The 72,089-nt window shown below is 40.6% G+C and overlaps 2 protein-coding genes and 1 long non-coding RNA gene across 3 annotated transcripts in view; 1 reads left to right on the top strand and 2 right to left on the bottom strand.

Annotated features, from left to right (window-relative positions):
- LOC139457663 (uncharacterized) overlaps positions 1-253 on the top strand; it is a 1,634-nt gene extending 1,381 nt beyond the window's left edge. The window contains exon 3 of the long non-coding RNA XR_011652617.1: positions 78-253. This is a non-coding gene — a long non-coding RNA (uncharacterized lncRNA). The remainder of the gene's footprint in view (positions 1-77) is intronic.
- Positions 254-22,132: 21,879 nt separating this feature from the next.
- Positions 22,133-24,193, bottom strand: LOC139457192 (E3 ubiquitin-protein ligase TRIM56-like). The gene has a single exon (XM_071238610.1). The coding sequence runs from the start codon at positions 24,191-24,193 to the stop codon at positions 22,133-22,135; it is 2,061 nt and encodes a 686-aa protein (XP_071094711.1).
- Positions 24,194-38,544: 14,351 nt separating this feature from the next.
- On the bottom strand, positions 38,545-67,480 carry LOC139457190 (uncharacterized). The gene is made up of 23 exons (XM_071238609.1): positions 67,426-67,480; positions 62,063-62,216; positions 58,310-58,485; positions 57,197-57,335; positions 54,800-54,969; positions 53,857-54,007; positions 53,321-53,490; positions 53,002-53,149; positions 52,373-52,542; positions 50,837-51,079; positions 49,835-50,095; positions 49,460-49,702; positions 48,793-49,053; positions 48,418-48,660; positions 47,094-47,354; positions 45,205-45,453; positions 44,871-45,008; positions 44,655-44,691; positions 43,096-43,175; positions 42,291-42,335; positions 39,957-40,025; positions 38,963-39,130; positions 38,545-38,594 (listed from the first exon to the last, which is right to left on the bottom strand). The coding sequence occupies exons 1-23, from the start codon at positions 67,478-67,480 to the stop codon at positions 38,545-38,547; spliced, it is 3,681 nt and encodes a 1,226-aa protein (XP_071094710.1).
- Positions 67,481-72,089: the final 4,609 nt, after the last annotated feature.

Raw genomic sequence — 72,089 nt, 5'->3', positions numbered from 1 at the left:
GTACCAACTTACATGATCATGGCAAAATAAATATGTTTCAGTCAATCGTTCTCCATAATGGTTTGTGCCTGTTTCAGATGTCATGTTGTGTCCTGGTGGCAAGGATCCAGTGAAAGATGACCAAGGAACAGACCTCTTTTGTGGGCTCGGTTCCTCAGGAACCTGTCCAGTACAAAGTTTCTGTAACATCGACCCAGCTGACAGGTTCGCTGTCTGTTGCCCGAACTAGAAAATAAACAGGCTCATGCTCACAGATGTGATCAAAGTCTCTGTTCTTCCATGGTAAATGGGTGCATTCAGGGTTTGGCATTTAGTTGGCATCATTTTATGTACATGTCAACTCCAGTACTAAGAAACAATAGCCAATGTCTTTAACCTAATGCCTTTTGTTTCATATGTTAAGGGTTCAACAAACAAAGCGCTAAGCCTTCCCTGATGAGGAGAATATGCCTATTTACGTATATATGCACGCCTGATATCGGTAATTACATAAAACCCCGACAGTCCCATTTTATGGTCTATTTTGCAAGATATGCTCAACCGTTTGACCTTATATCTTTAATATAAGAGTAATATCAGAGGGAATGCGTTGGGTTTAACGCCGCTTGGGATAGTGTTACATATCATGACATGTCAGTTTAATGTGGGAGGAAGGCAGGCGTTAGGAGTTTATCACTTTGGTTCGTGTCCTGACAAACCTCGAAATATAACAGGGGCAAATCGGGACACACAATGATAGGTTTATGGCGTGCCCTAGAGACGCAACTCTTCACAACGAATTGCTTGTGATACCTACACATCAGAAATCTCTGCTAAAAGCAGAGTCTATTGTTCGCTTCCGATTGTATCATCAGTACAAAAGCGGGCGTAACCTGCCCCACAGGTGGCACACATGCAAAGGCAAGTCAATTGTTCACATGTGGTGCAATCCCAAAGTCAAAATAGGGAAAACCATCAGACACAAACTTTGTCATCGATACGTCAAATTGTCTCCACGTTTGTTTCAACCATACAACGTTTTACAAAGCTTTGCTGAGGCCGCGAATGTTGTCACCCTTATTAAACAAATTTTGAATAAGAATCGTATGAGGCAACCATGCGCTTGGTATGCGCTTTCTACCCGTGACAACATCGGAACTGGCGTGCCGCTCTGAAAGACACTCAACAGGTTCGGTTTGAAATCAGAATGCATAATGATTTTAAAGTTTTGATACCAACAAAATTTGTTAACAGCGTGTTCACAATATTTTGGATTACTATTCACACAAAATCGATTCGGCGTTATTATATTATTTATAGGCTACAACTGCAATGACCTCCATGATAAAAAAGTAAAAATAAAAAAGTTAAATATTAGATTTATTTTGAACAGCACTTGAATAATATGATGTTAACATTGCGAAGGACTACATAAAACAAATAAAGTAAGACGAGTTCTATGGATGGACAACTTCTTTATTACAATTGTAATAAAGAAGTTGTCCATCCATAGAACTCATCTTACTTCATCACTCCAACTTCTAAATGCCACTGAAAGAAGGTAAAACAAATAAGTTAATGTTGTACCTATCATGAGAGATAGCAGATGGGACATTAGTTTGTCAGGCTGACCGTGATAGTGACAATCTCTGTGTTCTGTGGTAGACATGTGGTAGACATGTTTGTTGCTGTGGAGCGGGTTACGTTAACCTTTTAAAGAACACCTGTTATCAATTACTCATGATTCACATAAACATGCTTGTGATATAGTCGGACTCCTATAGGGGACACAGACTTTAGCAGAGAAACGTTATGATTATGGAAAGGGTTCTGTCTTTTTGTCTTTGTTTGTAGGACTCGATACATATAGGACTCGATGTATACAGGACTCAATACATATAGGACTGGATATATACAGGGCAAGATACATATAGGACTCGATACATACAGGGCTCGATACATATATGACTCGATACATCTAGGGCTCGATAGATACAGAATTCGATGCATATAGGGCTCGATACATATAGGACTCGATGTATACAGGACTCAATGCATATAGGACTGGATATATACAGGGCAAGATACATATAGGACTCGATACATACAGGGCTCGATACATCTAGGGCTCGATACATACAGAATTTGATGCATATAGGGCTCGATACATATAAAACTCGATATATACAGGACTCAATATATATTGACCAGGATACACATAAGACTCGATGTAAGTAGGGCTCGATACATACAGGACTCGACACATATAGGACTCGAAATATATTGATATAAATAGCGATGGAGGACTAAGACTCTCCTGTTTCTGTCATTTGGTTTATTTTTCGTATCAATGTTTTTATTTTTACGCGGATGTAGTACCCTTGTAATATCAACAAGGCTAAAGGTTGCATTTATAGCAATACCAGAATGCTAAAATGACAAGCGTTTTATTGGTGTTATATGGCAGTGTATTTTATTGTTAAACAATGTTTGGAGCTGTGTTGTTTCTGTTAAGGTAGACGCTCATCGCACTGTATTGGGGCAGTGATTAGTCGTCAGGAAGGTTGTGCTATTTAATCTAATAAACCGCAGGAAGTTACTATATTTAGATATCTAATGTAGTGTGTAAACTTCCGGTTACTGCGGACAGTGATGGAATGTTGTGGAAACAGCTTTAATGTTCTGTATATAAGGAGACACGAGCGTGTTAACGTGACTTTCACTCACCCGCATTTTCATCGAGCTTGCATGTGTGGATCACTTATCATCCTCGAGTCCCTGCCAAGCGCATCCCTTAACCACTGTCGCCACTGGGTGAATGTACAATATTGACACCGACTTTTGCTATCACCACTGTATTTGATAAATTTGTAATATTGTGTGAAGCAAACAATCACTAAGGTGTTTATTGTATAGGAATGTGTCAGCCAACCTTCAGCGAAACAATTCTCTGTGCTCAAAAAGTCTGAACTTGTCGTATTGGCCAAACATTACAAACTTGACATTAAAGCAGGTATGCTTAAGTCTGATGTGAAGAAAATTTTGGTTACTTACCTGCTTGAGGAATAAATTTTGGATGATGAGGCTTTGGCTTTCATTTAAGAATAAACTGATGTTTTGGCTAGACAGAAAACTTGGCTATAGAAATTCGACTTAAAGAAATTGAGGCAGGAAAATATAAGGAAAAATGAGAATGGAAGCTGAGAATAAAGGGAGGGAATTTCGGATTAAGCAATTAGAGGTTGGAGCTGATAAAGAAATTAAACCGAAGCAAATTGATCTACAGAATGACCCCTCTCACCCTACCTCAACAGATGGTGAACTGTTCGATCTTTCCAAACCTATAAGACTCATTCTGCCATCTCTGAACATGAGAAGTTGAGAAGTCTTTCTTACATTTTGAAGAGGTGGCTAGCAGGTTGAAATGGCCTCAACATCAGTGGACCATGTTGTTGCAAAGTGAAGGAAGTTTATTCTGTCTTACCTATTGATAGGAGCTCTGATTATCAGGTTGTTAAGGCTGAAGTTTTGAAGGCTTTTCAATTGGTTCATGAAGCTTACAGGCAAACCTCCCCCACCGTGATATTGCTGGAATATTGCTAAAAGCGGCGTAAAAACAATACACACTCACTCACTACAGGCAAAAGTTTAGGCCTGCTAAGAAAAGGGATGGTTCTACTTTTATTTAGTTTGCAAGGGAGAAGTAAATTCTATTTGATAGGCTTGTGTACAGGAGGTCAATAGCGATTCTTAGTTTGAGGATGTTGGTTTTGCTGGAGGTTTTTAAGCAGTGTGTGTCAACGGACATTCGGACATATCTTGATGAGCAGAAAATGGATCAGTAACACAAGGCTGCTACTTTGGCTGATGATTAATCACTAACTCCCAGGGTTAGTTTTAATCAGTCGGGGTTAACAGGCAGGAGTTCGTAGGAATAAAATCAGGAAAGGATAGTTCATACTTACTCTCCTAGATCTGGTTCTAACAAATCTGGTTCTGAGTTTGTTTTCAAAAAGTCAAGTTCTACTCCAGCGGGTTCATAAACTACTTCTGGAGCTTCGTCGGGGGCTACTTGTAGATATTGCCGCAAGCCAGGGCTTGTCATTTCTGAGTGTAGAAAGCTTGCTTTAAAAACAGTCATTCTTCCCCAAATGCTTTTGTCAAGTCATAGACTTTTGTGGTTTGGTTAGTGAGGAGTTAGCTGTTGTAGGCAAGTCATCAAAGAGGAGTACTTACCTTTTATTAGTAAAGGTTTTGTGTTTTGAGGATACTGGTGCTCTTCAAACTCTGATTTTGGGTGGTATTTTGCACCTTTCTGAGGAGTCATCAGCTAACTCTTGTGTTACCAGTTTTACCAGTGCACCTCTCCATTTCGAGACAGATTTGGTGTCTGGGTTGGTGAAGGTTGGGTTGTAGACACTTCATTTTAAAGGTGTAGACTTTCTCATCGGGGATGACTTTGGCAGGGGATTACTCTGGCAGGGGAAAGTTGTTTGGCTTTGATCCTATTGTTTGTCTTGAGCCTAGCACTTCAGAAAGTACTGAACATTTTGAACAAGAAATTCCACGTGTTTTCCTTCATGTGTCGTTACTCGTACCATGGCTAAGCAAAGTTGGCTGGCACCTTTATGGATCATTCTCTTGACCTGTCTTAATTTTCGTAGGGAGAGTACTAAACATTCTGACAGTTTGGCTGTTGAAGAACCCATTCTCGGTAGCGAATAGTTAGTTAGGTTACAGGTTCAGACTCAGAACTCAAAGTTCTTGCCAACAGGGAACTCTCTTTAGAAGAAGCTGGCATGGTTACTTTTTGCTATTATTTCAAGGATAGCGTTTTGATGAGGAAATGGAGGCAGCCAGATATACCTGCTGATAATGCATGGAACGTTTTCCATCAAATTGTTCTTCCAAATTCATATCGAAAGTATGTTTTGAGTTTGGCCCATGAAACTCCTTTGGCAGATCATTTGGGTGTTAAGAAAACTTGTGACCAAATTGTTGTCCCATATCTTGTCTTAATTTAATGTAGTTGAATTTTGCAAAACATGTCATGTGTGTCGAATCGTTGGCAAACCTAATCAGAAAGTCCCAGCCACACCTTTGAAACTCACTCCAGCTTTTGAAGAAATTTGAAAAGGGTCATCATTAATTGGGTTCGTTTTTTAGCCTAAAACTATGTCAGGGATATGAGTACATGCTTACTATCATGTGTGCTTCCATGGGGTTTCCAGAGGCTATTCCTTTACGGAGAAGTACAGCTTAGGTTATTGTCAAGGTTATTGTTCCCTAAGACTATACAGTGAGATCAGGGCTCTAAATTAATGTCAGTTCTTTTCAGCCATGCAGCAGTTCGGCATAACTCAGATTAATTCTAGTGCATATCACCCTGTTCTCAAGGAACTAGGGGGTTGTTTCATCAGACTCCTAAGAATATGGTTAGGAGTTCCTATTTTAAGACTGAGAAGGATTAGGATGAAGGCATTCATTTGTTGTTGTTTGCTGTGAGGGGGTAAGTTCAGGAGGTTTTAGTCATTTAAACATTGTCTTTGGCCATACTGTTGACATTAAAAGCACTTAAAGGAACTTTGGCTTAATGATAGGTCTGAAATGAATTCATTGAAGTATGTCTCATCATTTGGGGCTAGGCTTTCAAAAGCACGTGTTGTTGCTAGGGATAACTTGAAGGAATGCCAGGACAAAAGGAAAGTACAGTATGAGAAAAAGTCTCAAGAGAGAAATTTCAGTCCTGGTGATTTTAGTGTTTTTGCAAATCCCTGGTCAGCCATTACGTGCTAGGTACCACAGTCCCTATGTTATTGACAGACAAATCAGTGATACTATGTCGTAAAAAGACACAGCTTTGTCGTGACAATATGATTAGAAGTATCATGAAAGAAATGACAATGTACCTACTTAGTTTGTTGCCACTGTTTCAGCTGTGGATATGGTATCAGATTGTGATGCTGATTAGTATTGTGACTTTGTCAAGTTTGATGGTATGGCTGATTATGCTATCCCTAAGCTAAACAATTCTGAAGTATAAGCTAACTTGGATGCTAAGTTGAGTCATTTGTCATCTGAGTAGAAGATTAATTTGCTCACTTGTTCATGGATGTACCTGGCAGCTGTACAGATGTAGTGTCACTTGATGTAGATGTAGATGATGCGGTGCCTGTGAAACAACACCCGTAACGGATGAATCCAATCAAGCTTGAATCTCTAAAAAAACGGAGATTCAATACACGCTGGACAAAGACATCATTGAGTCAAGTCATAGAGTGTTCACCTTCCGTTCTCGTGCTGAAGCCAGGTGATAGCTACAGATGTTTTGCTAACATGAAGCGTGCGAATCCTGTCTCTAAAACAGACTCTTATCAAATACAAAATCAATGACTGCATGCACAGAATCGATAAATTCAAGTACATCAGCAAGTTTGACCTACTGAAGGGGTATTGGCAGATTCCACTAAATGAACGTGCCAAGCGGTAGACTATAGATCGACTTTTACAATATAGTGTGATGCCATTTGGGCCCAAGAACGCTCCAGCCACCATTCAGCGTCTCATCCATGACATTACAGTCTTGAGTGTGTGTCGAAACCAACGTTGATGATGTCATCAATCATTCCATGAAATGGGACGAACACCTGAGGGTCAGTGCCTTCTTTGAGGGACTCACTGAAGTCTAGTTGGGTGTAAATTTAGTGAAAAGTGAATTTGCACAGGCTCATGTATAATTTTAATGTCATGTCATAGGCCAAGGTCAGGTAGAGCCCATACAAGCACAGGCAGAAGCTATGTAAAAATCCTAGTTCCACAACGCAAAATGGAAAGATTTCTGGGTGTGACTGGTTCTTACCGTAAATGTTGTCAAAATCTCTTACATGTGAGGGCCCCTGTCACTTAGGTGGTCAAAAGGTGAAAATTGTTCGGGGCAGTAATTGTCAGGCTGCTTTTGGGAAAATTAAAGCCATTCTCATGAATTCTGTTCTGTTCTCCAAGCATCAAATCTTTCAAATTTGCAGTAGATGTTAATGACATTGGAGTGCTTGAGCGCCTTTGAACCACCTTGCATGTGAGGATCACTCATCATCCCTGTAATATCAATGCATGGGACACCTAAAATGCAAAGTGTACCCATGTGGGGAATCGATCTCGGCCCCCGGCGTGACAAGCGAATGCTTAAACCACAAGGCGAACCACTTCCCCTCTCCATCTGGTGTTAGCTGTGCTTCTACTATATATATATTTGTGTGTGTGTATATATATATATGTATGTATGTATGTATGTATGTATGTATGTATGTATGTATGTATGTATGTATGTATGTATGTATGTATGTATGTATGTATGTATGTATGTATGTATGTATGTATATATATATATATATTGTAAATATACACACGAATATATTTTGTATATCTGCTAAGAGTGGTTTGCCTTCCCGAGGCAAGGGCGTTGAAAGTCCAGTTCGAATTCCTGAGTTACATTTTAGCTGGACTAGTGAGTTTGTGCAAAGCCCAATCAAAATCGCGTAAAAAACTAGACATCGGGTGAACAACACGGACTTCAAACATTTCAGGTTTTTAATAAAGGTGTTCAAGTATATGTTGTTGTATATTTGCAAAGGTAAGCCCCTGTGTGTAATTTGTATAATTTTCTGATGTCACAAGTGAGAGTGAAATCATATTGAAGTTCAGAGGGCAAACGTGAAAGAGTGTTTTCTGACGAGATATAGAAACTAATGTCCATTTTTCTCCAATTTCCAACGATGTTGTATGCTGCTACTGCAGCTGTTATTGCTACTACCCTGACTGAAGATACCATTATGAAACATAATCGATTTCAGGAGATCATTTTTCGAGTCTCATTACCAATATAAAAATGCAAAAATCCTCATTTTTAACATCCGCGTGTGTGCAATACTGATTTTAAGGAACAATACATAAACAATTGTTGTATTCAAACTAGTATCGACGCAATTCCATGGGGTTGAGCTGGAACACAACTCACTGTATGTCTCAACTTGACACCCTGCTCATCCTAGTGCCTGTGATGTCAAGCTGATATTCCACTCGTTTTGACAATGTTGTCCTTTCCTTCTCCAAGAGCTAATTCATAAATTATCCACCTAGGCTTTAGATATATCTAACGCATCACAATAACAAATCAAATCAAAACAATCAAGTTAATTTCGTAATTCAGGCCACATGGCCCATAGTACAGTTACAAGATAAAAATAATTTTAGGTCACATGTACAGAGTGTTAAATATAAAGCTATCAAGCGTAGTACATTAATATCACTTGATTTAAATACATTTGTAAACATAATATTACTGTTTATGATATTTCTATTTCTCAAGTGAATATATTTCTTACATACAAAAAAGACATGGTTTTCATCCTCTTTTAAATGAATACATATAGATGTTGTATGTGGTATATTTAACAATGGCCTTTTACGAATAATGTTGACTCGAAAGTTGTGAAGAGATATTCGAAATTTACACATTGCTCTAACTAATCGTTTGTCTCTCAGTATTGTTATGTATAATTCGGGTTGCAGAAGAGATTATATATATTAGCATAATGCACTAAAAAGTAGACGACTCTAAACTATGGTTCATGATTGGAAATATATATCTCTTACGCCTCTTCTAAGCATCTTGGAATAACACACATACGTAAAACCGCTATTAAATGACATTAAATATTTTGCCTCACATACGATGCCCAATAGACTTTTCCATTCTCATCTAATACTTTCAGCATAACATAACTTTGGAAGGGGTATCGACTTGCATTCATTCGCAAAAGCTTAATCCAGTACTTAATTACCCTTATTTGCTTATTTATAAACATACAACTCACTACGCCACACTAACAAATCAAAACATTCCTATGTTGACCGACGGTATGAATATTGTATATATTACATATATCTAACTCACTGCACCACACTAACAAATCAAAACATTCCCATGTAGACTGAAGGATGAATATTGTATACATTACATCTATTCTAACTCACTTCGCCACACTAACAAATCAAAACATTCCAAAGTAGACTGAAGGTATGAATATTATATACCATGCTCACGTCTAAATCAATTGGTATGATGGATTAACCACGGAGGGATGAGTTCAATATATTCTGCAAGAAGGCCAAGTGTTTGCCACTTGACAGAAAGCAAGCTTGAATAATAGCATATACACCGGTGCGCTTTCATCTATCTATACATAAATCAAAATACTTTGTAAATATTGGAGAGGTGAAATCAGAAAAAACTATCCTGTCATATCAGTATGGTATTTGTATCCATGGTACATGTGAAGACTTAGTGAATACACATAGGCACCATCTCTCATGGGTTAACTTTATCTTATCTGTCTGTGTGCATGTGTGTTTCTGTCTGTCTGTATGTCCGTCTGTATATTTAGCATCTATCTCTCTCTCAAGTAGCCAGAATAAACCACATCTCAGATGGCCTGTCTTCACTATTAATAGCCAAATCACTTGTATATTACAAGATATACCATCAGATATTTTTATATCTATACAAAAAAGTAGCCATACCACTTTCATGACATAAACCTTGCCTGAGATGGCCCATCCTGTCCCAATATGACACAGTGGCTCTGTATAACATAAAACCATATCTATTGCTAATTTTAGTGGTTATATCACTTGTATAACACTACTATACACTTACATTCATGTAACTGTTGTACTGCTGCTACTACAACTACTACTAATTACTGCTACCACCACCACTACCACTGCTACTACTACTACTACTACCTCTACTTCCAGTACCACCACTACCACTGCTACTGCCTCTACTACTTCCCCTGCCACTACAACACCGCTACTACCACTACAAACTATCATTATTTGGACGACGGTGTATCCGTTTAAAGCACTCGGTCGTCAAGAAGTATTCGTCGATGCAGTGATAAGGAAGTGAGGCGTCTTTTCTGTATAAGTAGTATTCCAAGACGTTGTAAGCTGGTCCATGTTCATATAGTTGTAGTATTAAAGATTTCGTTGATGTAGTGTGCTAAATAGGTGTCGTGCCTGCTAGAGGTATAGATGACCTATGTTGTAGCTTATCTTCTACAATTGACGTGTTTAGTTGTCGTATGAAGACCCCCGTGATGTATCGTGCGATGTACGTGTTCTGTCCAATAGTAATATAGCTTATATATGAAGTGTCTTGTTTATTAAACAAGTGACCTGTCTAAAGGTAAGGTAGCTGACCTATATTGGACATTGTGTTACAAAAGGGGCATGTTCATTTGTGGCATTGAAGAATTCTGCAATACAGTATCGTGTTATGTAAGTGTTCTGTGTAGTTGAAGTATAGAGGGCCCATGTTGTGTATTGTGATTTATACAAGTGACAAGTGACAAGGGACGTAAGTGACCTATATGCTGCGTCTTGTAGTAAAAAGTGACCTGTCTAGTTCCGGTCAGCGAGTATGGTTAAATACCACTTTGAACGAAGTGATACGGGTCTTAAACGTTTACCACTTTCGTGAAACCAACACGCACAGGGACATGATTTCGTGTGGTACTTGGGGCGGTCGGGTAGCTTAGTGGTTAAAGCGTTCGCTCGTCACGCCGAAGACCCGGGTTCGATTCCCGACATGGGTACAATGTGTGAACCCCATTTCTGGTGTCCCCCGACGTGATATTGCTGGAATATTGCTAAAAGCGGCCTAAAACCGTACTCACTCACTCACTCACTCGTGTGGTACTTAAATGACAGGTCCAGTATTAGAAGTACATGTGAGCGAGTGAGTGCGAACTCTTAAACCACTAGGCTACCCGACCGCTCAGAAGTACATGTAGTAGTAGTAGTAGTAGTAGTAGTAGTAGTAGTAGTAGTAGTAGTAGTAGTAGTAATAGTAGTAATAGTAGTAGTAGTAGTATCTTGGTGATTAAACTTCATATCACCAAGCATTAAATACATAATTTGATACCTCCATAAACTTATATTCGCACAAATTGGAAAACAAGACGTGAAAGGCGTACACTTTAATTCACAATGGAATTTTATTTCTGCACAGTGCACCCGGATTGTAGCTACCTGTAAATGTATGTTTAGAGATCGCAGTAGCGGGTGAAGAGGCATGATCGGGTAAGCATCGTTTCTGGCACAAAAACTCACGATCCTGTGATTCTGACAGGCCTTTATGACCTTTAAGCAGAGAAACGCATGACCTTCAACTGATTTATATTGTAAGATTGGGAAATAATCAGTTCTAGTTGTGTTCAGTGCCCTATTTATGAGCTGAAGCCAGAGATAAGATTTTGCCAATCCTAATAGAAACGAAATTCTATTGTAATCATTGGAATACCTGCTTCCTCAAATATTTTATCCTCGAATTTCCCACAGATGGTTTCTTTGAGGAAGTTTAGAATTTCACATACTGATTTCTCAGTAAACTTCAGACGACTTTTTCTTTGAGGGTTCCAGTCTGTACTTTGCTGTATTGATCTCGCATTTAACATGTAGAGCAGTAACGTAATCTGTCATATGACGTCTATGTACAACTGCTAGAAGACGTATAAAGGTCTGCCTTGGTTGTGTTGATCAGCAGTCGAGTATTCGTCCCCAAGTGTATGTGGTCGGTGTGTCCAGTAATCCTCTATGAACACTTGAAGATGACGCCACTGTGTTCAGGGGTCTTTGGGAACCTGCTCCTGCTGTCAGCAGTTGTTCACACAGTGTCTGGATCTCCACGTCCAGCAAGAAACAATGTGGAATTCAAACAATAGAGAAGGCGACAGAAAGATCCGTTACTTACAGGAACATTGGCATCAGGTTGTGCCAAACAAGATGTGTTGAAGTTGGCGGATGTTTGAGATTCGAATACAATTATGGAACGTTAATTTATGGTCCAAGACTTGGTGAATCAAAACGAATAAAGGAAAATGAAGGATTCATTGCTTTTCAAAAGAATCATTCAGATGTAAGTTGAATATATTTTACAAATGTGTTTCTCTTTTTGAACATGATTGCATGTATTTTCCTTAATTCCTTTCCAAAAAATGTGTTAGATACTAACTTTAAGCAAATAATGTGCCATTTCCTGTCAAATATAAAGAGTCAGTGAGTTGTACGTTATGTCGCCTTTGGCAATAGTCCATCCATATCACGTTACCCAGTCAGCCACTGTATATATAGAAAGACAACTTCAAACGAAAATAAAGCGTTGCTACTCAAGAACTGACAGAGAAATTAATCGACTCAAGTGTGTTTTATTTTTTGGAGGAGACATCCAGGGACACGCAGTTGATAGTTTACTTCTGTCTACTTACAGACATGTCTTGCAGTCTCGGTTCTAGGTGTATAGAGAGTCGATCTGGAAAAGCTGTCTGTGTAAAATACATAACTGCCTTCAAGTTACTTTCTGTCTAGTTTCAATTCGCTCTTTTAGCGAAGGGTTGGACAGGGGAGATAACATTATTCGAGAAACTTCCATGTCACGGACCCACTTACTGTAGTTCATACATTGTATACATACTGCAAGTATCTGTTAACTTTACCTGTATTTCGGTATTCCTGAATATAAATTGAGACTATTTTTTAAATATATTTTTAAGACGATAATGTGCAATTTTACAGGATTAATTTTTGGAATTAATGAACAAGAGTTCATCTCCTCCACCCAGAGCAAAAATATGAAAATTTAAAAGAGTCGCTATATCTATAAGAAATATCCCTAGTCAACAAATAAAAGTGAAAAAGATATATAAGAAAATGAAAATATCTATTGAATTTGCTTGATCTCCAAATTTCCTGAATATATATATGAATGTGAAGCAGTTTTAGAAAGGACAATCATATGTTCAAATCGTAAAACAAATGTGCATTAAAATGAAAACATTATAACATTTAAATAAATATGTACAGATGAAGAGATGTTCATTCTTTCGAGATACCAACAACACAAACGAGACCAGAAGAGAAAGTCTGGAGACAACATACTTCTTGAAGCCTGCAGGGAGGGTGATCTTAGCCGAGTGCATCACATCTTAACTGAAGGTTGACCTCAACAGTAGAGAGAAGGAGCACGGGATGACACCAGTGTTGTTAGCAGCGCGAAGTGGACATGGCCCTCTGTTTGATTTTCTTGCAAAAGAAGGAGGCAATATGTCACTTGTTGATAATAACGGAAACAAAATTCTTCATATGGCCTGTCATGGAGGACATCTTGCCATAGTGAAATATATCATGTCACTTGACATCGTGGACATCAACAGTAGAGGACAGTATGGGAGGACATCATCCGTGACAGCGGCATACAATGGGAAAAGTGAAGTTTTTAAATTTCTTCTTTGAAAGGGAGCAAATATGTCACTAGTAGATAAGGCCGGTGACAAAATCCTTCATATAAGCTTTAGAGGTGGTCATGTGAGGATGGTTAAATATATCATCTCACTGAACATTGTAGACATCAATGGCAGAGGACAACACGAGAGAACATCAGTGATGGAGGCAGCAGTATTTGGACATAGAGAAGTGTTTGACATTTGTGCATGTGCAGGTGGAAATGTGTCGCAAGTTGATGCTGAAGGTAGCAGCATCCTACATTTGGCCTGCCTTGGAGGACATGTGGAGATGGTGAAGTACATCTTCTCACATAATATTACAGAGAGAGAGAAATAGTAGAGAAATGTACAGGGTGACACCATTGCATTTGGCGGCACGTGAGGGGCATAGGGAAGTGTTTTAATTAGTCGTGGATAAAGGAGGTGATACTTCACTTGAGGATATAAATGGTGATAACATCCTACATTTGGCCTGTATTGGAGGAAATGTGGAGATAGTAAAGTACATCCTCTCTCAGAACATTGTGGACATCAACAGTAGAGGAATGTACGAGAGGACTCCACTGATGGTGGCTGCATTATTTGGCCATAGAGAAGCGTTTGAATTAGTCCTGGATAAAGGAGGTGATACTTCACTTGTGGATAAATGCGATGTGAGCATCCTACATTTGGCCTGTTTTGGAGGAAATGTGGCGATAGTGAAGTACATGCTTTCACAAAACATCAACAGTAGAGGAAATATCGGGAGAACACCAGTGATGGTGGCAGCAGCTGAGGGACATATGGACCTGTGTTACCTGCTTATTAGTAAAGGTAGTGACTTGTCTGTAGTTGATGGTAATGGTTGCACCATCCTGCACGTCGCCTGTTATTATGGACAAGTGGAGATAGTAAGGTACATTCTTTCTCAACATGTTGTGGATATTAACGAAAGGGACAAGAATGGGAATACAGCAGCGATGATAGCAAAACGTAAAAAACACAAGGCAGTGTATGCTCTGCTTGTGTCGCAAGATTGATGAGGGAACAAGCTGAAGTTAAAACACTTATGATACAAATTGGTAGTCACTATCATTGATGTGATTATTTCTGTCTTTTATGTCTCTCTGTCAGTCTATAAAATGCATTCCGGTAAATGGCTCTACGTTTATGGCTCTTGTGTAAAGATTCGTGACCGGACCTGTCAAACAAGTGACTGAACGCGTGAACAAGTATCTGCGCCACCAGGTCACGGTGACATGCAGACCGCCAAGTCACCGAACCTGACCACCCGAACCACTGTAGTCGGCTAATGACATCAGTAGTTTACATGGGATGATGATACGAGATGTGTTCTGGTTGATCACGCGAATATGATGCAGATCTTAGACGTTTACCACTTTGGTGAGACCCACGAGCACGGGTATGGTGCTGACAAACCTAGAATCATAATCGGGGTGAACCGGGATTGGAACCCACAATAATAGATTTCTGGCGTACCCATGGGACGCAACTCTGCACAGCGAATTGCGTCGCCTTAGATGACTAGGCCCCCCGTGGCCCCCGGTGCTGTATAACCCAGAACCATAATCAGGATGATTGTAGGATTCGAACCCAGGGTCCTAGGACACATCCCATTGCTTTGTTGATAGAAGGAATGACTATTTTATACTTCACATATATCTAGCTTACATCGCCACCCTAACAAATTAAACCAATCCATGTTGATAGAAGGTGTGACTATTGTGTACTTCACATATATCTAACTCACATCGCCACACAAACAAATCAAACCATTGCTATGTTGATAGAAGGTATGGCTATTTTATAATTCACATATATCTAACACACATCGCCACACTAACAAATCAAACCATTGCTATGTTGATAGAAGGTGAGACTATCTTATTTACATATATCTAACTCACATCGCCACACTAACAAATCAAACCATTGCTATGTTGATAGAAGGTATGGCTATTTTATACTTCACATTTATCTAACTCACATCGCCTAACTAACAAATTAAACCATTGCTATGTTGATAGAAGGTGAGACTATTTTATACTTCTCATATATCTAGCTTACATCGCCACCCTAACAAATTAAACCAATCCATGTTGATAGAAGGTGTGACTATTGTGCACTTCACACATATCTAACTTACATCGCCACACTAACAAATCAAACCATTGCTATGTTGATAAAAGATGTGACTATTTTATACTTCACATATATCTAACTCTCTTGGCATACGGCGGATGACAGTATATGTATTTCTAATTATGTGTTGTTTATTGGATCCGCATTGCCTTCAGGCTCAAGCATTAATGTAGAATCCCCGTTGAATATATGGGCTTCGTTGTATGGTATTGTTGACAAAAGGTATGAGTCCCAAATGAACATAAATTCATGAAAGCTTATTTTGTGTGATGCTGATCAAATGATTGATTGTTCTCTGAGGATCGAGTGCCTGTTACAACCAGCCCCAAACGTGGATTCCGAGTGCTTTGCCATTTGACAGAACGCTTTCTGGGATATAGAGATTACTACACGAGTGCCTGTCAGATATCCTTGATCTTACAACGAGTTGTTGCAAAAAGTATCTAATTACACGGTCCCGTGGTTCAACACGTAGGTGAACATTCGACTGAAGCACGATCAACTTATCAATGACTTACAATCAGAAAAGTAGTCCGTCATCATCTGACCTCAGGTCATCACCATGGAGTGGCAAATCACGGGCCTTGAATTCGATCTCGCACATATGTTTGATACCAGTTATCTCAAATGGGTTTCTCACCCTCAGGGGTGTTAGAATATTCGTTACCCTCCTACCACATTAATACATGGTCGTTACATCCCACTAAAGTGATACTAAAAAGTGATACATATTATTAACAAGGGGAAATTGGATAAAATTTTACCAACATTTTATCACGTTACATGCTACAAAATAAGTATTGGAACATGTGAACAAAGGCAATATTACAAAAAAAACGTATCATTTTCCAGTATCTTAAACCAGCCAATGGTCAAATTGATAACACACATCGGGTATACTCCATGACCAGTATCTCTTATTCTGCTGGTCAGACTGAGTTAGACAAACACACTTAAGGACTAGACACCATTATCTGTATATACAGCTTTGTTTATCATCCACCCTCATTGAATCACAGGTATCAGGTACTCAAAGAGTACCATACCAGCTGGGCAGCTATTCTTCTTCATTATAAACTTCACTTATAAACACAGTTATCATCAATGCCTTCGTCAAACTAAACTATGTCTTCCCTCGAGAAAGCGTCACCAAAGTTTGCAATAACTGCAAAATCGCAATTTTACTCAGAAAATAACATTATCTGTGGCAGCTAAAACAGGTATAAATTACGGACGACAGTCGTTCACGCATCACTCTGTGGCTGTCAGTGTTTAAAATAAATAATAAACTGGCTGATTTTTTATTTTTTTGTTACTCAATTAAGAAACATCCATCACTTGTACTATGGTAAATCTTAACTGTATTCTATTAACCATGGCAATACCGGCATGTTTGTGGTAATTGGAACGGAGCATGCTGTGTGTATTTTAGATATTCTCGTTGTGATGCTGCTGTGAATAGAGTATGCCAATTCTGTTTAACTCTTTAACGTTGCGTACTTTTGAATATGTAAGGTAAGATATCTATTGTGAATGCCCACTCGGGTAATGTGTTAGTTCAAGTGTGCAGGGCATATTATATTCAACCATATGTACATTGTTGGAAGTTGAATAATAATGATGCTACTATGCGTCAATCATTGTCCAACCTTCTACATCATATTCATCTCGAGTGTTAGTAAATGTACACTGTTCAAAAATAGAAACGCACAGGTAGATATTTAGTAAACATATTGTACCTAATAAAGTCGATATATTGTCGAATATCATAGATACAAAAATGATAATTTTGGAGCTGGATAGTCACATGTCATTGTACAAAGGCATTGAAAACTGTTCATTGTCATTTCACATCAGGCCACGAGTTTGCACAGTATCTCCTGTGACCGCTCAAGGCAGCAATCGGCACTGACTCGAAAAGTGTACCAATTCTGTCCTGCGGAAATTTTGCGCCAATCTGCTTGTAACGCTATGGCCAGTTGTGGGAGTGTCTGTCTGACATAGACGCACACAAGTTCGATTGGGTTGAGACCTTGAGATCTCGACAACCAGTGCAAGACTTTGATGTTGTCATTATGAAGGGAATTTACCGTGACAAGAGCCGTGTGCGGTAGAGCGTTGTCCTGCTGAAACAGGTCTCTCTCTGGCAGTCAATGATTTGTAGATGGTCAGGTTGAAAAATTTCATTCATGTAGAGATTAGCTGTCAAATTTTCCCGAACCAAAACCAAGTCAGATCTCTTGTTGTAGGATATGGACCCCACACAATGACACTACCGCCACAGAATTGTCGAATTCACGTACACAATGTGGGGCAAAACGCTCATTTCGACGACGATAGACACGTCGTCTTTCATCTCGCCGGTGAAGAAGAAATCGTGATTCATCGCTAAACCACACCAGTTACTCCAATTCCAAGGCTGTAAGGTATGGAACCAACGCAAGCGTAGATGTCGATGGATCTGTTGCAAAACAGGGACGATAACTGGTCTTCTGGGTCGGTTTCCAACCTCGCGAAGATAGTTCCTGACAGTCTGGTCCGTTATCCTCCTCGAACCAGGGATGCAGTCTCCGTAGCTGTGACATTGGGATGACATAAGTGGAACAGTCGGATGTAGCGATTCTGTGCAGAGGTGGTAACTCTTGGTCGGCCGGTTCTCGGACGGCCTGCCGTGGAATTGAACTATGAGTATCCGTAACAAAGGCGGCAAATGGTGCTGTGGTGGAAGTGGCATGCCACAGAAGACTGTGATACCCGACTTTGGATACGTCCTATGGCGATGTTCTGATCGGCAGCGCTGAGTCTCGGCATTTTTTAACTTGAAAAATGTTGACAATTGAATGGCAAATTATTGGCTTGTGCTTGCCTTTTTATAGCCACTGCCACGAGTTACGAATGCTATAACTTGCACGTGCATTTTGCTTTACTGTTTTCCTCCATGACATCTTTGAAAAAGTGTGAAAACAATGCCGTTTTCGACATTGCAAATCGACAATGGCTGCGTTTTTACGCACCGTTTGTCGAATATCAGGCCACGATCATTTTCCAATAACATATATCCAATTTATTCAAACTACATACTACCTGTGCGTTTCTTTTTTTGAAGAGTGTATACTAGTTATTGATTGTAAACTTATCTAATCAGTTATATGACTCTGGGCCTGACTAATAAACTCACTGTTTATTCACTCAGGTCTCGTGTGCATGTGTGGGTTGGTCGTGTACAGCGGTGTGTGTGTGTGTGTGTGTGTGTGTGTGTGTGTGTGTGTGTGTGTGTGTGTTGCGTGCGTGCGTGCGTGCGTGCGTGCTTGCGTGCGTGTGTATGTATGTACAGTAAACTACGGTTATAACGAACTCATAGAGAGAATACTAAACGAGCTCCCGTGTAATACCAATTTTATGAAACGAGTGAATAGCTCTGGTATCTGACGAGCGAAAGCAAGTCAGATACCACAACTATTCACGAATTTCATAAAATTGGTTTTACACGGGAGCGAGTTTAGTTTTTTATTTATTACTGGCCATTTATAACGTTTTTGGAATTATACTGCTGAGTGTGAATAGGTTGACACCTACACGATCCACGGCATAATACAACTGAGTTAACACAGTAATACTTCAAATACGTCAAAAGTTGAAACGTATGAATTTAATACCATCTAATTCAAGGTCCACCTTTAGAATTCAGGCGTCCGTTCCACACAATTATCGTAGCGCTAAGGCTATTGCAACTCATATACTTTAACTTAGGCTAACGACTGTCATTGTGCTTCAATACGATCGCCTTGTGGAACGGAGCCTTGCACCTCAAAGTTTACAATCAGGCCACAATACCCGATGACGTAATTTGTGGAATTTTGTTGCAAGATCCTACGGCGAAACCATGCCATGTGACGTCAACCTAGCAACAAGGTTGCTGGTGTCATCGAGTGTGCATAAGCTCCTCTCAGTGATCTATCCCTACAGTACGTACACACACACACACACACACACACACACACATATGTGCGTACTGTAGGGAACAGCTCACTACGCTCTCAAAAATAACGTCGTCCAATTTACAACGTCAGCAAGTTGCAAGAGTATGTACGAATCTCATAAAATGACGTCATCATAGAACAACGTTGGCCATGTTCTTCACTGTTCTTTGCGATTAATTGCGCTTTATACTGTAAGTGATGCTTTGTTGTTTGCACGCATATAAACTATGTAGATACAGCTAACCTGTGCAAATAAAGTAAAGGTAACAGGACAAGAGGGATGACATATACGCACAATTTTAATCAAGAACACATAGAAGGCTACAGGCTGAAGAACATTACACCTCTTGCCTTGACAATCCAAAACACATGCTTAATATACACCTCTTGTCTTGACAATCCAAAACACGTTTTTTATACACCTCTTGTCTTGACAATCCAAAACACGTTTTTTATACACCTCTTGTCTCGACAATCCAAAACACGTTTCTTATACACCTCTTGTCTCGACAATCCAAAACACGTTTCTTATACACCTCTTGTCTCGACAATCCAAAACACGTTTCTTATACACCTCTTGTCTCGACAATCCAAAACACGTTTTTTATACACCTCTTGTCTTGACAATCCAAAACACGTTTTTTATACACCTCTTGTCTTGACAATCCAAAACACTTTTTTTTATACACCTCTTGTCTTGACAATCCAAAACACGTTTCTTATACACCTCTTGTCTCGACAATCCAAAACACGTTTCTTATACACCTCTTGTCTCGACAATCCAAAAAACGTTTCTTATACACCTCTTGTCTCGACAATCCAAAACACGTTTCTTATACACCTCTTGTCTCGACAATCCAAAACACGTTTCTTATACACCTCTTGTCTCGACAATCCAAAACACGTTTTTTATACACCTCTTGTCTTGACAATACAAAACACGTTTTTTATACACCTCTTGTCTTGACAATCCAAAACACTTTTTTTTATACACCTCTTGTCTTGACAATCCAAAACACGTTTCTTATACACCTCTTGTCTCGACAATCCAAAACACGTTTCTTATACACCTCTTGTCTCGACAATCCAAAAAACGTTTCTTATACACCTCTTGTCTCGACAATCCAAAACACGTTTCTTATACACCTCTTGTCTCGACAATCCAAAACACTTTTTTTTATACACCTCTTGTCTCGACAATCCAAAACACATGTTTACTATACACATGTTTCCTATACACCTCTTGTCTGGACAAGGGTGGTCGGGTAGCCTAGTAGTTAAAGCGTTCGCTCGTCACGGGGTTCGATTCCCGTCATGGGTACAATGTGTGAAGCCCATTTCTGGTGTCCCCCGCCGTGATATTGCTGGAATATTGCTAAAAGCGACGTAAAACCAAACTCACTCTGGTTGGACAATCGTACACATACACCTATGTTTCTTGTACGCCTGTTGTCTTGACAACCCTAAACATGTTTCCTATACACGTCTTGTCTGGACAATCCCACAGAGATGTCAACTGTGATTTGAACTAACATATCACATAGACACAAGGGTATAGATATATATTAATATGGTAAGAAGGTGAACATAAATCCAAGCACTTAAAGATAGTCATTGAGACATACTGAAATCCTGAAACACCTACAGTAACACATGGCCTAAATACGTTACATTCGAATTCACTTTATGCACATGTCAGGAGTGCAATATTTTGTATTAAATGTATCTTGTGGAACCAAAACCAGATGGTACATAACTGCGGCTGACAATGTTCAGCTAGTGAGAAGCCACCTGTTTCCATAATGTTCCGGACCGCCTCAGTGGTCTAGTGGTAGAGCATCAGACAGGAGAGCGAAAGGCTCGAGGTTCAATCCCCTGCCGCGTGACACCATAAGACGTTTAAATATGGTAGTTATTATTGCCATGCTTGGCGCTTGGCATGAAGGGGCTTAAACAAGGACTAAAACAAGGTTCGGAGTCAGTATAGTCTGTCTCATTGGACTATTCATGTTAAACTGCGGCATGGTATCTCAGTGGGCTAGGACTATAAAACCGGACTAGTACAAGCAGACACGCACGCACGCACACACACACACACACACACACACACACACACACACACACACACACACACACACACAAACAAGCGCGCGCGCATTCACGTCGCATTTTTAGTGTAATAATCGTGAACGCGACGTTAAACCCAAACGTACATCACCTCAATCATAATGTTCCTACAAGTTCCAGCCTCGTGTTTCAATTTGATGTAACATGGGGTAACCGAGCAAAGTTTCTATCTAACTCAAATTTTAGTTCCAAGGTCCGAACTCCAAAAGAGCAACACTATGTTTTAACAAGTGGGTTTTAACTCATTTGGAATACAAAATGTACGAAAGGTTCAAGTGATATTGATTTTGAATCATTTCAGAAATTATAAATAAATATTATTTTCCGAACTTTTACTCAACCCAAACCACCTGCTCGCTGGGAAGGATGGATGTCTGAAAGATTTATATATAAATGATGTTGGTGTCCACCTTTCCGAAAAGCATTTTTACCAAAATCAACAAAACTATTCTGTCTATGTGAAATATTCCCTTATCTTCCCTTAAACAGAAGTTTTGAAAGCTCAGTCCCTTGTGTGACTGTACACAGGAATCATACATTTTATACACAGCATCTCATTTCTTATAAAATCTTTGCAATAGTAAACAGTTTGATTTCACCATTAGTCTGAGCAACGACAGTTATGCCGGAGTCTCCGACAACTGCTACCTGAGGTTCACGCAGACCGTCGCGTCGGCTAAGCAGCTCCCCCTGGTGGATGCCATCACCGGAAATGACATGTATCTTACTAGACGCCTTGTCGACGAGTAGTGTTCGTCCTTGTGTGTCAGTTGTGACACAAATGGGGCCTTTCACTTCCTGCGCCTTGGATGGCTGGTACGTATAGAGTACATCCCCTGACATATTGATGCACGTCAATACATCTCGGCCGGGACACAAAAGCAGAAGATCGCCGCTAGGGGACAAAGTTAGGTCTAGTGGTATGCGATGAAACTTGGCTCTGTCTAATGATATGGTATTCAGGATTTCTCCATTACAAGAAATGACGTCGATGGAAAGGACATCAGGGGCAGATAATCCAACAGTGGCCAGAACCTGCTCAGAGGATGAGGCCAGACTGAAGTAGCTCTTCTGAGTCTTTATTTTGCCTGTCAGATGTAAAGTTCCTCCGATGGTGAAGAACGCGAACTCCCTTGATTTAGGGAGAGTAACTACCGCTTCTGTCTGTGACACAAGTGCTATAGAGTGAGGACATTCACCAAGATCAGCCTCAGACACAAGCTTACCACGAGGTGTAAACTTCTTAAGGCGTTTGTTCCGGAAGTGAACGTCCATGACGACAACGTCTCCAGACCTGAGGAGGAGGACGCCCCTAATGTCCGTCCTCATTGTGTCACTCCTGGACCGTCCTGAGAAGGAGGATACCACCCGTGTCCGGGGTGTTCCCCTTGTTGAACCTGGAGTCTTCCTATGAGAGGTTAACCCTTGGGATGGTGCGGTTGGTATTTGGGGAGGAGGGAGAGTCAACGTAGCTTCAGGTTTCATTTTAACTGACTGCTTACTTGCCTTTATGACTCTAACCTCTCCAAGTGAAGGCACAGATCGAAGTGATTCAACGCTCTTTCTGTCTTGAATATACTTCATTTGCATTGAGTCTCTGGTCTGATTGACCACCGGTACCTGTTTGTTGAGGATCTGGATCTGTTTAGCGATGTTCTCGAAGTTGTTCAGGACATCCACCTCCGAGCCATACATCAAAAGTTGGTCGAGGAACCTTTCAGCCTTATGGAGAGAATTGATCCGGACGTCACCATTCAAAACGCGCTCGGAAATGTGATCTCGTTGTTTTTCATACATGAACTCCACCTCTGCAATTAATTTGTTCTGTTTCTCCAGAACAAGGCCCATCATCACCTCCACGTGGCGGGATATATCTGCCAAGACTGCATCGCGTGATTTTGTCAAACCTTCAAGATGTTCCTGGGAGATTTTCGAAAGGTTTTGGGCTGCCTGTCGATGAGATATAATGTTGTCCTTAGCAACCAAGATGTCTTTCTTCAGATCGATGGCAACTTTATCTGCTGTCTGTATCTGTTTACAACCAACATGTGTTACAGCTGTGCAGGTTTCACAGACAAATTTCTTACAATTTAGACAAACCATAGACAGAGGATTTCCCTTATGATCAGCACAGTCAAGTGGTCCTCGTTTTAGCCTCAAAAGCTTCTCAAGGCCCCCGTTTTCCAGATACTCAATGCTAACAGTGTGATGGTCACGCGAAGCCTTGATCCGGCCATGTACGCGTTCGCACTCTTCACACAATGCTTCCAAACATTCCTTGCACCAACTGATTGCCTCGACAAGCACATGTTCCTGTTTACATATGCCACATGATTTCTCACTCTCTCTCGTCTCCGAGATCTTTAACAGACTCACAATAAAATGGTTGGCCACGAACGTTTCCATCCACTGATCGACAGATAACCCACTGATCTCTGACTTCGTTTCTTGACCACAAAGTGGACACATGAACGTTCCTTTTACCATTGTTTGGCGGATGTAAAGCCCAAGGCAGGATCGGCAGAATGTGTGTAGACAGGGAAGGGTTCTGGGCTCTCGGAATTTCTCCACACATAATGTACAAGTGAAAATGTCGTCCGCGAGCTGGCTCATGCTCGCCATGTTGAACCGTTTGTTTACAATTCAGGAAGGAAGCTCAGAGAGGAGGTATATCAAGAAGGGGAATCTAGGATGCTGAGCAAGGGGACAGATCAAGGGGTTTGAGCAAGCAGGCAGATCAAGTAGGTTAAGCAATGATATTGCGTAAAGAGGCTAGGCAAAGAGGCTGAGCAAAGAGGCAGATCAAGAATGTTGAGTAAGAAGCTTGTGCCAGGAAGCTGATCCAGTAGGCAGACAATGACGGGGATAAAGGAGGCTATGATGGTAGGCGGAACAAGTAGGCAGACACAGAAGGGGGATCAGGAGGTTGATGAAGTAGGAAGATCAAGAAGGGGATCAAGGAGACTAGGGCGTTAGGTTGAGGAAGTTAGGCAGATCAAGATTGAGATCTAAGAGGGTGGGGTGTTAGGCGGAACAAGTAGGCAGACACAGAAGGGGGATCGGGAGGTTACTGGAGTAGGCAGACCAAGAAGAGGATCAAGGAGACTAGGGTGTTAGGTTGAGGAAGTTAGGCAGATCAAGATGGAGATCTAAGAGGCTGGGGTGTTAGGCGGAACAAGTAGGCAGACACAGAAGGGGATCAGGAGGTTACTGGAGTAGGCAGACCAAGAAGGGGATCAAGGAGGCTAGGGTGTTAGGTTGAGGAAGTTAGGCAGATCAAGAAGGAGATCTAAGAGGCTGGGGTGTTTGGCGAAACAAGTAGGCAGACACAGAGGGGGGATCAGGAGGGTGATGAAGTAGGCAGACCAAGAAGGGGGTCAAGGAGGCTAGGGTGTTAGGCTGAGGAAGTTAGGCAGATTAAAAAGGAGATCTAAGAGGCTGGGGTTTAGGCTGCACAAGTTGGCAGACCAAAAAGGAGATCTAAGTGGCTAGGGTGATAGGCAGGGCAAGGAGGTGGTTAACAGATGCAGGCATAAAAGGTAAATTAAGGAGGCAGAGAAAAATGTTCAACCTACCAACGTTGACTTCGTAATCACATGTAGCTAAGTCGGGTACACACAGTCACGTCTTCTCACAATGCCAGTTTCATGTAAACATGGAAGGGTCGACAGTTTCCATAAGTGGTTACGTTGAATAATCGTTTTCCCGAACACTTGCTTGATCGCTTGCCACACAACCATCTGTCCTGACTACATGGTAGGTTGAAAACATACATTGATGTTCTGACCAACGATGCGGTAAAACCCATCGGATCTGTACCATTCCAACCATAACACACAAGTTCAGGTAGGCCCTTCAGCCAACAGCACTCCAGTCAACATAGCCCCCACTTCAGCTGCCTTGGCGTCTCAGTGGGTTTTATGCTCGCTTAATTTATAAGGCTCCTAGAATGAAATAAACTGTTTCATGACACACGGACTGGGTACTTGTGTGTGAACGCGAGTTCATTATCTGGATACAGTTGACAATTGTGAGTGGTGAGGATTATATCACGGTGTCAGCTTGATGCGGGGGAAAGCCAAAAGTGATGCTGGTTTTAGACACTCTTCACTTGGTATGGTTTTGACAAACCTACGAAGACGATCATGACCCTAGTACAATGTATCAAGGGTACACGCAGGATTAAACAGTGTCAAGCAAATTACGATGGCTAGGCCAGGTAGGTAGCTGCAGTTACCGTTTACCAGATCGAAACAAAAGCCTACAGCAGTGCTTGTGAGAGGGCCTTCAGCTTGGATGTACAGGATTTGTTTTCGATCTTACTGTGTTAACACACCTAACATTCACTACAGATCTTAGAGACCTTCCGATACTAGGTAAAATGGTGTATCATTGAGAAGAAAATAATTCCATAAATTATAAATGTTATAAGGACGATATCAGATAAGTATTGTGCGTTTTTTCTAATTTTGAAATTAGTTTAGAACTTGGGCAAGCCTGGGAAATCAAACAAACAATGTGACTGTATACTTCTTCTTCTATTAAAAGGTACAGTAATTAATACTTCAGCATAATAATGCTTGTCGCTGACTGGCTTATTCTTTCCAAATGTTCCACTGTTTTCATTATTTGCGATGCAGCCCATGGCAACGTGACGTCATATTACATCGCCCATTATGACATCACCCGTTATTTATGACGTCAAAAACAATTTTATGGGACGTCATTCCAATAGTAAAGCAACAGAGCTGATGTCTAATCTTGAAGGACAATCAAGAATCAAGAAGGTCAAATCAAAGACAATTTGTAAATTGCGGCAATATTAAAATGTATCCTTCGCAGCTCGAAAGTCATGTTCTTATTTACTCGTGCGTTTGGTTGTGTGTTTGGTGCTGTTGTTGTTTAACATTGTCTCACCAATTTGACGTCGATCTGGATGAAACAGTTCAGTGATTAACATCATGAGCATCGATCCATGCAATTGGGATACATTGACATTCATCAACCAAGTTAATGAGCCTAAACACTCGACCCTTTAGTAGGCTCTTATAACAGGCATGGGTTGCTGAAGACCAATTTTAATATGACCTTCGCGGATCTGTTCTTGTCATGAAGTGTTAACTCAGAAACGCATAACTCCTTGTTGTGTCCTATCATTGACGTCCCTGTGTTGGCCATGTGTGAGCACCGTGTCGAACTTAAGATAACACGTACGGTTGATAGATGTGTCCATGAGTTGTAATGCTGATACGGTCTTTGTTAGGCGTATCCTTATCTCCCTGCCAACACAAACGCCTAGTGTCTGGAACGAGTAGACTGTTTAGGACATTGTGTTTCAGATTACAAATCGCTGCGAACATGGAGTGGGGATGGGGCGGGGAACGTTTGGCGAGGGGATTACAAATTTAGCGTAGTTTGGTTTTAACTCCGCGTTGTACAACCATATCATTGGGGTTAGATTACGACAGAGAAGTAGTGAAGTCATTGAAGCTATGCAGGTGCTTCGTTAAACCGCTGTAGGCGCAGTCTTCAAAGGCGCCGTAATTCGAGTTGAGTTAGGAATTCAAGAAACCAATGATAGAGGGTTAGAATCCCGGTATGATTATTTTTCTAGATTTGTGGATTACATCAAAATTTGCATCATTTAAGGTTTGTCTCTCACAAGCTGGCATACCGTTCGAAGCGGCGTTTAACCAACTTACCCACTCACTCTTTTATATACAACTCGCAACAAGACTAGACACTTATTTTTTAATATAGTTTTGGTTGTGTATATCTGGTACAGCCTGGATTAGATCGGGTGCGTGTTGTTGAAACAGGACAGAAGATATCAGCAAAGGAAGAGAATGCTACCTTGGGAGACTGCTTACGATACACAATATTGACAAATAGTCCATGTACAAATGCTGTGTGTAAGCTAGGTTAAATAAAACTAATTCTATGAGTGAACCTCGATTATTACGTATTTCTCAAGTCTCTTCATTGAGGCTGAGAAGGGGATATAATAGGCTCGTAGATTTGTGTGTTAATTTGTAAGTAAATACGGACCAGACAATCCCGTGATTGACGTCACGAATATTGATATACGCAACTGGGATATAATGATCAATCAAGTCAGCAAGCCTAACGACCCGATCTCGTTAGTTGTCTATTATGATCGGCATGGTTTGCTGAAAAACAATTCTAACCCGGATTCCTAATGACAAATTCTTTAACTATTGTTTTATTGAAAAGCAGAACAAACCCCTTGGCAACTATATGTACGTGGCACAACTGGATCAATCTTAAAACCAACCAGATCTGTCTTTCTGTCCATATAACTTGAAGCCAAACGATATAGGTATTACCATGTCCACATTTCTCACACATCGCACACGTTCTTTAAGCTAGAATGTACAATTTGATATTATTCGTCATGTGTGGGTTTCATATTTTTCTTCCTTAGGAGTGATATAATGAGTGTGTCGTCAAATATCTTACTATTCATTCACGCATCAAGTACTAGTATTCCCTAATTGTGCATGACGGTATGTACGAGGGGCGTTCAATAAGTTTTTCAACTTGGGCATTTGTGATTACACAAACAATGTCAGCTTGTGGCAGGTGTGACACTAGTCATAACATCAGGTTGACACGTGTCATAACAAGTTCCAGACACAACAATAAGTCAGATGTAATATCCTGCATTAGGAATAAACATTGTATTTAGCGAGCCTTCGCGAGCTAAATACATAGTGTTTAGTCCTAATACAGGATATTTACCATCCCTAAACACACAAGCGTGATAACCTCTTTATCATATATTGTCATTCTTCAATTCTGTGCTTGAAAATCGCTTCCCCTCTCTCACAAACATTACCTAAACATTGCGAGTTTTCCTGGAATGCGCGCATTAATATTTATTACGTCACAGGGTAGGTGATGTGTCAGTCGGACAGTGACAGTAGCCAATGTAGTTCAAACTGAAATCTGTTTCTTATACAGTGGCGAAGCAACATATACGCAAAACAACAATTGTTTTTACTTGCCTTTCGCGAAATTCCATCGGTCTGTCCGCTAGAGTAACTGCCCTTTGTCAAAGGGAAGCTATTCTAACCCTAGTCTATGAGACATCACGGCCACGTTCAGACGTTGTTGTCAGTCGTTCTGTCCTGTCATAACGTTAAGAAGTGTAGTCAGATGTACACACAGCGCCAAAACAAAACAAGGTAACAATTAATACATATTTCGCCTAAACCCAACTATTTTTATTTGTGGAAAAGGTTTCAAGCCGCTGAGGTCTACAAGCACAGATATGGCTACTGATGCCGCTTGGCTAGGCCTAGTGCCCTCGCAAAATTGTTTCGAAATTTATATCTCCAAAGTTGCCAAAACTTATAAAATGCCTTAGTTACATGCAGTTTGACACTGACTTTCAGAAGACAAGACTGGTTTTTTTTATAATTGTATCAATTATCCCTGTAGTTTATCCAGATTGCCGATGGTTGATTCTGACTCGATCGCCGAATGACAAGTGCGACGCCATGTTTGTTTATAAACACTGAAAGTAGTCCCTACTTGACCTTTGATATTTGCATCTCTATCCGCATATGACCCCAACGGATATCGTTTTTATCCGTTGGCTTTATCCTGCCGAGAAACCTACCCATTATATGATAAATCATGCTATATTGCAGTGAATGTAAGTGATTGTAACGGTGTTACATTGTTTCTGTTTAGATTCGGTAGACGCTCTTTGCATTTTGTTTGAACAGTGATCAGTCGTCAGGAAGTTACTATATTTAGATGCTGGTGTTGTGTGTGTATACCGCGGACTGTTACAGTATATAATCGAAATTTATTTAATATTCTAGTGCCGCTGGACTGGTGCGGGCACTGTCTAGAACTCCACAGTCGCTGGGTAGGTTGTATATAAGAGTTGAAAAGCGTGTTTGCGTATCTTTCACACATTTCATGGCTTTGGAACCAGCTTTCACACCACTGTTCTCGCTAGGTGAACATGCATTTTTATCTCTGACTTTTGCTGTCACCACTGTATTTTTGTATTTGATACTGACCACTGCCATCATATTATGTATTGAATATTGTACTACCACTATTATAGATTTCTGGATAAACATATTGTTTTTATTGATTATTTGAGAATCGACACGTAACAAGCATATAAAAATGATTTAAAGAACTGTTGTAGAAAAGAGACGTTAATAAAAATTGCTAAGTACCGGAGTCATGGATAGATATTTAGAAGTTGGAGGACCATGAATACGCGAATAAAGTTTTGCAAACAAACGGAGGTGCATTTGCTGTCTAAGTATATGGTGATCACAAATAGCAGGTATGGGGATAGATATCAATATCTGTAGAGTCAGAAAAGGACGTTTTTGTCCATGGGGTTGACGAGTCGGCGCAAGATACCCGGAATAAAGCTACCAGGGGGTAAGAGGCTGGAACTTAGGATGTTGCCTCTGGCTGTTACCCTTTTACTTGTCGCCGGAGATGTCGAGTCGAACCCAGGCTCCCTGAAACAGCAACCTGAAAATTCACTTACTAGACTATCATCTCGCAGCGTCTCAGGTCAAGTAATTACCCCATGTAATTCTGACAGTGCATCCATTACCCTCAATGATCTCGCTATTACATTGACATAATGCAGTCACAAATTGTTCAGCTCAGTCAGAAAATAGACAGGTCTATGATGTAAGGTTATGCCATTTGGAAAAAGAAAATGACTTTCTCAAGAAGAAAGTGTTGATTTGGAGACCAAGACAGATAATAGACGGTTTCATACAGGTCAATCATGAAATATTATGCCATTTGGAAAAAAGAAAATGACTTTCTCAAGAAGAAAGCGTTTGATTTGGAAACCAAAACAGATAATATAGAGGCCCAATCACGTCGAAATAATTTGATTTTTCACGGCATACCCGAGAAGAATAGTGAGACTTGGGTAGAGAGTGAGAAGGCAGTAAGAGTTGAGGCCACAACACTTCATCTTGACTCTGCTGATTCAATCAACACTGAAAGAGCACATGGATTACACTCACAGTCAACAAACCGGCCCATAATGATGAGAGTTTCCTTTTATAAGGATAAATCTGAGGTTTTAGATGTTGCAATTAAAGAGTTAAAACTGAATAATGACTTAAGAGAAGCTGATGATTTTACGCAGAGTTCGATGGGGCAATCGAAATTGTTTCCCGTTATGAAGCAGGCCAGAGACGGTGGTTAAACTTCCTATATGAGTTATGATAAGCTGGTGATCGAGGGATCTGCGTTTGTGCTGGATGAGGAACAGTAGGGCCTCTGTAAAGTGGAACAAAGACGTCACTGGGTGTCACACAGACAGCCTATTGCAGAGACAACTTCAGCAGGGAGTGCTTATACCCAGGCTGATGGAGACTGGGGGCGTGGCCATGGCTACAGTCATGATCAGCCACTAACAAAAGCAAGCACACTAGAAATATTGGTAGAGGGGATATGTCAGTTTGGTAACTGCATTGAGGCGTCTATAATCTACGGCTAAGCGGTAAGAACTATCACGATTTTTAATCATGACAATGGGGGAGTGCCATTCAGAAGAGCTGGGCTGAATGATATTGCCTTCAAACATTTCTGGTACATTCTTTCCTAGTGGACGTGTTTTGCCTGTGAAAAAGGAATCTAATGGGTCTGGTGTCACCTGTTTCTATTTGCGATGATTTAAGTGAGTATGTCCTAATTCTGACCAATCTGAGGCAAAACCCTATATTTGTGACTTTCAATAGTATTCCTTTTGGGGACAAAATCTCCGCGGCGTTCAGGGGCATTGTTGTGGTGCATGGCTAGTCGTGGCATCAGCCAAGGACGCCGACTTACCAACGACATCGACTTGCAACGTGGTATTGCATTGTTTCTTTGGTGCATCATACCAATGGCTTGTTCTTTCAGTACCAGTGTCCAACGGTTTTAGTGTGAATGAACAGTACATAGAGTGTAGTTATCCATATCTTTGTGTGCTGGCTTGCAGCAAAAGTTTCACTTCAAACTCAAATTTCACTGATCTGGGTAATGTAGCACGTGCATTTCTCAGCAAACTGTTGTGGTTATGTTTGAGCGAATGATTCTCAACCATTTTGAAACACTAATCGGGGTTTGGACCCAAAGTGTCCAACTTTCAGTTGGTTTTCGCCAGTGTACATAAATAGTTATGCTACTTATATCCATCATCCACATCATCTTAGTAATTGAAAAGTGCAACCCTCCAGTAGATGTGAGTATAAAGATTATAGAGTATATGAGATTTGCTACACATTGTTTTGAAAATACCACCTTGCCACAATTTATGGCAGGCAATTTTTTTTCAAACGTCTGTTGCATAATTGCTGGATTCAAGTGTTTTCGGGAACGATTTCTTATTTTTTTATAAAACCCCAGGCCCCTAATGTAAGCATTTTGATGTGTTTTACAAATTGTTTTGCACATGTGTGCTTCTACAACTGCAACAGTGAGGTGCATGATCATAATCTTTAAACATCAAAGTGACCATGCCACTTTCTTTCCGTAGGACTTTGATGAATGCATGACGATCCGTCAGGCGTGATGTATCCTGTTTTGACCCTATGTACCCCGAGCCATCAGGTGTGATGTACCTTGTCTGTGACCCTATGTACTCCGAGCCGTCAGGTGTAATGTACTTTGTATGTAAGCCTATGTGCCTCGAGCAGTCAGTTGTGATGTACCCTGTTTTGACCCCATGTACCCCGAGCCGTCAGGTGTGATGTACCTTGTGTGTGACCCTATGTACCCCGAGCCTTCAGGTGCGATGTACCCTGTTTTGACCCTATGTACCCCGAGCCGTCAGGTGTGATGTACCCTATGTGTGAGCCTATGTACCCCGAGCCGTCAGGTGGGATGTATTTTGTATGTGAGCCTATGTACCCCGAGCCGTCAGGTGTGATGTATCCTGTTTTGACCCTATGTACCCCGAGCCGTCAGGTGTGATGTACCTTGTGTGTGACCCTATGTACTCCGAGCCGTCAGGTGTAATGTACTTTGTATGTGAGCCTATGTACCCCGAGCCGTCAGGTGTGATGTACCTTGTGTGTGACCCTATTTACCTCGAGCCGTCAGGTGCGATGTACCCTGTTTTGACCCTATGTAGCCCGAGCCGTCGGGTGTGATGTACCCTGTTTTGACCCTATGTAGCCCGAGCCGTCAGGTGTGATGTACCCTGTGTGTGACCCTATGTACCCCGAGCCGTCAGGTCTAATGTACTTTGTATGTGAGCCTATGTACCTCGAGCAGTCAGTTGTGATGTACCTTGTGTGTGACCCTATGTACCCCGAGCCGTCAGGTGTGATGTACCCTGTGTGTGAGTCTATGTACCTCGAGCAGTCAGTTGTGATGTACCTTGTGTGTGACCATTTGTACCCCGAGCCGTCAGGTGTGATGTACTTTGTATGTGAGCCTATGTACCTCGAGCAGTCAGGTGTGATGTACCCTGTGTGTGAGCCTATGTACCTCGAGCAGTCAGGTGTGATGTACCCTGTGTGTGAGCCTGTGTACCCCGAGCCGTCAGGTGTGATGTACCCTGTGTGTGAGCCTGTGTACCCCGAGCCGTCAGGTGTGATGTACCCTGTGTGTGAGCCTGTGTACCCCGAGCCGTCAGGTATGATATACCCTGTGTGTGAGCCTGTGTACCCCAAGCCGTCAGGTGTGATGTACCCTGTGTGTAAGTCTATGTACCTTGAGCCGTCAGGTATGATATACCCTGTGTGTGAGCCTGTGTACCCCAAGCCGTCAGGTGTGATGTACCCTGTGTGTGAGTCTATGTACCTTGAGCCGTCAGATATGATATACCCTGTGTGTGAGCCTGTGTACCCCAAGCCGTCAGATATGATATACCCTGTGTGTGAGCCTGTGTACCCCAAGCCGTCAGGTATGATATACCCTGTGTGTGTGATGTACTTTGTATGTGAGCCTATGTACACCGAGCCTTCAGAGGCTCACAAAGGCGCACACACAGGGTACGTCACACTATATGCCCCGAGGGATCGGTTGAACAAGGAATTAATCTCACCGAAAATCATTCATACAGACCAGATTGTCCGAAGTTTCAGCGAGTAAAATGCTTTAATTCAGCCATGTTGACAGCTACCCGGCGACACAAACGACAGAGTTACTTCCCTTTCGGTAATGCATTGGCTCATATCAGCTCAACACCACTCGTGCGAGGTAAGGTAGTTAGTTACCTAAGGTGTGTTCCGATTGATTTTGTCAGCAGGGTATATCAACATTTACATGGAAACAGACTTGCCCGCTCCTTAACTAATCACAAACTAGCATTTTAATGTAATATAAGGTGAGATAAGAATTGGTGTGTTATACATTTAGTATCATACATATACAAGTTGGAAGAACATGAATTCGTGATACTTGTTTATGGATAACACCTTATTTTAATCTTTCTAACGACATTTCAGGGCTACTTCGTGCCCCATTTTCAGGTAAATAACGAGCAAGCGTATGAAGTTAATCTGCATAAACAAGGGGGGACTAGCGTACATGATATCAATATAATGACAAGCCAATGATATTAATGATGAAGCCAATGACAAGTACAATAGAGATGTACTGATGGGGCTGGTGTAATGACAAGTACAACAGAGATGTAGTGATGGGGCTGGTGTAATGACAAGTACAACAGAGATGTAGTGATGGGGCTGGTGTAATGACAAGTACAACAGAGATGTAGTGATGGGGCTGGTGTAATGACAAGTACAACAGAGATGTAGTGATGGGGCTGGTGTAATAACAAGTACAATAGAGATGTAGTGATGGGGCTGGTGTAATGACAAGTACAATAGAGATGTAGTGATGGGGCTGGTGTAATAACAAGTACAATAGAGATGTAGTGATGGGGCTGGTGTAATGACAAGTACAATAGAGATGTAGTGATGGGGCTGGTGTAATGACAAGTACAATAGAGATGTAGTGATGGGGCTGGTGTAATAACAAGTACAATAGAGATGTAGTGATGGGGCTGGTGTAATGACAAGTACAATAGAGATGTAGTGATGGGGCTGGTGTAATGACAAGTACAATAGAGATGTAGTGATGGGGCTGGTGTAATGACAAGTACAATAGAGATGTAGTGATGGGGCTGGTGTAATGACAAGTACAATAGAGATGTAGTGATGGGGCTGGTGTAATGACAAGTACAATAGAGATGTAGTGATGGGGCTGGTGTAATGACAAGTACAATAGAGATGTAGTGATGGGGCTGGTGTAATGACAAGTACAATAGAGATGTAGTGATGGGGCTGGTGTAATGACAAGTACAATAGAGATGTAGTGATGGGGCTGGTGTAATGACAAGTACAATAGAGATGTAGTGATGGGGCTGGTGTAATAACAAGTACAATAGAGATGTAGTGATGGGGCTGGTGTAATGACAAGTACAATAGAGATGTAGTGATGGGGCTGGTGTAATGACAAGTACAATAGAGATGTAGTGATGGGGCTGGTGTAATAACAAGGAGCTGACTATAGGCAACACTAACAATAAGGCACTATATAATAACATTAAATGTATCGTAAATAAACTAATCGCAGATACAGATAGGTGTTCAGGTGACGTGATGACATCAGTACCCATATTTACATGGACGACTGGTTCCAAGAGGTAGTGTCTTGAAAGACGGGCTCTGTGGGGAAGAAAAGATTTGAGTCAATGTTTGTTGATAATGATAATGTTTGTTGTTTCCATCATCATATGTGCATATCAACAAAACCACAGGAACGGTGGGTTAGAGTATTGGCTAAAGTGTTCGCTCGTCCGTGGTATAGGTTGAATATTGCTGGCGTAACAATAGCATACACAGAGATTATGTCACAGGTATGTGGGTCATACTTTAATTTACTACACTTACTACACTGAGAGAATTCAGATGTATTTTACTCCCTCTTGCTGGGAAATTTCAAACATTCTGACACACACGAATGCATGAATCTATAACAACGACATAGTGACTTCAACATTATTGTCGATAATGTTATTTGCGTTACGTCACCAATTGTGTGCGTGAAAAATTGCTATTAATTGGCATAGTTCTCATTTGTATTAACTCGCTTGCTTTCAAACAGATGTATAATATATTCTTAAAAATAAATAGGGGATCTCGCAAATAGCTGGGATCATGTTAAGGCCGGTAGTGAAGTGTGATTGCAGATGTTGTGACTGCTAACGATCTTGGAGGACGTTAGAATTGAGAGGCGAAATGTCAGTGTTGACGTTTTTTGGATCAGTATTGCGGAATACTGCCACGATTTGTCAAACATTCTTTCACCCGACGAGGCATGCTGCGTATGAGTGCCCAAATGCCGATTTGAGAGAGTCTGTAACACTCCTCTGGCTCTTGGCCAAGTTCATCCAACGTGGTCGGCGGCCAACGACGTTGACACTCACGTCTCCCTGTTATGTCCCAGACGTGTTGACGTGGGTGAAGGTCTGGTATCATAGCTGGCCATGCCCCCATTCACATTCTGCATCTAGAAGCGGGTGAGCCTTCCCTTAAACAACGCCGTCTAACATTATCTTTACAATACATCACTAAGTTATATTGTAATAAGTCAAATCCAGCTTTTGAATGCATATTCAATCCTCAGCATGATATAGCTCCCACTCAACTTTTTTTCATCTCCTCCTTGGCAAATGATAAAGCCGGAGATAGAACTGACATCAACAAAACTAAAGAAATCAGATACTAACCTCCTCATTTACCAACAAGAATGCAAACCATGCAGGTATACGCATGAAAAAGTAATAAAAGGTGAGGATCCTCCGTTTTGTATCCCTTGTGATGGAAGAATCATAGTCAATCATGTCTTGCTTGATTGTATTGATTTTTCCATTACAAGGGATAAATATTTCAGTGTCAGGACCTTTTTAGTAATCTAAATTCACGTTTAATCAATAACTTTTTAAACGATTTTGAACTAATTCACAAATTTTGATGTAAAAAGTAAGTATATAAGTCGGTAGTGTATGATTATTAACTGAGCTTGTGCGTGGCTGTGCCCTCGACGGGGGTTAAAGTACCGTAAAATTATTGTCCCCCTGAGAAGGTATGTAAGACCACCTCATTCAAAGAATATCTATATCTACCCAATTTTAACTGCAGAATATTTGTTCACTTTTAATCGCTGACTAAACTTTTTTTAAACAATTGTCAGTAACTAAGTGGAAGGTGTAAATCCTGCTGGGAAACCATGCAGGTAGCAGAGGTAACGTAAGGTATTTTTTTAATGTTCTACAACGAGTTTTACATGTAAGTCAAACTGTGATATATAGAGAATCTCACCCAAGTGTCTTTTGATATCAAATATATCAACGAGCGTGAGATTTTATTTATCATCCAACATCATTCTTTCAACTTTTTCAATTTGTAGACAGTAATTAGCGGTGTCTTTAGTGTAAAAAGTACTGCAAACAGCTTCAGTAGTAGAGCCATTAGTGATGTCATTTGATTGTGACGTCATGGTAACCAGTGACGTCACAATGGTCTGCAAAGCATTGTGATGTAATTTCATTGCAGCGATAGCTACAGTGTAGATATCGCTTGATCTCATCAAAGCTATATCTCCTGTGGGAGCCAGTTTTGGATGATGAATTGAAAGTTATTATACTGTCCTTCATCGACAGTTTTTTTTATTTTTTATAGATGTTGTATAAATTGTTCAAATCACACTGTGGCTGAAATATTGCCGATGTGAATTAAAATTAAATTCATTCGTTCACTCATTGCTGGTCATGGCATTCTATGGATGCTGTACAGGTTGAGGTGTCTTTTAACGATCCACCGCCAAATCGGTCATCAGGTCTCAGGTTGACATTGGCTTGACGTTCATTTCGAAGCCGCCAGACGCGACCACGCCTCTCAAGGAAGTGAAACGTTAATCGGGACTCGTCTTAAAACATTACACCCTAGTTTCGTCGTTGTTTACACCATTGACGTATGTTGACAGTATGATGATTTGTAAGGGTGGCACCTGGCCGTCGAGCATTAATATTGAGGTGATGGCATGTAGACGATGTCTAACCGTCTGACCCGTAACTCAGTAAGTTTGCAGTAATTTGATTTCGCCGTTTGATCTCGATTTCATAGAGCCTGGTTTCGGATCAGTTGATCCTGTACTCTTGTCGTTGAACTGGGACGCCCTGAATGGGGTCGATCGTCAACCTTTTTGGTTTGTTGTTAGTGTGTTGATAGTCTATACTGTATGTGTATTGTCGGCTAATCACATGTACAGACTGCGAAATATTGAACATACTGGCCAGTGCCGGCTGATTTCTGTCAGTTTCCGGCATGCCTATAGTCCAAAGATGCTCAGCTCGTTGCAGATGCCGCATCACTGGTTCATACACAAACAGTGAATGAAATAAAATAATTCACAGCTGTAGGATTTAACAGAATCAATTAGTTTTATAATAATGGTCCACAGAGATTAACCTACCTTCCTTGAAAGTGTCAATATCAGGAATGACAACCTGCGCTCGTGTGTGGTGCGCACAGGTAAAGCCATTTTTAGTAAATTATTTGCACCTAATATAGTTGATATATTTAATTAAATATCATAGATACAAATCTGAATTTTTCGAGCTCGATATCCACATGTTGTCGTTGTACAAAGGTATTGAAAACTATTCATTGTCATGTCACATAAGGCCACAAGGTTGCGCTTAACTCAATATCTCGTGTGACCGCCCCGGGCAGCAATTCCGATTCTGCATCTCCTGGCACTGAGAGGATAAGTGTACGAATTCCGTCCTGCGGAATTCTGCGCTATTCTGCTTGTAACGCGTTGGCCAGTTGTGGAAGTGTCTGCGGCGTGTTCTGGCGTTGACGTACACGTCGATCGAATTCATCCCAGGGTGTTCAATAGGGTTGTTATCTGGAGATCTTGACGGCCAGAGCAAAACGTTGATGTTGGCATTATGAAGGTAGTCTACCGTGACACGAGTTGTGTGCAATGGAGCGTTGTCCTGTTGAAACGGCTCCCTCTGGCGGTCAATGATTGGAAGAAGGTCAGGTTGAAGAATTTGATTCCTGCAGCGATTTGCTGTCAAATTTCCCTGAACCACAACGAAGTCAAATCCCGTGGTGTAGGATATGGCCCCCCAAACCATGACACTACCGCCACAGAATTTATCAAATTCATGTACACAATGTGGTTCAAAACACACATTTCGACGACGATTTGTCTTCCATTTCGCTGGTGTAGAAGAAATCGTGATTCATCGCTAAACGTCACTCGTCTCAAATTTCTCCAATTCTAAGGCTGTAACGCAGGCGTCGCTGTCGATGGATCTGTTGCAAAACAGAGACGATAACTGTCTTCTGGGTCAGATGCCCGCCTCGCGAAGATGGTTCCTGACAGTCGGGTCTGATATCCTCTTCAAACCAGGGATGCGTCCCGCAGTCTCCGTAGCTATGGCTTTGCGATGACGAAGGTGGAACAGTCGAATGTAGCGATCCTGTGCAGGGGTGGTAACTCTTTGTCGGCTGGTTCTCGGACGGTCTGCATCGGAATTGAACTGTGTGTATCGGTCACAAAGGCGGCAAATGTTGCTGTGGTGGGTGTTGTGAAGTGGCGTGCAAAAGAAAACTGCGATTCTCCACTTTGGTATCCATGACATGGCGATGACAAATTATTGGTTTATGCATGCCTTTCTATAGCCACTACCACGAGTTATGAATGCCATAACTTGCACGTGCATTTTGCTTTATTGTTTTCCTCCATGACATATTTTAACAAGTGTGAAAACGCGCCGTTTAAGACATTGCAAATCGACAATATCTGCGTTTTGATGCACCGTTTGTCGATTATTAGGCCACCAACATTTTCCAATAATATATATCCAATTAATATACCAAATCTTTTGTGTAGTCAGGTTCAATGAACTACATACCACCTGTGCGTTTTTTTATATGTATATGCATGGTATTAATATTTTTTTTTTTTTTTTTTAAATTAACAACCCACAGTTATTATTGGTTACACATTTATCAACACCATTCGGTCAGGTATCCATTATACAATTTTAGCATGGTTTATGTGAAGCATTCTAAAACTAAAAGAAATCTCTCTGAAACACTGTAACACCCATGTGATTCCGGGTTAGAATTTGTCCCCAACAACGCATGTGGGTCCCAAGAGGCGACCAAATCTATCGGTGACATACACTAATAGAGTGGAACGTTGCTCACCATATCAAACAATGTGGATAAAATGTACACAATGGATCAAATGCTAGTGAAAATTCATTATGATTACTTGAAATAAAGGTATCGTTTAACTTGTATGATCTGATTCCTTATGCTTCAAACATGAGGTGACAAATTACCTAAGTTTTGGTCTATGTCTTCTTCGTCTTCAAATGCATCGTTGCGATAGATATCGTCAGGATCAGCATCTGGAACATTGTGTAATTTCTGACGAAATATTACTTGATACAAGGACTTCTCGAAATATTCATGCCATGAATAGTTTATTCCTTACAGATCACACGGTACTCTATCGTGTCTACAATGACATGGTATGACATACGAGGGCTGGTCAAACAGGTCTTAGTCTGACTGACTTTTAACTATGGGTCATAGCAAAGTGAACTATTCAGTGTAGTACATTGTTTACGTAGTTCATTGCAAGTGTATTTTGTCTGTTGAGGCCGTTTGTATATTAGTGACAGCCAGTTGAACGTTATAGGGGTCAAGAGTATGACTTCACATAAAAGTACTCACCATGAAATTCATGACCGCATGTCACAAGTGTTTGGGGATAAGTGCCCTAGCTATTCCACTGCAGTTACGCTTAAGAATATGCTTTGATAATGACCTAATGTCTGGACGTACATTAACATCCATCAATGAAGTTTCAATCAAGGAGATAGAAAAAAAACGGTTAATGCCTGACAGACGCATTACAATTGCTGAACTTGAGGAAGAAATAGTTTTAAAGCATAGATCCCTTGAAAGTATTTTTTATGAACATTTACAGTTGAATGTTATATCTGCTCGTTTGGTTTCAAGTATCGAAAGTTTGATCTTAAGGTAAAAAAGAACTGACATTGCCGGAAAAAATAAAGAGCTAATTGAGGAGGATTTTATCAAATTCAAAAAGAGATTAGTAACGGGTGATGAAACATGGATTTGCCATTATGATCCCGAATCAAATCGTCAGTCCCTGGAATGGCTACATTCAAATTCTCCGGCACCAAAGAAATTCAAGTCTTCATGATCAGTGAAGAAAGTTATGGCCACTGTATTCTGGGATGCAATGAGTGTGATACTTGTTGATTACTTAGACAGTCAAAAGACGATTACCGGTGCTTATTATGCTGATTTTCCTTATCGCTTGAGAGATTCTGTCAAAGAAAACCGGTAAAGAATGATGACTATTGGATATATACTATTTCATGACAATGCCTCTTCCCACACCTCTCTTTTTGCAAAGGCTGCTGTGCGACAATGCGGGTTAAAAGAGCTTTCTCATCCTCCATAGTTCGCCTGGCACTAAATAATTTCCACGTGTTTCCTTAACAGAAACAGGGTCCTTCTTGGAGTGAGTGAGTGAGTTGGGTTTAACGCCGCTTTTAACAGTATTCCAGTTATATCGCGGCGTGTCAGGTTAATATGGGAGGAAAGCCCGAAGTGATGCAGGTCTCAGACGTTTACCACTTCGGTGAAACCCACGAGCACGGGTTTGGTGCTGACAAACCTAGAAGCATAATTGGGTCGAACCGGGATTCGAACCAACAATCATAGGTTTCTGGCGTGCCCAAGGGATGCAACTCTGCACAGCGAATCGCGGCGCCTTAGACGACTGGGCCACTCGTGCCCCCGCACCTACGTGGAAAGCGCTATGACGACAGCGATGACGTCAAACCTGCCGTGGATGTTTTTGTTCAGGTTGATTTCAGAAAGCCCCTTCCTGACTGGAATTAAAAAGCCTAACTATCCATATGAGAAGAGTTTTGAAAAGCAGGGAGACTTTGTTGAAAAATTAAATTAAAAACACTTTCACAATTGATTTTTTTGTTTGTTTGGCATATAACTTTGTTGACCAGCCCTCGTATTAACAATACAAACGTATGAAATAAAGAGTGTATGTTTGGAATAAGAAGGCACTTAGTTACAACGGAAATTATTGTAATACCTGATTGTGAATTTTAAACTTACAGATACACATTTTCCTACTTACTTTAAACACGTATTGATGACAAACATAATTGTGAAATTTCTTAAGCTTACAAATAATGTTCTGAATTTGTTGTGACGGTAATTTCAACGGAGACCAGTGGTGGTTCCACGAGGAATTGAAGTAGTTGTACAATTATTATATATCCTATGCCGTAAACATAGGCCTTTACGCTGAACACGTATAACGTTTACTTTGGCTATTGGCCAGTATTGTCCGCAGCTTGGCTAATGGCTTAATTTCCGAGCTGTCACAGGTGCTGCAAGTTCCAAGACTGGAAGACACAGATTGTGCTGCTTGAGGTCTATGGACCGTGTTTTAGATAGTCAGTAATATAAGTAACTGGTGTCTAATTGGTTTTATATGTAGTTTTGGTGAACTGATTTTCTGTTTGTCTTAATAATTGTTCTCGTCAGTACATAGCTACAAAATTACAAACCCGGTATAAAATATGAACTGACTTGAGAGCTATGTTAGTTACCTGTTATTGTTGTCTCTTGAATTTGACAATAGATATTCTCAGCACCTGGAACATATATCATGCCACATTTGCTAAGTGAAAGGCAGAGTACTCACCAAAGACAAAATACTTTCTGAACTACCCAAGCCTGACATTTTGTTCTGTCTAAACAAAAATAACATCATGCAGACATCACAGACCTTCGTTATAAAACTCGAATATTGCTAATTGTTAAATGAATTAACACGCTTACTTCAAGCTCAGAATATTACTATTGTAGAAAGCTAAACATCCCTCTGAATAAACATATAACGTCAACCCCAGAGAATAATCTGCGACACAGATTATGGTGGGTGTAAAATGCAACATAACGATGGATCATACGAATGATCACCGAAAACCAGTGATCACACTAGGTGTGAGCGGAAAGGGTAAGCTTGTCCTAAAGCACCGTCCACTCCCAAAATTGGCATAGAAAAGTAAGTCTTAGTTTCTTGTCCACCTCACAAATATGTGCTTCTGGCAAGGACGACAGCCTGTAAACAATCGAGACTTGACTACACAATCCTATTATACGATAGCACGTTTACTGATTTTATTGAAGCTAAAAACATTTTGTCCAAATAAAAGTGCTGGACGTTTGAGAGATTCAAATGCATATGCTTGTCTCTACATGGATATCCACACTTAGGAAATGACTTAGTAGGGGTGTACATTTACCACTATATAGACAGTGTAACTGCTCACGAGATAGCTAAGGTGTGAACTGATGATCACTCAGTATGTCGCCAGTAGGTCAGTTTCTGTATTATACTGGTTGCCATACCTTCAATTCGTGTTCCCATGGTCTCGTAATCTGTTTGGTGGCTTGCAGGTATTGCATCTGATATGGACTCCCGTTCAGATCTAGTACAGATGCACAGTTATGAAATCAGATTCTATATTTTAGTATATATGGTTCACACGACACAGTAAATATGTTCATGTTTATCACATATTTAAGAGCCCAAAACGCAAGGCTCTTCTCCAGATCTAGTACAGATGCACAGTTATGAAATCAGATTCTATATTTTAGTATCTATGGTTCACACGACACAGTAAATATGTTCATGTTTATCAAATATATAAGAGCCCAAAGCGCAAGGCTCTTCTCCAGATCTAGTACAGATGCACAGTTATGAAATCAGATTCTATATTTTAGTATCTATGGTTCACACGACACAGTAAATATGTTCATGTTTATCACATATTTAAGAGCCCAAAACGCAAGGCTCTTCTCCAGATCTCGTACAGATGCACAGTTATGAAATCAGATTCTATATTTTAGTATCTATGGTTCACACAACACAGTAAGTATGTTCATGTTTATCACATATTTAAGAGCCCAAAACGCAAGGCTCTTCTCCAGATCTAGTACAGATGCACAGTTATGAAATCAGATTCTATATTTTAGTACCTATGGTTCACACAACACAGTAAATATGTTCATGTTTATCACATATTTAAGAGCCCAAAACGCAAGGCTCTTCTCCTTTACATTGAAGAATTATTGTGCAGTGGGTTAGTGATATAACTGTGCTACAGGCAAAGGTTACAGATAAAAAACAAAAACGCTCTTGTGGTACATAATATACAAGTCGATATTACCATTCAGGCGAGGAATATCAATTTGGTTGTTGAGATTTATTAGTTTATTATATTAACATAAAATACGTCGGTAAACGTTCCACATGATGGACAGTAATTTACTCTTGCAGTTTGGGAAAGATTATCAGATTTAGAAACAACAGATGACGAAATCTTGACAACCATCAACAGTTACGAATTGGAGTGTTTTCCTGTTCAATACTTGTACATTTTGGCTTAATGATTCCACCAAGTACATGTACATACCCAAAGACACAATAAAATATAAAGAAGGTTTCTTGAGAACCTTCGTTTTGAATTTTTTCCATAGAGGAGAAAGGTGAAAGGAGTGTAGCATATTGTTGGAATGTTCTCTTTGACGTGAATAAACCTTAGATACAAATGTATTCGTCTTTATTTTATGGTATTTGAAATATCCATAAAAAGGACATCCGTTTTGGTATTTAATCATAAGATGGTTTTCATCCCAATTATGTCTGCCTTTGCAATTTGATGATTTCTTCACCATAAATTATCTTTGTAATATTTTGTACTTTCATATTAAAACTTCATACAACTGTACGATGTGTAAAGCACAATATACAACACATTTAGTTAAAAGGACTAATTACATGAAAAATTAACCTTCCAAAGAATGGTTTTCACGATGCTGTGATGATAATATGCGAAAATTATGATTTAATCATCCCCAAACTGTAAATACATAAACGTGCTACAAACAATGAAAATATTACATACCTCTTTGATTTCTCTTTTGCTTTGTGGTTCGTTGGAAATGAAAAAAAAACACATGAATATCACAAAGCAGCTGACATTGAATGTTAGTTTTCATTCAACAGAAATTACTTGATGTGTGTATAGAATTGTATTATTATTATATATAAAGGTATATAGTTCTTGTAGTTGTGTGCATACCAAATGTTATTGATGCTGTTAACTTACCAATACGCGCACGTTGCAGTCGCCTCCTGAGGTGTATAATGATGATAAGGAGCAGGATGATGGTAAGTATGCCAACGGATCCTGTTACTATGGCAATCACTTCATTATGGCTTGTAGTGTTATCACTCATGATCAACGAGGAAGCTTGCACTGTGACAGAAGGGGTTATTAAATTGAGGTAATGTAACACTAAACACACATGTATATGTTTGAGATGATATCTATCAAAATTGTACGTGAAGAGATACGACACGCTTTGCTAACCAACAAGCAAAACAATATTCCTGAAATATATGTTCCTCAACGTTCAGGCTGAGAGCATGTCAACGAGAAAAGGATTACTTACAGACTTTGATCGTTGTTTGTACAGTAGATGTCCCCTGTTCATTCGTAGCAGAGCATGATAAGTTTCCCGCATCAGAAGAAGACACATGTTTCATAAAGGTCTGTCCATGACTGATATTGTTGTTGTGACACCACATGTACGAGGTGACAGCGGGGTTGGCGTCGTCGACGACACATTCAACTTCAACGGCATCTCCAGCCATGACACTGATGACATCTTGCCTTGGTGACAGGTGGATCTCTGGTGGGTCTTATGTTAGATACAATATTCAAGTACGTATTTTATAAGACCATGTATGTTTTAATAATTAGCACAACATCGAACATTCAAAATAAAGATCATGAAATATGTATACCCAATGATGATATATCAAATTGAACAGCTAATTACTGGTTATCTGTCCGAAATTAATACTTTTGAAGTCGCGAACCAAATTCCACTTTTGTTTAAAAGGACAGATTACCATTGATCCGATGAAAAAGTAAGTTCTAAATTCTAAATTCTAAATTCTACTAAATACTACACAGTCATTTAGTCAAAAAGTTTACATTCACTGGCACAAGCTCTGCAAATATATTACTTCAATCATTTGCATCTGTGCACAGATATCATGTCACGACATTAAGGACTGCTTTGCAATGCAATCCAATTGAATCATAATCCTAAATTAACCTCAGTGTCACCTAGCAAAACAAATTTCCCGGTTTTCGTGTCGCAGAATCCAAGATTGGTTAAACACGTGTGCTTACATTTCACATTGATAGTTGTAACTGCCCACAAAGGCATCATCATGTGTCCATTATCAGCAGTACAGACCAGTTGCCCTTGGTCAGACTTGGAGATGTTACGTTTGAGGAATGACGACGTCGATCCATCACTTGTTTGCCCGTTGTGAGACCACCAGAACGTGTAGACAGTAGGGTTGGGATCATCCACTACACAATGTACACGGAGGTCTTCACCCACACCGACGTCCAGGGTGCCATTGCCTGGTTCCAGGTGTACCATAGGAGTCACATCTGAGGATTTATGAACATTTAACATGGCTCCAAATTTGCTGCCTTGTATGTTACAGTGTCAGTCAATCCATCCTGAACATAGCGTGTACAAGACATACAGCTATGATAATCTGAGTGTCGAAATATATGTTTTATAGGGTCAAAACTGCTAATTTTATACATAAAGGAAAAAGAAAAATAGGAAGGAAAAGGAATGACATTAATAAATCAGTATCCTGTTTGCTTGACCCAGGTAAGATCATGATTCTTTTGTTATCATGATACTCCAACAATTATTAACGGGTTTCTATCTGTTCCCTCAAGAACTAAAAATGAACTTGTTCGCTCCTTAATATATGCTTTAGAATATCTTTTCCTAATCCTTCTTTGCTTTTTACTTTCATTAGTTCACATAAATGTTACTGTCTTGAAATGTATCTCACTGATACACGAGATCTCATATTAGAAAAGATAATAATACACTTACAATGACTGACGATGATTTTTATCATTACGAATGATGATCCCTGTCCATTAGTAGCAGAGCAGGACAGATTCCCGGCGTCAGACGGTGATAAATCATGCTTCATAAAGGCTTGGCCATAACTAACATTGTGGTTATGAAACCACTTGTATGAGGTGACAGAAGGGTTGGCGTCGTCCACGACACACACAGCAGTCACATCTCCACCCTGTTTGACAATGATGACCTGTTGGTTTGGCTCGACGTGTATCTTTGGTGGATCTTAGGTGAAATAAGATACAAACCAGCAATATATGTTATAAAAAGTACTTTTAATATCTTGTTTTTATAAAATTAAAGATGGCACATAAATACATGTTTGTAGCAAATAATAAGAATGCATGAAATAGGTTTTTGACATTACTTACATCTAACGTTTACAGTTGCAACTGCTCGTCCAGGTGTCATCATGTGTCCATTATCAGCGGTACAGATCAGTTCTCCTTGGTCAGACTTGGATATGTTACGTTTGAGGAATGTCGATCCATTACATGATTGACCGTTGTGAGACCACTGGAATGTGAAAACACCAGGGTTGGCGTCATCTACTACACACCGTACAGAGAGGTCTTCACCCACACCCACATCCAGGGTGTCATTGCTTGGTTCTAGATGCACAACTGGCGGGTCTGGAAATGCAACGTTTATGATTATGTCTGTCTTACTGTCATATAGTTCATTGCTAATGCCACAACATCTAATGGAAGTTGGACAGGAAATGAACTTGTCACTTCAATGTAAATTGAATACAATAGATAGCACATGAACCTGTGCGTTCGGTTGTGTTTGAGTGTGTGAACCTGTGAAATGCTAATCTTCCAGTGTGTTTTTTACTAAAATGAAATCCGATTTTTTACAAAGGATTACAACATTAACACATTTTGATGTGTAGCAAGCACTTATTTTTATGAATGGTTTACTATATTTCCAAACCTATATCGTGTGTCACCTGGATGGAAATTTGCAAATGCCTGCTATAATATTTCACACACTGCATGTTTTCTTACGATTAAATATAACATAAAGTAAATGATCGAGATGTACAAATATAAATTATGGTAAATAATGTTACTGGGCATGTTCACTAGATGTACGTTTGGCCCTGAAACGAAAATGTCACAGTTTGTGATCCTACTCTGCATAAACCATACAAGAGCCAGTTTCATGATCATAACGTATCTTGATTGCATGGCCCAGTTGTTCACGACACTGCACATCTGTAAGACGTGCCAGACACCTATGACTGTGGGTTCCAATACCAGATACACCATCATACGAAGGCTGGACAAACATGTCACTAACATACAAACGGCCTCAACAGACCAAATGCACTTGCAATGAACTTCTCAAACAATGTCCTCATTGACTTCTTCACTTTGTTATGACCCATAGTTGAAAGTTAGTCAGACTTCGAACCTTTTGACCAGCCCCCGTATGATCATTGACTTGCAGCACCGTACTCATGTTCGTGGCCCTGCATGATTGGGGCTTTCATCCCACATCAAGAAGACACACTGTTCAAAACGGCGTTAAACCAAACTCTCATTCTTGAACGCATACTGGAGAAATAATCCCTACTTTTTGTCTCTTCTTGTCTACTTCCTAAAACGTTTATGTATATTTAAGTAACTTTTACTTTTTACTTTTACGATTATATTATGACTTAATGGCCTTATGCCGTGGAACACTTACACCACACGTTGATTCGAATGGAGGCGAGGACATTCCCTACACTGCATGTTAAACTGCCAGAGTCGGACTTGGATGTTACTGTTTTACTGAAGGCTTGTCCACTGTACGAATGTCCATTGTGTGTCCAGCGGAACGAAGTGACCGGGGAGTTGGAGTAGTCGACCACACACACGACACTGATCACCTGACCAAGGAGGACGTTGAGGTCACTTCCTTGTGGCTCCAGGTGGATTACCAGGGCAGCTGAAAATTGTTTTTATTATAATAGAAACATTCCTTGGAACTGAGACAACCAAAGGAAGCGGTATAATGAGGGTAATTACGGCATATAAGATTCTTATCACACAAATTAGGGAAGGCAATACTGGGCCCTACATGTTACATGTATTGTAGTAGCTGCCCTTCCAGGTGTCATCATGTGTCCATTATCAGCAGTACAGGTCAGTTCTCCTTGGTCAGACTTGGATATGTTACGCTTGAGGAATGTTGACCCAGTACTCGTTTGTCTGTTGTGAGACCACTGGAATGAGTGGACACTTGGGTTGGCGTCATCCACTACACACCGTACACGGAGGTCTTCACCCACACCGACATCCAGGGTGTCATTTCTTGGTTCCATATGTACCACTGGCGGGTCTGAAGATGTTAAGGATCAAGCCAGAGATTAGATTATCATTCTATGTAATACAACTACCGATGGAAAACTCAATAACATAAGTGTTAAAAAGAGAGGCATCTAAACATTCTGCACTACCACAACCCCCCACCCGAAGTACACTCGGACGACCTGATAGCTAAGTGTATCCTCTCGCATCAAACAAAGGGTTTGTTACATATCCAGACACAATATGTATTATCTGCTACTTAATAAAAAACACTTAAACCAGATGTCACGATCCTTACGTTTATCCTAGAAGCGTACCCACTCATGACTTTCTTAATTCTTAAAATGGGCAATGTAGGCATTTTATTTTTGTTCACATAATTAACACCATATTTGTACCCTTTTAACATAATAATATCTTTCATATAAATCACTTACACCACACATTGATTCGAGTGGAGGCGAGGACATTCCCTACACTGCATGTTAAACTGCCAGAGTCGGACTTGGATGTTACTGTTTTACTGAAGGTTTGTCCACTGTAGGAATGTCCTTTGTGTGTCCAGCGGAACGAAGTGACCGGGGAGTTGAAAGAGTCGACCACACACACGACACTGATCACCTGACCAAGGATGACGTTGAGGACTCTTCCTTGTGGCTCCAGGTGGATTACCAAGGCAGCTGAAAATTGTTCTTATTATAATAGAAACATTCCTTGGAACTGAGACAACCAAAGGAACAGGTTTAATGAGAGTAATTACGGCATATAAGATTCTTATCACACAAATTAGGGAAGGCAATACTGGGCCCTACATGTTACATGTATTGTAGTAGCTGCCCTTCCAGGTGTCATCATGTGTCCATTATCAGCAGTACAGGTCAGTTCTCCTTGGTCAGACTTGGATATGTTACGCTTGAGGAATGTTGACCCAGTACTCGTTTGTCTGTTGTGAGACCACTGGAATGAGTGGACACTTGGATTGGCGTCATCCACTACACACCGTACACGGAGGTCTTCACCCACACCGACATCCAGGGTGTCATTTCTTGGTTCCAGATGTACCACTGGCGGGTCTGAAGATGTTAAGGATCAAGCCAGAGATTAGTTGTATCATTCTATGTAATACAACTACCGATGCAAAACTCCATAACATAAGTGTTAAAAGAGGGGCATCTAAACATTCCGCACTACCACAACCTCATCCTACCCGAAGTACACCCGGACGAACTGATTGCTAAGTGCACCCTCCCGTATTAACCAAAGGGTTTGTTATATATCCATACACCACTTGTGTAACCTTCTACTTTATAGAGAACCTTTTCGGAGTGAAAGGTCCGGGGTTCCATCTCAGGCCGTGTCATACCAAAAGACTTTAAAAATAGTACTTGTTGTTACCCTGTCTGGTGCTCGGCATTAAGAGGCTAAAATGGACTGGTCGGCTCGGAGTCAGTATACTGTGACTGAGTGGGGTATTCATGTTAAACAACAGCATGGTATCTCAGTGTGCTAGCACTATAAGTCAGTCCGGACTAGCACAAGCAGACACACACACACACACACACACACACACACACACACACACACACACACACACACACACACACACACACACACACGCGCGCGCATGCACGTCAATATATAAATGTAATAATCTTGGACGTCATGTTAAGCCACATTTCACCTCACCTTGTTATAGAAATATACCCACTGAAACCTTTCATAATTCTGAAAAAGGATTTTCTTTTTATTCACGTAAATTACAACCCTCTTGTTCCCTCGTTGATGCAATGATATCCTTAATATGAATCACTTACACAGAACACTGAGTCGAGTAGAGGCGCGCACAGTCTGTGCACTGCATGTTAAACTGCCAGAGTCAGCTTTGGAAGTTATTGTTTTACTGAAGGTTTGCCCACTGTATGATTGTCCACTGTGTGTCCATCTGAACGAAGTGACCAGGGAGTTGGAGTAACCGACCACACACTTGACGCTGACCACCTGACCAATGATGACGTTGAGGACACTTCCTGTCGGCTCAAGGTGGATTTTCAGGGTAGCTGAAAGATAATACAATATACAATATGCAAACACAACAGCAGCTCCTGTATCAAACACACCTCCACGACACACCACTCCACATAACTACTGTGTCAAACACTTCGCAAGGACATGCCACTCCTCATCACTACTGTGTCCAACACACCTCCACGACACACTACTCCACATACATGTAACTACTGTGTCAAACACTTCGCAAGGACATGCCACTCCACATAACTACTGTGTCAAACACTTCGCAAGGACATGCCACTCCACATAACTACTGTGTCAAACACTTCGCAAGGACACACCACTCCACATCACTACTGTGTCAAACACTTCGCAAAGACATGCCACTCCACATAACTACTGTGTCAAACACTTAGCAAGGACATGCCACTCCTCATCACTACTGTGTCAAACACTTCGCAAGGACATGCCACTCCTCATCACTACTGTGTCAAACACACCTCCACGACACACCACTCCACATACATGTAACTACTGTGTCAAACACTTCGCAAGGACATGCCACTCTTCATCACCACTGTGTCAAACACACCTCCACGACACACCACTCCACATCACTACTGTGTCAAACACTTCGCAAGGACATGCCACTTCTCATCACTACTGTGTCCAACACACCTCCACGACACACCACTCCACATACATGTAACTACTGTGTCAAACACTTCGCAAGGACATGCCACTCCTCATCACCACTGTGTCAAACACACCTCCACGACACACCACTCCACATACATGTAACTACTGTGTCAAACACTTCGCAAGGACATGCCACTACTCATCACTACTGTGTCCAACACACCTCCACGACACACCACTCCATATCACTACTGCGTCAAACACTTCGCAAGGACATGCCACTCCTCATCACTACTGTGTCAAACACACCTCCACGACACACTACTCCACATACATGTAACTACTGCGTCAAACACTTCGCAAGGACATGCCACTCCTCATCACCACTGTGTCAAACACACCTCCACGACACACCACTCCACATCACTACTGTGTCAAACACATCCCCACAGCATATCACCCCACATCACTACTGTGTCAAATACACCTCCACGACATAACACGCTTACATTACTACGTCTCTGACCTACCTTCACGACAAAACACGCTAACATTACTACGTCTCTGATCCACCTCCACAACATAACACGCTAACATTACTACGTCTCTGAACCACCCCAAAACATAACACGCTAACATTACTATGTCTCTGACCTACCTTCACGACAAAAAACGCTAACATTATTACGTCTGTTACCCACCTCCACGACACACCACGCCCACATCACTACTGTGAGCACAGCTTATCGCTGTTCCCCAACCAGAGTGGGAACACAGATCCAGGGAGGTCTCGGTTCCCGTACAGTCGACGTTACTCAGCCAAATAATTCCTTCACCTGGTCCATAAGATGAAGTCACATAGGCGGTCGTCCTAGAAAACCATTTCATTTTACTTATGCTGCCAACGATATAAGGATCTACACCGAGACTTCACTGTAAAAGTCTATACAAGAGGTTATTTTCCAAAGGTTGAGTCTATTTTGTCTTCCAAGAAATACCTCTACAATTCACATGTTCAATGTATTCATTGTGCAGAAAGGGTCTTCTAAATTCAATCGTTAACAATATTACTTGCAAGAACCTTATTACGTTAGTTTCAAACAGATACTAGTTTCTGAAATAAGAAGGAAATATAAATTAAAGTGACCGTGATATATGACAGGTGTCGATTTAGTCGCACAAAGTTTATGTAGCTGAAAACGCTTTTGGCACCAAACTCTATCAAACCAAGATGAATTCATTACTAGAGAAGTATGAATAAGTAGGCTTCATGAGACTCATGACTAAGCTCGAGTTTAAAAGGTGAATAGTCGTGCTAAGATGTACTTACCAGGGCAGATTTGCCATTTTACACACAACTTGTGCCTCCTGTGAGGAAAACGACGACCCTCTACAAACTGTTCCCCAGACATTGTTGTGAAGTACTTCTACCCGACCCCGTCCACGAGTTGTCGAATTCAAGCGTATTTGAAGATTAGCTGGAACAAAGAATGCTACAGAAGGTAAAACGCGTAATTTTTGCACCACCTTTATTTCTATTTTGACACATTATTCCTACAGTTTTGACACATTATTCTTACAGTTTTGACACATTATTCCTACAGTTTTGACACATTATTTCTACAGTTTTGACACAAAATACAACTTACCAGAGGGACACTGTATTCGGACTACTATTGAGGAACAGGTAACACTGCCCCATGGATAGTGAAGACATTCATTGAGAGAGAGTTCTGTGCCAAGACACTTGACTTTATCTAGGATGACGTGCCGTGATGAACTGCCGGTGTTTAAATATGAGCTGGCGAGGGCCCCAATGCTAAATATCAAGTAGAGTGTGTCAAATAGTTTCAAAACAATAGTTGGGATCAATGAAAACAGGTCAAATGTGTGTCAAATGTGTATTTAGTTATTTGTAGTAGAAGTGAGTGAGTGAGTTTTGTTTTACGCCGCTTCTAGCAATATTCCAGCAATATCACGGCGGGGGACACCAGAAATGGGCTTCACACATTGTACCCATGTCGGGAATCGAACCCGGGTCTTAGGCGTGACGAGCGAACGACTTAACCACTAGGATAACTGCCCGCCTCTGCCTAATAACATAAGATGTGTAGATTGACTTTCCACACAAGAAGAAATATCCAACTATACTTGGTTACAACACAATCTCATTATATGTTTTTACGTGCTGTGTCCCAACATTCTGCAGACAACTGTTGCCTCTTCCACTCCGAACCCAATATAGCAGACTCTTCCCCATTGTCCACCATGGTACAGCTCCAGCACTCCCTCCCCTGGCGTGTTGGTGGTGGATACAAGTCTTGCCGCTGTAGAATCTGATGAAGACATCATGCTGACTTTATTTAGATAATTGGCCTGCATACATGTCCATTTAACAGAATCGTAACACGGACGTATTTGTTTGTGATTTATATTTTTATGGAAAGAGTATTTGTCAACATAGAACTAGTTCTAAGACTTTGGTATTCTGAATTGTGTACACTGTAAACTCGATATCAAACATGTTATTGTGTAACTACTATGAATCACTCTTAACCTGAAGTTCAATTTACTCCCGTGACACACACTAAAATCACCATATTCTGATTTTGAAGTCACTCTTTTACTGAATGCAAAGGCCGATTTGGAATAGTAAACAAAATCAATAATTCAAAGAAAGCCCTGCTAAAAGCATACAATTGCAAGACACAAGATTCCGTCACAAGACACTTGATAATGAAAGACGGGTGCCAAAACACGTTATTTCAAATGTCTCGGTTTTACGAGGCAACGAAGAAACCATATGGAACCCGTGGGTACTGCCAATTAGAATATAATTCAAAACGTCAACGCCTGAGAATAATCAGTCTCGATTAAAACCGATTCCATGGGGTGGAAAAGCGAAATAGTGTTGACAATTACATGAATGCATTACAGAAAATCAGGGATGACACCAGGTGTTCGTGAATATGGTCTACTGGTAGCACCTGCCACCATTTCCATAAAGCAAAAGGTGTTTGTTTCTTGCCTGTGTTTGTCCCCATCCAGCAATACTGCTTTAAACAATTGAGTTCTGACCAAACAATCGAGTGATCAGTATCACGAGCAATAAACGATCTAAAGCATACCTTCAGGAAATGAAAAACACTGTACACCGACAGCTTCAGAGTCGCTACAGTCATCACTCCCCCATGGTCTGTGCTTGCAGTCTTTCAGATCTGTATTCCGCATCGTGCACTTCACGTCATCTAACCACATTTTATTTGAACTGGCTGGAACAATGATTACCTTTCCCCCTCTGCAAATAGAGAGGGAACATACACCTTTGCAAAAATAAACGATGTTATATCAGCTATATGTTATGGTGGGTGAGAGAGTTTGGCTTAATGCCGCTTTGGACATTAATTCAGTTATAAACTAAGCGGCAAAAGAAAGTATTGGTTGGGAATTTGTAATTTTCCTAAAAGCAGCGATAACTAGTGGAAAGTGGGTATTGGGAATATGACTGCCCAGGAACAGGTACCAAAAAACACCTCAACCGAACGCGCCACCTTTGACGGCGCTCGTGCGGTGACAACAAAATGGTGAAAAAGGTTTCCCGCCTATGGCATAAACTGCACGTACATGTTAGCTGTATAAGTGCGTTCGTCTGCAGGGTATAACCACACGTGATGAAAGCACACAAAAGAAATTCCACGACTGTCACAGGAGCAGAGAGAGAGAACCATCGGTATGGCCGAAAAGGTCAAAATTGCCAGAGGGTTTTGTTGTACGCCATTGACTGATTCAACGGTACAGGCAGACAGGGAGGACACAGGACAGGCCTAGAACCGGACGACCCCGAGTGACAACACTACTGGAAGACGGTCAGATACTGCTCATTCACCTGCAAAACAGATTCGTAACGGCGACGGTGACGGCAGCATTATCGTTGGGACATCCCATTAGCCAACTACGACGACTTCGTGCTGCTGGAAGCCGAGCGTATCGTCCTTTCCGAGGAATGGTACTGCTGGCTCAACATGGACGCCTGAGACTGCAATGGGCGAGGCAGGTTCGACACTGGCAAGGGAGAAATTCGAGTGCTATTTACTGATGAAAGTCGGTTTATCTTGTTTCGAAATGACGAGAGCGAACGAGTTTATCGACGCAGAGGGGAACGTTTGGCTCCGGCGTGTATTCGAGAGGTCAATCTATTCGGCGTGGGAGGTGTCATGGTGAGGGGCGGTATTTTGGAGATCAGAACACTGATTTGGTGATTATACAGGGAGACCAAGTGTTGCAGCCAGTTGTGCTTCCGTTCTTACAAAACCAACAGAAGGGTGCATTGTTTCAACACCACAATGCCAGGACCCATACTGCAAGACTGACTCGGAACTTTCTAAACCATCAGAACGTTGACGTTTGGCCCTGGCCTGGCCACTCACCCGATATGAATCCTATTGAACATCTGTGGGACCATCTTGACAGACAGATTAGAGCACGCCATCAGCCTCCCGTCGTGGCAAAGGATTCCAGTCCACGTCATCAGAAGACTGACGTCATCGATGAGGCGGCGTATCACAGCATGCATTGAGGCAGCTGGGCGTCATACACGCTATTGAAGGCAACTGTGTCGACAATTAACTTGTAGTGTGTGTGACAAGTTTTGGTGACATTTCAGACAACTTTTGAAAATGAAATTTCTTGTTTACCTTGAGCTTACATTACCTGTGATTGCACAATTCCATTCAAACTGTGGTTGATCAATCATTTGTTACCCCTCCCTAGATTATATTATAATTCACAACAAAACCTCTTCTTGTTATTTTTTTATCGATCATGGAACTCGACCTATATACTTTCTTTTGCCGCCCAGTTTATCACAGTTGACGTGGAAGGAGTCCAAAGTGATGCAGACCTTAGACGTTTACCACTTTGGTGAAACAACAAGAATGAGTCTGGTGCTGACAAACATAGAAAATCGGGATTCGAACCTACCATCATCTGCTTCTGCCTAAGTGAAGCATCTCTACACAGTGACTTACGACATGTTAAACCACTGGGCTACCCGGGAATTAAGAACAGCTGCAGGCAGTTGTTTTTAATTGGGTTACAGGAGATCCTCGTAGATTTGATACCAAGTTGCGTTCAATTCAAATGTCACATTCCAACTCTTTGTGATGCTTATGTGGTGATATGTAGCGTTCCCTGTCAGAGTGAGTGAGAAGGGGTTTACGCCGCTTTTACCACTTTTCCAGCAATATAGAGACACTGAGAAATGGGCATCACACATTGTACACATGTGTGGCATCGAACCCTGGTTTTCGGCGTGACAAGCGAACGTTTTGATGGCAAGGTAACAGCACCCCTCACGCCTGTTAGAGATTATGAATTTCCATGAAATGGCTAAAACAAGCAAGTATTTTTTTGTTTTATGTGTTTGCCAATTCCATTGTTAATAATCCTAGGTTGATGTGTTTAAATGATAGATAAGCATTTAATTAAATATTTCGGTATATAAAAGACGTTGAACTACAACTTACTGGTACCCCAGGGCCCTGCACACAACTGAAGCTTCTACTTGTCCAAAGCCATCATCACACACTGTGCCCCATCTCCAGGAGTGGTACACCTGTAGGAGTCCTTTGTTGTGGCTCGTTGTCAGATTCATCGTTATGTCACCTAGTAAAACAATGTAACGTAAACTGTTCTCTTGTTGTGATGAAAACCAGTATCGTACACATATGTAATGTTTAATGGTAAAGATACCTGTCACTATATTTACCATTTTGACCAATTTAACCATACGTACATCTGTCAATCGACCGGGTCGAAAGCTTTATTGTGAGTTAGTATGGGACAAAGAAAATATAAAAAAATATATATGTTTCATCTCAGGCATGCACTCGAACACAAACACTGACTTTGATATTCTGCTTTATGTTCATAGTGTGAGAATGGTTTGCTAAATTTTAATACATATTTACAAATGCTGAGGCCAAACCCATAACTCGGTAGTTTTGGACAGCCGGTTGTTAACGTTAACAGCATGCATATTACATTGCTGATGTGAACTGTTGTCTGACCAGCCTTCAAACTCAAGCACAGTCCCGAATAGAGTGTAGGATCTTACGAACGTCGACTTTAGCACATAGTCTTGTAGAGTGGTGGTCGAGTTTTGTTTATGTCGAACATATACAATTATGTCAAATATCCAGTTTGCAAGTAATGATATCTGTTTTTGCCTTCAACCTACCACTGAATGAAATGCATACCAGGAATATTACATTAGCTACGCAAATTTAATACAAAGTAAAACACATTCATTGAGGGTTTGGGTGACTGTTTAGTATTCCATAACAATAACTGATACATGTAGAGAGGTCAGGCGGCTTGTACATTATCAGGACGAATTCTCGGATTCGAACCAGCGATCGTAGATTTCTTGCATGCTAGGGACACATCTCTGTATAGTCAATTGCTACTGTTGCCTCTCTTGTTGAGTATCGAGTACGTTTGGGGATAAATGATTTTTTTACCAGCGTGTACCAGTTTCCTTTTTCTGATCACGACCGTGTATAAACAGTGACGCTGAATGGATTGCATTACCTGAATGATAAACAATGCTTCTGATATAAGTTCAGGTAATAACTCACTTGGATCACATATGATGCCAACATCTTCACTGTGAAGACAATTGTTGGCGCCCAATGGTCTGTGTGAACAGCTGGCCAAAGATGACTCGGTACCGGAACAACTCACGTCATCCAACCAAATCTTTCCTCCTCCAAATCCAAAACGTTGAATTGCCCTTGGTGTAAGTCCGCTTTTACTAAACGCACAGAAAAGTTTAATTTAATTATAGCAGCACAACATTATGATAACAATGAATAATCACAAACGGAGAATAATGGATGATGATTGAACGTCAGTTACCTCACCTCACACCCAATAGATACTATCATAGCTTGATGCCCAACTGCTGTCCCGATTACTTCACAAACACATCCTACAAGTAATATTGTAGTGTGTAGAGATGTTACTGATAGTTATTGTCTAGCCCTATGTACGTCGTATAAGTAATATTTTAACGTGTCCTACTATTAACATATATACCAAACCTACCTCAGTACATGATACAACTACGATAATGAGATGGTGTCCTACTATTGTCATATCTACCAAACCTACCTCAGTATATCATACAACTACCATTATGCACATGGTGTCCTACTATTGTCATATCTATCAAACCTACCTCAGTATATAATACAACTGCCATTATGCACATGGTGTCCTACTATTGTCATATCTACCAAACCGTCCTCAGTATATCATACAACTGCGATTATTACACGGTGTCCTACTATTGTCATATCTATCAAACCTACCTAAGTATATCATACAACTACGATTCTGACATGGTGTCCTACTATTGTCATATCTACCGATCCCTACCTCAGTATATAATACAACTACCATTATGCACATGGTGTCCTACTATTGTCATATCTATCAAACCTACCTCAGTATATAATACAACTGCCATTATGCACATGGTGTCCTACTATTGTCATATCTAACAAACCTTCCTCAGTATATCATACAACTGCGATTATTACACGGTGTCCTACTATTGTCATATCTATCAAACCTACCTCAGTACATCATACAACTACGATTAAGACATGGTGTCCTACTATTGTCACATCTACCAAACCTACCTCAGTACATCATACAACTACGATTAAGACACGGTGTCCTACTATTGTCACATCTACCAAACCTTCCTCAGTACATCATACAACTACGATTATGACATGGTGTCCTACTATTGTCACATCTACCACACCTACCTCAGTACATCATACAACTACGATTAAGACATGGTGTCCTACTATTGTCACATCTACCAAACCTTCCTCAGTACATCATACAACTACGATTATGACATGGTGTCCTACTATTGTCACATCTACCACACCTACCTCAGTACATCATACAACTACGATTAAGACATGGTGTCCTACTATTGTCACATCTACCAAACCTTCCTCAGTACATCATACAACTACGATTATGACATGGTGTCCTACTATTGTCACATCTACCAAACCTTCCTCAGTATATCATACAACTGCGATTATTACACGGTGTCCTACTATTGTCATATCTATCAAACCTACCTAAGTATATCATACAACTACGATTCTGACATGGTGTCCTACTATTGTCATATCTACCGATCCCTACCTCAGTATATAATACAACTACCATTATGCACATGGTGTCCTACTATTGTCATATCTATCAAACCTACCTCAGTATATAATACAACTGCCATTATGCACATGGTGTCCTACTATTGTCATATCTAACAAACCTTCCTCAGTATATCATACAACTGCGATTATTACACGGTGTCCTACTATTGTCATATCTATCAAACCTACCTCAGTACATCATACAACTACGATTAAGACATGGTGTCCTACTATTGTCACATCTACCAAACCTACCTCAGTACATCATACAACTACGATTAAGACACGGTGTCCTACTATTGTCACATCTACCAAACCTTCCTCAGTACATCATACAACTACGATTATGACATGGTGTCCTACTATTGTCACATCTACCACACCTACCTCAGTACATCATACAACTACGATTATGACATGGTGTCCTACTATTGTCACATCTACCAAACCTTCCTCAGTACATCATACAACTACGATTATGACATGGTGTCCTACTATTGTCACATCTACCAAACCTACCTCAGTACATCATACAACTACGATTAAGACATGGTGTCCTACTATTGTCACATCTACCAAACCTTCCTCAGTACATCATACAACTACGATTATGACCTGGTGTCCTACTATTGTCACATCTACCAAACCTACCTCAGTACATCATACAACTACGATTATGACATGGTGTGCTATCATTGTCACATCTACTAAACCAACCTCAGTACATCATACAACTACGATTATGACAGGGTGTCCTACTATTGTCACATCTACCAAACCTTCCTCAGTACATCATACAACTACGATTATGACATGGTGTGCTATCATTGTCACATCTACTAAACCAACCTCAGTACATCATACAACTACGATTATGACAGGGTGTCCTACTATTGTCATATTGGGGCGGTCGGGTAGCCTAGTGGTTGAAGCGTTCGCTCGTCACGCCGAAGACCCGGGTTCGATTCCCGACATGGGTACAATGTGTGAAGCCCATTTCTGGTATCCCCCGCCGTGATATTGCTGGAATATTGCTACAAGCGGCGTAAAACCATACTCACTCACTCACTACTATTGTCATATCTACCAAACCTACCTCAGTTCATCATACAACTACGATTATGCACATGGTCTGCTATCTTTGTCATATATACCAAATCTACCTCAGTACATCATACAACTACGATTATGACATGGTGTCCTACTATTGTCACATCTACCAAACCTACCTCAGTACATCATACAACTACGATTATGACATGGTGTGCTATCATTGTCACATCTACTAAACCAACCTCAGTACATCATACAACTACGATTATGACAGGGTGTCCTACTATTGTCATATCTACCCAACCTACACCAGTATATTGAACTAGTTTTATATGTTAGGGAGGTTTACGTTTGCCCTGGTACCCTCGCATATCTCGTCATCGTATTAGTACCTTCACAGTAATGTGCAAACATGGGCCAGCTTTTGTTATTTCGACATAGCTTTTACTCTACGAAGCCAGCCATATAGATAAGCTCAATTTTGATCATGAACCTACATTGTTTCAAAAAGAGCAACTTTTTCATTTATAAATACGCGCCTAAGTTAAATGTAACGGTGTAAGTTATTTGTCCATTGTCACCTTGGTATTGTGACGTCATAGTTCTCCTAAATGTTATGGCGTCACGTAACTATATGTTACTACTTCATGTCCGTTATTCAGTTATGGCCTGATGAGACTCGTACGTGGTACAAGTTGAAAGCGGTAGCCAATTAAAACTGTGTTCAATCTTACTCCACTTATTTAATTACTACTATATTGTGCCTGAGAGTTAGAACTCTACTGTGCTTTATTCTACACACACACACACACACACACACACACACACACACACACACACACACACACAAACAAACACACACACACACACAAACACACACACACACATGTATGTGTGTGTGTGTATGTATGTATGTATGTATGTATGTATGTATGTATGTATGTATGTATGTATATATATATATATATATATATATATATATATATATATATATGTGTATTGTTTGTTTCGTTTAGTACTTGTTTAACATTAATATTCCTGGTGTGCGACGGCTGTAAATATACGATGACTTTTGTACATATGTGGTCTTACTATCGTCCCAGTTGTCTGCAGGCCACCTTGGCTTCATCTGCCCCAAAGCCATCGTCACAAACGGTGCCCCATGTACCGTTATAGAACACCTCAATTCTCCCAACACCGTTGTTCAGAGGGGACACCAGTCGGATTGTCTGGCCAGACACTGAAACTTTAAAAGGATTTGGCAATATTAAACAAATTCGTCCTGGTATTTCACATGTTGGACACATGTTTCCAGCTACAAACGCCAGAACAATATATTTGTTTATTATTAAGTACATATGTGAAATATTCAAGCTGTAAATATATATAACTTTGGCGTTCAACCGACCACTGAGAGAAATACATGCCAGGAGTAGTATATGAGCTGTTATCCACTTCGCCATATCGAATACAAAGTAGTACAGATTCGTGGCTGGTTATGGGCGACGGTAGACGCCTTACAACACCCACTGATCCAGGTCGGACGGCTTACGGTGTGATCACTTTCTTTCTTTTTTAACTGTGGAGCTTCCTGGTAGATAGCGGGATATGTGTAAATAGGGCTTGTTGAGTACAGTGTTTCATATCTAGCTGCATTCGTGATTGAGTGTGTCAATACTTGAGCTTTATTGTGATTTAATAAATTCCTATCGCGACATACATAACCTCACCATGATGTTTGGTAAGATAAAATGAGATATTACCTTTCTCCACTCCAAAAAGAACAAAAACTAATAAATCATGCCTGAAGATCGTAACAGACGCTTTCTCGTTGTTGTTTGTCGCCTGAGTGAGTGAGTGAGTGAGTGAGTGAGTGAGTGAGTGGGTGGGTTGGTGGGTGGGTGGGTGGGTGGGTGGGTGAGTTAATATTTAACGTCACATCGGCAATAATTCAACCATATCGTGACGAGTAGTAATACATTATTAACACATATATCTAAACTTTATAAAAACCTGTCATCAAAGGACGGGACAATAACTAAAATATCACAGAGTCTATTTAAAACTCGTTGAGGAACATTTAAAAGCAAAAACAATTAAAAACACAATATAAAAATGGGCTAGAGATCATCAGTAACTACAGGGAGATCACTATACCAGGGACCATGGGGACTATCAGTGCCTTTGCTTCCTGCATGGACCCTGGCGATATTTTACCAGTTAAGAAGAATATTGAAATGACAAAAATTCTACGTTTTAAAATTCTGGCGTGCATATAAATACTTCGAATGATGTGGGACTTACATACCCTCTTAGGGGGACAATAATTTTACGCTAGTTCAACCCCTCTCGAGGGTACAGCCACTAACAATCTAAGTTATGAATTAGCACTAACCAATTTTTAAAACAATACAGTAAATACATCAAAATGTATGAATAAGTTCTATTTCTTTTAAAAAACATAGTATTAAAAGATAATTAACTTTACTAAAAAGGTCCTTCGCTGTTTTTACACTGAAATATTTATCCCTTGTGATGGAAAAATCAATATAGGCAAGCACGACAGTCTACTGTCATGCTTGACCGTGATTCTTTAATCACAAGGGATACAAAACGGAGGATCCTCACATTTTAACAAATACTCATGGGTATATCTGGAATGGCCATTACGACATCGTCGCATAATGACCTCTTCAAATCTGGACTGACCCAAGTAGGTGTAACCAGTATTTGGTTTAATTTCATGTAAGGTATTAATACCTACTTGGGTGTCCCACTTCTTTGGCATTAGATCCCGGATGTAAGATCTAATTATAGGTTTATAATCACTGTATGGGATAAGAAGTGGTGTCAGAGATTTGTTGAGTGCTGCTTTTGCAGCAGCATCAGCCATTGTGTTACCAAGATACCGACATGGCTTGGTAACCAACAAAAAAACGATGTCATATTGTCTTTGAAGACATATTTTTAATCGCCTGAAGGAACGAAAGTGAATCAGAACAAATAATGAATTGATTGTGTTTTGATTGATTACTGATATATTTAAGTGCTGTAAAAATGGCGTTTGCTTCTGCTGTGAATATGGAACTGTTGTCAGGTAATCGTGAAGACACTGTCCTGGATCCAATGACAGTGGCACTAGCAACTGCGCCACCATCCTTGGATCCATCTGTAAATATAGATTCATAATTGTCGTAAGTGTTTCTTAATTGATGGTATTCTTGTTGGTAAATTAATTGGTTAGTATCTGATTTCTTTAGTTTTGTTAATGTAAGGTCTACCTCTGGCTTTACCATTTGCTAAGGAGATAAAAAAAAGTTGAGTAGGAGCTATATCTTGGAGTTTAATATATAGAAGCTGATATTGCAGATTTTATTCTGATTGCGTGTGGTGGAGTGAATGTTGATTTCTTATTGTAAAGATCTTCGTAGAGAGGACTGAATATGCATGCAAAAGCTGGATTTGACTTATTAGAATATCATTTAGTGATGTACTGTAAAGATACCTTTAGAAGGCGTTGTTTAAGAGAAGGTTCATCCGCCTCCACATACAGACTGTGAATGGGAGACGTTCTAAAGGCTCCAGGGCAAAGCCTCATGCCCTGATGACGTATAGTATCTAGTTTTTGTAAATTACTTTTGCAGACTCCACCATATACGATGGAGCCGTAGTCAAGCTTGAACGGATCAGTGACATATAACTTTAGGAGTGTTGTCTGATCCCCTCCCAACTTTGAATTAGACACAACTTTTAACAAATCGAGTGCCTTTAGCTTTAAGTGATTTAATGTGTGGTAAAAAAGTTAAATGGCTATCAAAGATGAGTCCCAAGCATTTGGCCTCCCTTACAACTTTGATAGGGGTGCCATTCAAAACTATTTAAGGGTCCTTATGCGGCTTATATTTCCTGCAGAAGTGTATACAGTTAGTTTTAGATTTAGAAAATTTAAACCCGTTTTCGAGAGACCACTTATGAATTTTATTGAGACAGATTTGTAACAGCCTCTCTATGGTATGCATATTTTTACCACGACAAGATATATTAAAATCATTCACAACAGTGATCCATCTACTGAATCACTCAAAACCTTGGACAGACTATTTATTTTAATACTAGTTAAAGTGACAGACAAAATACTGCCTTGTGGGACACCCTGATCCTGATTATAATGGTCAGACAGGGTTGTACCCACTCAGACTTGAAATTGCCTGTCTGTTATAATTAAGAACTGAGATATGAAATGAGGTAAACGACCTCTCAAGCCAAAAACATGTAAATCCGTTAAAATGCCATGCTACCAGGCAGTATCATATCCTTTCTCAAGATCAAAGAAAATTGACACTACAGGTACGTGTTGTTTATTAACAATAGAATTTTTAACAAAGGATTCTAATCGTACTAAATAGAATCAATAGTACTTCTGTTTTTGCGGAAGCCACACTGAATATTAGTAATTTTGGTATGGGGACTTCAATGGCATTATGCCACGAAGAAGGGAAATTCCCTTAAGTCAATATTTGGTCAAAAATATTTAAAAGTGTTTCAAGACATGATTCAGGCAAATGCTTCAGTAATTATAATGGATATTATCATCACCCGTAGCAGTATCATGGGCTTGCTCAAGAGCGGTATGTAGCTCATGTAATATAAATACTTCGTTGTAGTCTTCACCATTATTAGAAAAATCAAAATTAACTTTATCTTCTTTTCCTGTTGTTTCTGATATTTCTGAAATTCAGGTATATAATTTGTCGATGAAGAATTTTTAGCAAGAGTTTTGCCAAGAGAGAACCAGACCGGAGACGAGTGACGTTTTTAACGTCACCACAAAATCCTTGAACAGCCTTTGCAACTACAAAAGGGTTGATCTTGAGAGGCACACCATCAATGCCTTCTACGACTAGAAATCTTGGCCATGAGTATGGAATACTGTAAGGGACATTCTCGCGATCTCGACCTTCGGAAACGAGGTAAATATGCCAAAAACACGAGAATGCGAGATCGCGAGAACGCGAGATTTGGTCAAAATCTCGCGTTCTCGCGATCTCGCATTCTCGTGTTTTTGGTACATAGCCATTTTTGTCAAAAGTCGACAACGCGAGAATGCGACATTTGAACATGATGCAAAATCTCGCAATCTCGCAATCTCGACTTGTCAAATTAGGCCACAAAAACACGAAATCGCGAGAACGCGAGAATGCAACATTTCATTTTCTCGCGATCTCGCGATCTCGCGTTCTCGCGTTTTAGACGCTGTCCGTGCGCATGCATAATATCATAAGGTCAAGCGCATGCGCACGTTAGTAGTCCTATGGTCATGCTTCTTTCATGCTCTTCATTCTCCAAGTAGCATTTCGCAAACTTATGACTTGAGCTTAGAAATGCTATGTAATTTACATACACAAAGTCTGAGTCATCTCTTACAGTTTTCCATACATGAGTCACTGTTGGTTGGAGAAGATTCATCATCAGAAGATGAAATATCATCTACTTCAACATGTCTTCTCTTGTGTTTGCTACGAGAACCAGTGTGTTGTGGGCTATTCATAATGAGAGAAAGAAGTTTCAACAACCCTGCTCCCCACCCACCATGGAGTGTCAACAGGGAGGGTGCCACAGTGGAAGCCAAACTGCAACACCAGGGATACATGGACGTTATACCTCAGAAATAAAGACATGAATAGCTGTCGTTAATAAAAGGAAGAATGTCAGGTTGATTCGGCCCGTGGCATTTTCCCAAAAAAACACAGAATTCACCGGTCCGTATCACTAGTTTGGCCCATGAGACACCGCCTTCTGGCATAGGACTCTCTGCAATATTTTATTTTACACAATCAAGGTTATCATATATATTGATCAAAACCTGTGTGATAAGGTAAGTCTACATTATCAAGTGTTCCATGCACAGGGTATGGCGTGAAGGGCCGATTGATAGAATCGGACCCATTCTACCACCAGTCTAGGTGAAGTTAGGGTCAAAGTGGTGTGTTGGGCAAAAGGAACACTGTTCCTGGCTCCAGTGCCCTCAACCACCAGAATCCCGTCCTCCACAGACATAGGGGCGCAACCCACGGCAAACGGGCTGCCCAATTTTGTCGCCTCGTACGACAAGCAACGGAGTGCTGTGGACATATTCTACCCCGGGTCCACACTGGGGAAGAGCTAACGCGTGTCGTTTGTCGCCTGACGTGGTGCTTGTTATTTCAATTATAAAACCAAGCAATGCACACACATATACATGAAACGGCATTTAGAGGCCATTCATTCAAAGAAACCAATGAAAGCATTGTTTTTTTACATGCCGCTGTCTCATGTCACGAATTGTGTGAATGGTAGGTGTAATGACATCACTCACTGACTCACGTTCAAAATAATGCGTTTATCACAGGTGGACTAAACTATTGAAACGTACGACTAAACACATGTCATGTGAGGTTCATAAACAAGACACGTACCACTAACAATCAACGTAGCGAGAAACACCATGTGAGTCGCTATCCTCTTCTCCATCATGGCCGCACACCACGTAGTAGATATGGAGTATATTATCCTGACATGTCCCTTCTAGTATATTCGAACCTCAGTTTGCCAACCAGGGACGCTTTATCTCTACTGGAGTATTTAACTTCCGGGTCGACGCTTATATAAAAGCCTGACAAGTGATTCATGTAGAAGACACTTTAACCAGGAGTTTTATTATGTGACAAATTTGTCTTTCGTTCTTAGTCAATCAATCTTTATTTCAAGTACTGAAAAGGCCATAGGCCTACAGTACATATATACGTACAGTAGCAATGGGTGCGATCGGAATTACATATATCGTAACAAAATATCACATCTATAATGCAGAGGATCTGATGTTCATTGCATGATATATATACATTGAAAGATATTTTGTGACTGTTTCATTTTGAGATGACATGAGGATATAAAATTTGTCTATTCTAGGATTCAGATAAAAATATGTATGTATGTATTCTTTTCTGATATTTGCATACAATGGACAGACTACCAAAAAATGGTATTCATTTTCTGTCTCTTGGCAAGTACAATATTTACAAAATCTGTTTTCCTTTGATATCTCTTAATGTCTGCCCTTTTCTATTAGTAGGTCATGAGAACTACATCTGAAAGGGGATAGTGGTGTTCGGAAGTTCTTAACATTTATATCCAAGAGATATTTTTCGGTCAATTTGTCTTTCGTTAAGCTCTATATACGCCTGCACAGGACACTTGAAAAGATAATATATCTGTCTCATGGGGTGATTTGTTTTCACACACGCGGTTGGTTTTGGACATTAATAACTTTGTGGATTCATGATATAAGGATCTCTGAGACGCCAAGATGAGAACATGTAACTCTGAGTTGTTGTTTTATATGAAGTCATTTTTTTTAATTCTCAAACGTTTTTCGTGTTCGCAATTTTCACACAAGTTTTTTTTTTGTAAATGAGACAATACCAGTTAATGTCAGCTTTACGTGGGAGGAAAGCCTGAAGTGATGCAGGTCTCAGACGAAACCCACGAGCACGGGTATGGTGCTGACAAACCTAGAAATATAACCGGCGTGCGATAGGAGCACAACTCTACACAGCGAATAGCGGCGGCTTAGACAACAGTGCCCAATTAGGAATATGTGATCACCTGAATACATGCAGGACGTACATTCTCATCTACTTTTCTGTTCCATTAAATCTCCAAAATGTATGTACAGAGACAACGTGAGAGAGATTGTTAAACCAACTACTTCACATTTACGTCTGAATTTACTCAGAGGTAAAAACCTTCTCCCCCGAAATCCACCCCGGAAACAACTAAACAAGAACCTGTCAGTCCGGTTTTGAAAGAAGATTTATTGCAAAAGTAAAATCGATCCTTGTGAAGACAACGTATCACTATAACTGAAGTACACTGCATTTAATCTTGGGTAAGCCAGGCTGCAGATTGCACGCCTGTAGTCCTTGGTTCGTTCTTATCAGCCTGTGTCAACTTGCACTCAGTGCGTAAGAGTTACATATTGATTTATTAGTTTTAGACCGCCTCCGTGGTCTAGTGGTAGCGCGTCCGCCCGGAGAGCGGAAGGTCTGGGGTTCGATCCCCGGCCGCGTCATACCAACAGACGTTAAAAGATGGTACTTGTTGTTACCCTGTCTGGCTCTCGGCATTAAGGGGCTTAAACATGGACTGGTCGGCTCGGCGTCAGTATACTGTGTCTGAGTGGGGTATTCATGTTAAACTGCGGCATGGTATATAAGTGTGCTAGCACTATAAATCGGCATCAGTCCGGACTAGTACAAGCAGCAACACACACATACATGCATGCAAGTCGCTAAATAAGTGCAATAATCTTGGACGCGACGTTAAACCCAATTTCATCTCACCTCACCTTAGATGTATTGAACATTTATCTTCACCCGAACCGAGCTGGGGACTAATAACGAACGGAGCTTATTGTTGGGCGTAACAGTTTCAAAATGTGTAACAAAAGGGTTCAGAAAACACAAACCTTAGTATTGTGATATTTGGTTTAGGTGTGAAGGCTGTAAGACGATATCGAATTGCATGGTTTGGGCCTAGATAAAACATACCAAGTGTTCATTCAGTTTAGGAGTTAAACACATCTTAGATCTAAACACATATTGCATGTGTTTACCTTCTAAAAACAATTTTTACTTTGCGGTTGCCTCCCGTAGCCTTGTCAGGATCCGTATTGATTGGAATCTTACCAACGGATTCCTGGGCCGTACTTGTGTCACTTTCCGATTTAATCTGATAAACACTGATGTAACTGAAATCATATTTAGCTAATTTATACCACAGCTCTCCAATTACAGTTCGGCGAACACTGACGCTTCTACAAGACACTTCTAGTCGTCCAACATTATATTCTTACAAATGATAATGTTATTTCCTTCCTGATTTGTCTCAATATTGCATTTGCGAATGAATAAGTAAATGACACTTCATGCCGCAATTAGTTATATTCCAGACGTATCGAACGATCTGACCCAGGATCAATGATAAGATAAATCACGAATCTCAGCAGCGAAATAAACAAAAACATTATTAATACAATATATACTAGATATATATCACAGAGTATTTGATAAGTTGTTGTGCAAGCCATGGCGTCATCGCTGTATTTCCGCTCCTTTTGCGCCCGGTAGTCTGTTTCGACGGATGGTCAGCCATGGTTGGTTGCTCTCTGGTGTTGAGGTACGCACGCACAAACACAGACACACTCACGCACGCACGCACAAATACAGATACATGCTCGCGTGCAGAAATAGACACACGCACACACACTCACGCGACACACACACACACAATATGTTATAGGCAAGTATGAATCTTTTGAGCTGTAGACACACATACACAGACACAAACACATACACGCACACACAAACTCACGCGACACACACACACGCGACAAACACAATATGTGATAGGAAAAGAACGAAACTTTTAAGCTGTTGACGTTTACACACACACACATACACACACACACACACACACACACACAAACACACGCACACGCACTCACACAAACACACGCACACGCACTCACACATACACACACTCACACACTATTTATAATAGGCAAGTATGAAACTATTTAGCTGTTGACGTTTACACACACACACACAGACACACACACACACACACACACAAACACAGACACACACACACACGCATTCACGCACGCACACTCACACAAACACACACAATAGGTAATGGGCAACTATGAAACTGTTAAGCTGTACGTGTAATGCTGATTGATGAGATTAACGGATCAAAGTGTCTTGAGCGGTCTCTTTCCTATTGGGATGCTGGTGAAGCATATGCTAAAATATGAGCATGAAGAGAATGTTGCATGTCTTTCAGAGTTGGCTAAGTCCATGAGGGATGTTATTGGCAGAATGCAAAACTGAAAAAGAGGAAAAAGAATTGTAATAAACCCATTCTGTCCAAACCAGCTGTTATCCAAAATCTGGCTACCCAACATGAGAATTTATTGGTTGTTCCCACTGACAGCGTCCCATATATTAGCATCACAACTGTCACTGTTTGACCAAAGAACTTGGTATGAGTGGCATAACAAATGATGTCTCACAAAAGGCAAGTATTTTCACTGAGGGAGAAAACTGCCCAAACCATGAATCAGCACCATCAACTTTTGGCTTGACTCTAAAACCTGAAAACATGTCCATTTCCCTTTTGTACTGGATTCAAAAGCTCCCTAAAGATCCTTACAAAGAGGATTATTGTTTGGTCCAACAAATGTACCACCAAATCCACAGACTCAAAGAATAATTATAATCCTTGATACATTAAACAAATACCTTCTTCATAATCACAGAAACAGAAAGTATCCGAGAAAAGTGGATTTAATATCATTAGGATTCTCAAAAACTCATTGGATTTGCTTGACGTTTTATAATCTAAGTAAAGAACCATGTTCAGTTATGTCAAAACATTGGATTTTTCAACTGAACAAATACTATCCTAAGTGACAAATTCAAGGAAAAGCTTCATTCCAGGATCAATGGGGCTACAGTTACAAAACGTGGTGACCATAGATACAGTTGCATATCTGTCTTCAGAGGTTCAGGTCAATTTGTCAAAAATTAAAGCAAGTGCCATGTGCATTATGCTGAGAAAATAATCTTTGATATGCTGGACTTACTCATTGATAACATCTACGTAACATTTGAGGGTAAGACATTTAGGCAAGACGTAGGCGTCCCCATGTTGTGCTCCCCTTCTCGCTTATTTTATACATACGAATCGGAATTTCTGCTCGGATTGGAAAAACAAGGGAAGGTGACCAAGAAGTTTAACTTAAGCTTCGGGTACATCAACGATCAGAAATCACTTACCATCAAAAAGCTATTTCCCATCCACCTGAACTAGAACTAGAGGCGACTCACCGACTAATCTGTTTCATGATTAGATCTATGCATAAAGGTTCAGATGATTCAAAAGAAAACATTCTCCACAAGACTGTATGACAAGAGAGACGACTTCAACTTCAAGCCATTGGTGTCTACATTTATAACTTTGGAGGTACAATCGAGCATGCTCTTTATACCAATTTCGAAGAGCGTCATACGACTCT

Source organism: Haliotis cracherodii, unplaced genomic scaffold (genome assembly GCF_022045235.1).
Source record: "Haliotis cracherodii isolate W230 unplaced genomic scaffold, xgHalCrac1.p SCAF_12, whole genome shotgun sequence".
Taxonomy (NCBI): Eukaryota; Metazoa; Mollusca; class Gastropoda; order Lepetellida; family Haliotidae; genus Haliotis; species Haliotis cracherodii.
This window is presented reverse-complemented; position numbering and strand designations above follow the sequence as displayed.

What these genes read in the sequence shown, in the direction of transcription:
- LOC139457192 (XM_071238610.1), bottom strand. Translation starts at nt 24,193, where the DNA reads ATGGCGAGCATGAGCCAGCTCGCGGACGACATTTTCACTTGTACATTA.
- LOC139457190 (XM_071238609.1), bottom strand. Translation starts at nt 67,480, where the DNA reads ATGGAGAAGAGGATAGCGACTCACATGGTGTTTCTCGCTACGTTGATT. An exon ending in AAAATGGCAAATCTGCCCTG is followed by an intron (nt 52,543 to 53,001) that starts GTAAGTACATCT and finishes ATGGTTTTCTAG; the next exon opens with GACGACCGCCTATGTGACTT. An exon ending in TACTCGACTCAGTGTTCTGT is followed by an intron (nt 50,096 to 50,836) that starts GTAAGTGATTCA and finishes TAACATCTTCAG; the next exon opens with ACCCGCCAGTGGTACATCTG.